This window comes from Chenopodium album, chromosome 24 (genome assembly GCF_948465745.1).
Source record: "Chenopodium album chromosome 24, dcCheAlbu1.1, whole genome shotgun sequence".
In the NCBI taxonomy this organism is placed as follows: Eukaryota; Viridiplantae; Streptophyta; class Magnoliopsida; order Caryophyllales; family Amaranthaceae; genus Chenopodium; species Chenopodium album.
This window is the reverse complement of record NC_137857.1, coordinates 38,022,841-38,093,709: the sequence shown is the minus strand read 5'-3', so window position 1 is coordinate 38,093,709 and position 70,869 is coordinate 38,022,841. Positions and strand designations below refer to the sequence as shown.

The 70,869-nt window shown below is 34.3% G+C and overlaps 9 protein-coding genes across 10 annotated transcripts; 2 read left to right on the top strand and 7 right to left on the bottom strand.

The window, feature by feature from the left end:
- Positions 1-8,020: 8,020 nt before the first annotated feature.
- On the bottom strand, positions 8,021-9,470 carry LOC145611043 (uncharacterized). The gene is made up of 2 exons (XM_081666280.1): positions 9,324-9,470; positions 8,021-8,707 (listed from the first exon to the last, which is right to left on the bottom strand). Exons 1-2 carry the CDS (start codon positions 9,453-9,455, stop codon positions 8,021-8,023), a joined length of 819 nt encoding a protein of 272 aa, XP_081522406.1. The 5' UTR covers positions 9,456-9,470.
- Positions 9,471-11,866: 2,396 nt separating this feature from the next.
- LOC145612498 (uncharacterized) lies at positions 11,867-13,193 on the bottom strand. Its single transcript, XM_081667858.1, has 2 exons — positions 12,982-13,193; positions 11,867-12,408 (listed from the first exon to the last, which is right to left on the bottom strand). Exons 1-2 carry the CDS (start codon positions 13,114-13,116, stop codon positions 12,028-12,030), a joined length of 516 nt encoding a protein of 171 aa, XP_081523984.1. The 5' UTR covers positions 13,117-13,193; the 3' UTR covers positions 11,867-12,027.
- Positions 13,194-24,210: 11,017 nt separating this feature from the next.
- On the top strand, positions 24,211-27,403 carry LOC145611726 (transcription initiation factor IIA subunit 2). Of its 2 annotated transcripts, none has more exons than XM_081667085.1 (4): positions 24,211-24,269; positions 24,718-24,860; positions 24,949-24,999; positions 27,062-27,403. In XM_081667085.1, the coding sequence occupies exons 2-4, from the start codon at positions 24,732-24,734 to the stop codon at positions 27,200-27,202; spliced, it is 321 nt and encodes a 106-aa protein (XP_081523211.1). In that variant the 5' UTR covers positions 24,211-24,269; positions 24,718-24,731; the 3' UTR covers positions 27,203-27,403. The 2 variants fall into 2 exon arrangements, with proteins under 2 accessions (XP_081523211.1, XP_081523212.1); XM_081667086.1 differs by lacking the exon at positions 24,211-24,269 and adding an exon at positions 24,301-24,434.
- A 947-nt stretch (positions 27,404-28,350) lies between these two features.
- LOC145611042 (egg cell-secreted protein 1.2-like) lies at positions 28,351-28,785 on the bottom strand. The gene has a single exon (XM_081666279.1). The coding sequence runs from the start codon at positions 28,783-28,785 to the stop codon at positions 28,351-28,353; it is 435 nt and encodes a 144-aa protein (XP_081522405.1).
- A 3,495-nt stretch (positions 28,786-32,280) lies between these two features.
- LOC145611775 (small ribosomal subunit protein uS5c-like) lies at positions 32,281-35,329 on the top strand. The gene is made up of 3 exons (XM_081667145.1): positions 32,281-32,843; positions 33,380-33,582; positions 34,842-35,329. Exons 1-3 carry the CDS (start codon positions 32,373-32,375, stop codon positions 35,089-35,091), a joined length of 924 nt encoding a protein of 307 aa, XP_081523271.1. The 5' UTR covers positions 32,281-32,372; the 3' UTR covers positions 35,092-35,329.
- Positions 35,330-45,802: 10,473 nt separating this feature from the next.
- Positions 45,803-49,485, bottom strand: LOC145612547 (ADP/ATP translocase 1, mitochondrial-like). Its single transcript, XM_081667897.1, has 4 exons — positions 49,347-49,485; positions 47,056-47,529; positions 46,438-46,815; positions 45,803-46,291 (listed from the first exon to the last, which is right to left on the bottom strand). The coding sequence occupies exons 2-4, from the start codon at positions 47,509-47,511 to the stop codon at positions 46,007-46,009; spliced, it is 1,119 nt and encodes a 372-aa protein (XP_081524023.1). The 5' UTR covers positions 47,512-47,529; positions 49,347-49,485; the 3' UTR covers positions 45,803-46,006.
- Positions 49,486-50,466: 981 nt separating this feature from the next.
- LOC145611041 (ADP/ATP translocase 3-like) lies at positions 50,467-51,637 on the bottom strand. The gene is made up of 2 exons (XM_081666278.1): positions 50,840-51,637; positions 50,467-50,742 (listed from the first exon to the last, which is right to left on the bottom strand). Exons 1-2 carry the CDS (start codon positions 51,635-51,637, stop codon positions 50,467-50,469), a joined length of 1,074 nt encoding a protein of 357 aa, XP_081522404.1.
- Positions 51,638-52,910: 1,273 nt separating this feature from the next.
- On the bottom strand, positions 52,911-56,877 carry LOC145612558 (ADP/ATP translocase-like). The gene is made up of 3 exons (XM_081667906.1): positions 56,799-56,877; positions 53,710-54,536; positions 52,911-53,301 (listed from the first exon to the last, which is right to left on the bottom strand). Exons 2-3 carry the CDS (start codon positions 54,505-54,507, stop codon positions 53,020-53,022), a joined length of 1,080 nt encoding a protein of 359 aa, XP_081524032.1. The 5' UTR covers positions 54,508-54,536; positions 56,799-56,877; the 3' UTR covers positions 52,911-53,019.
- Positions 56,878-58,442: 1,565 nt separating this feature from the next.
- LOC145612636 (transcriptional corepressor LEUNIG_HOMOLOG-like) lies at positions 58,443-62,107 on the bottom strand. The gene is made up of 6 exons (XM_081667964.1): positions 61,908-62,107; positions 61,558-61,707; positions 60,522-60,677; positions 59,466-59,582; positions 59,100-59,300; positions 58,443-58,739 (listed from the first exon to the last, which is right to left on the bottom strand). The coding sequence occupies exons 2-6, from the start codon at positions 61,690-61,692 to the stop codon at positions 58,593-58,595; spliced, it is 756 nt and encodes a 251-aa protein (XP_081524090.1). The 5' UTR covers positions 61,693-61,707; positions 61,908-62,107; the 3' UTR covers positions 58,443-58,592.
- Between the last annotated feature and the right edge of the window lie 8,762 nt (positions 62,108-70,869).

Sequence of the window (70,869 nt, the reverse complement as noted above, 5' to 3'; positions counted from 1 at the left end):
CCCGGTCAGCTGGAGCTACGGGAGCTACGAGCGTGGCTTTTTTAAGCTTTGGGCCATTTCTTCTTTCTTTCCTTCTTGGTCCGTGACACTTGTTTTGTTGTATATTGTGGACTCCTTCACTAAAACCGAGCCTTTATTCACCGAACCAAATCCCTTTAACTCGGTCTTGGGCTTTAAATATATGGTCATAAAATATGATCCGGCTCCAATATCTTTGTAGTGGCTCAATAAGCTCGGGAATTGACATAAATATGCAAATTCCTACAAAATAATACCAACTCTACAAAAAACACTAGAAAACATATATTAGTAATAAAAATAGCTCCGCAGAGCTCAAATTAACACAAATATGACCGTGGGACGGGGAAAATATATATATATAAAATAGACTTATCAAACTCCCCCAAGCCAAACCCTTGCTTGTCCCTAAGCAAAGCAATGAATAAATAAATCAATACTTCACCCCAAATACAATTAAAATCAATAAATATAATTCAAGGTAAATCCGACAAATAAGTATCAAAGTCAACCAATCAAATCCATCTAACTACCAATCTTCCCTAATAATTGTCAAATAGAGCAAACCACAAGAGTATATAGAATTCTTGACTAGTGCTCACATATTCAACTCTCATTTTTGTGGCGAGTAAAAAAATGTACTCGATCGCTCTCCAACCCAACCCCTTTATGTGAACAATGCCCTCCCAAACTCACAACACTCGTGTGTTTAAAAAGACATACACTCAACCTAATAGTCGACTCGGAATATGTCAAGTCATAACTTGCATTGATAAACAACACTTTCACATTTACACAACTCTATGCACAAGGTCAAAAGGTCTTTTAAGCTTGTAATGTAAGGCTAGGGTAAAGGGTAGGAAATATTATTTGGGAAAATGTGAGAGAAAAGCTATGCTAAAAGGGAGCCAAATCCTAATAAAACCCGTGATCAAAATAGATAATGATCAACATCTCCAACAACATAACTAACTCCAACACAAATCCACCAAATATACTCCAATCATAACTCGGTCTTAGGCTTTAAATATATGGTCATAAAATATGATCCGGCTCCAATATCTTTGTAGTGGCTCAATAAGCTCGGGAATTGACATAAATATGCAAATTCCTACAAAATAATACCAACTCTACAAAAAACACTAGAAAACATATATTAGTAATAAAAATAGCTCCGCAGAGCTCAAATTAACACAAATATGACCGTGGGACGGGGAAAATATATATATATAAAATAGACTTATCACATCTCGAGGACATATAACGCCGATTGAAACCATATATGATCATTATATGTTGTCATAATCATCCGTATTAGGATTGAATTTACGAAATCACTATAATTATGAACGGGTAAAATGACCGTTTAAGGGCATATTGGATGGTTACACCGACCCAATTAGACTCCCGGAGGATATTAAGGACCATGGTAAAAATCTCGACAATTATTATTTTGAGCGAAAAAAGGTTAAAAAATTACGAAATTGAAGGCTATAATCCACGCATTTTGAGAAAATTTTAAGGTTTCAGGGCCCGGTGACGAAAAGTGTTGAGACCCTAGGGGATATAACTCGGGGTCATATATTGTTGTTTGAAACCAAATATGATCATTATATGTTGTCATAAACGTCCGTGGTAGGCTTGATTTTACGAAATCACTACAAATTGTGAACGGGTAAAATGACCGTTTAAGGGGCACGTTGGACGGTTCCACCGATCCAACTGGACTCCCATAGGATATTAGAGACCACAGTAAACATCTCAACAATTTTTTTTTCCGGGCAAAAAAAAGGACAAAAAATTACAAAATTGAAGATTGTAATCTAAGCTTTTTGAGGAAATGTTGAGGTATTGGAGCTAGGGGTGAAATTTCGGTTTTCGGTTTGGTTTTATGCCCAAACCGAAACCGAACCACCATAATTCGGTTTCTTGATTTTGCAAACCACACCGCACCACTTTAGCTTTGAAACCGAACCAAACCAAACCACCTAAATTTCGGTTTTCTTAAAAAAAACGAACCGCACCGAATTTTCATATCAAACATCATAAACATCAAATTTTGCAAAAAAATCCAAACCAAAACACACCAATTAAAACAGAACCAAACAAAACGAAACCAAACCCATTTATACAAACATAATTAAACAAGTTTTAACCCAGATCCGCAAACATTCCTAGACATAATTACTATAATATCGAATTGCTATAATTTCGAAAAATTTAAGATAAAACCCTAATTTCGTTGAACTAAAAATTGGAATAAAAATCACCGAAATATCAGAAAAAATTGGACAAAAATTAGTAGGAAAAAAAACACAAACCAAATTAAAAGAAAGAAAAAGAGGACAAACCTCACATTCCACCGAAAAACGCGAATTTGGGTTTTTAACGGTCAAATTCGACCATGAAAACTCTAGATCTAGAGTTTTCATAGTCGAATTTGACATGAAAAACCTTTAGTTGATGGTGTTCGAAATCAAAACCTTTAATTTAGTTGATGGTGTTCGTTAATGGTGAAGCGAATTCGAATTTTATTAATCAAAACCTCGATGTTTTCGTTAATGGTGGCGAAGAGAGACAAGAAAAACGAAAAGAAAAGAGGAGAATGAGACAATGAAAGCGAAGAAGAGGAGAGAGAATGGGAAATTGGGTGGAATCCGGGAAAGAGGAGAAGAGGAAAGGAGAGAGAAAGGGTGGAAAGAGAGAGAGGGAGGCTGAGAGTGATTAGGGTTTTCTTTTTTTTCATTATATACCTAGGGTAATTAGTTTTGGGCCAGGGGTTTTGTAAGATTGGGCTTATAATTCGGTTTGGTTCGGTTTTTCAATTTCCCGAACCGAAAACCGAATTTTTTAAATTTTTGACACCGAAACCGAACCACCCTCCCAAAAAACCAAACCACATTCCTTATTCGATTCGGTTCGGTTTTACACCGATTCACTTTCACCCCTAATTGGAGCCCAATGGCGAAAAATGTTAAGAACCTAGGGGATATATCTCGGGGTCATATGTTGCTCTTTGAAACCATATATAATCATTATATATTGTTTTTTTTTTGTACGTGGTAGGCTTGAGTTTACGAAATCACTGCAAGTTGTGAACGGGTAAAATGACCGTTTAAGGGACTATTGGATGGTTCTACCGACCCAATTGGACTCCCATAGGGTATTAGGGACTATGGTAAATAGCACGGCAATTTTTATTTTCGGGCGAAAAAAAGTTCAAAAAATTACAAAATTAAAGGCTATAATCCATGTTTTTTGAGGAAATTTTGAGGTTTCGGGGTCCGGTGGCAAAAAGTGTTGAGACCCTAAGAGCACTAGTAGAAAATACTAAATGGCAAGCGGTTCAAACCCCCTAATGGGAAGCGGTTCTGAACCGCATGCTCTTGGGGGGCTTGCCATTGGCATTTTAAATGGCAAGCGGTTCAGAACCGCTTGCCATTTGAAGGTAATGGCAAGCGGTTTGGGCTCCGAACCGCTGCCCATTACACCTATAATAATAATAAAAAAAAAAATTTGTTTTTTTTCAATTAAATTGATACACAAGAACTTAACATATGTATAAACATAACTATTTTCATTAATCAAATGCTTCAATATTACATTTTCTGATCCTTCAAAAAAAAAATTACATTTTTTGATTTTCATCAAAAAAATAAATACAATAAATAAATTAATAAATAACTTAATTTTCTGATTTTGTGCTCTTGTTCCAGTTCCACCACCAGCATGCAAACCACCAGCCGCGCGCGCCACCTATCACCGCCACCACCTTAACCCGTATCACCACCACCAGCACCCTATCCCGATTCACCCGAATCTGCCAAACAAGCACACACTTAAGAAAAAAAAAATTGCGCTAATACAAACAACAAAAACTCGAAAATTAGCTAGCTAAAAATTCAGATCTAAACTTAAATTAAAAATAAACAACAATAATTTCACATCTTAAATTAAAAACAACAAAAGTTTTGCAAAATTAGGATGAATTAGATCTAAACTTCAAAAACTCGAAAATTAGCAACAAAATTCAACGAAATACCGGAAATTAAAGCGAGAATGACCTGAGAAGCAGCAAAATACCCTAACGCCGAGCCGGAAGATCTGAACCCTACCACCTTCTTCTTGTCGCTGGTCGCTCGTTGTGGTGAATCGTCGTTGTTGTGGTGAGGGGCGAGAAGAAAGAGAAGGAGATGGAGGGGAAGAAGAGAGAGAAGTGAGGCGTGATGGAGGAGGAGAGGAGAGAGAGCGTAAGAAGTTGAGAGGAGAGAGAGGAGAACCGTTAAAATGAGAGGAGAGAGAGTGTGAGAAATGAGAGGAGGGGAGAGAGAGAGGAGAGAGGCGCCGCGTGATGAATATGTGGGATGGGTTTAATTTGTTAGGGTTTTTTTTTTACCAATGGCAAGCGGTTCAATGCTCAAACCGCTTGCCATTTGCATTTTGGCAAGCGGTTCAGCCAAAACCGCTTGCCATTTATATTTTGGCAAGCGGAATTCAAAAACCGCTTGCCATTTGTGGCTGCCCATTTAGTTTATTCTACTAGTGGAGATATATCTCAGGGTCAGATATTGCTGTTTCAAACCATATATGATCATTGTATGTTGTCATAAACGTACGTGGTAGGTTTGAGTGTACGAAATTACTGCAAATTCTGGACGGGTAAAATGACCGTTTAAAGAAAATATTGGATGGTTCCACCGACCCCATTGGACTTCCGGAGGGTATTAGTGACCATGGTAAACATCTCGGAAATTTTTATTTCCAGTCGAAAAAAGGTTAAAAAATTACAAATTTGAAGTCTATAATCCACGTTTTTTGAGGAAATTCTGAGGTTTAGGGGCCCAGTGGCGAAAAGCCTTGAGACCCTAAGGGATACATCTCGGGGTCATATAATGCCGTTTGAAACCATATATATATAATCATTATATTTTGTCATAAACGTCCGTGTTGGCTTGAGTTTACAAAATATGTACAAGTTGCGAAAGGGTAAAATGACCGTTTAAGGGAATTTAGATGGTTCCACCGATACAATTGGCTTTAAGGAGGGTATTAGGGACCATGGTAAACATCTCGGCAATTTTTATTTCCTGGCGAAAAAAAGTTCAAAAATTACAAAATTGAAGGATATAATCCACGATTTTTGAGGAAATTTTGAGGTTTCGCGCCCGGTGGCGAAAAGTGTTGAGATCCCTAGGGGATATATCTCGGGGTCATATATTGTTGTTTGAAACCATATATGATCATTATATGTGGTCATAAACGTACGTGGTAGACTTGAGTTTACAAAATCACTGCAAATTGTGAACAGGTAAAATGACCGTTTAAGGGGCATACTGGATGGTTCCACCGACCCAATTGGACTCCCAAATGGTGTAATGGACCATGGTTAACATCTCGGTAATTTTTATTTCCGGGCGAAAAAAAGGTCAAAAAATTACAAAATTAAAGTCTATAATCCACGGTTTTTAAGGATATTTTGAGGTTTTGGGTCCCGGTGGAGAAAAGCCTTGAGACCCTAAGAAATTCATCTCGAGGTCATATAATGCCGTTTGAATCCATATATGATTATTATATGTTGTCATAAACGTACGTGGTAGGCTTGAGTTTACAAAATCACTCAAAGTTATGAACGGGTAAAATGACCGTTTAAGGGTATATTGGATGGTTCCACTGACCCAATTGGACTCCTGGAGGGTATGAGATATCATGGTTAACATCTCGACAATTTTTATTTCCCAGCGAAAAAAGGTAAAAAAAATTACAAAATTAAAGGCTATAATCCACGTTTTTTGAGGAAATTTTGTGTTTCAGGGGCCCAGTGGCGAAAAGCCTAGAGACCCTAGCTAAGGGATACATCTTGGGGTCATATAATGCTGTTTGAAACTATATATGATCATTATATGTTGTCATAAACGTCTGTGGTAGGCTTGAGTTTACAAAATCTGTGCAAGTTGCGAACGGGTAGAATGACCGTTTAATGGTATATTATATGGTTCCACCGACACAATTGGACTTCCGGAGGGTATTAGGGAACATGGTAAACATCTTGGCAATTTTTATTTTCGGGCGAGAAAAAGGTCAAAAAATTACAAGATTGAAGGGTTAATCCCGCCTTTTTAGGAAATTTTGAGGTTTTGGGGTCCGGTGGCGAAAAGCCTAGAGACACTAAGGGATACATCTCGAGGTCATATAAATATATAATGCCGTTTGAAACCATATATGATCAATATGTTGTCATAATTGTCCGTGGTAGGTTTAAGTTTACGAAATCACTACAAGTTGTGAATGGGTAAAATTACCGTTTAAGGGCATATTGGATGGTTCCATCGACCCAATTGGACTCCCGGAGGATATTAGGGACCATGGTAAAAATCTCGGTAATTTTTATTTCCGGGCGAAAAAAGGTTAAAAATTACAAAATTGAAGGATATAATCCACGTTTTTGAGGAAATTTTAAGGTTTGGGGGCCCGGTGGCGAAAAGCCTATGGACTCTAAGGTATACATCTCGAGGTCATATAATGCTGTTTGAAACCATATATGATCATTATATGTTATCATAAACGTCCGTGGTAGGCTTGAGTTTACAAAATCGGTGCAAGTTGCGAACGGGTAAAATGACCGTTTAAGGGCAAATTGGATGGTTCCATCGGCCCAATTGGAATTAAGGTCAATAATATTTTTCAAAATATATTTGATTCAGAAAAGATATTGAGATAAAATCTAATTAATTAATATTCATGTCATGTCGAGGATAATTAAGGTCAATAAATTCACAAGTCATTATAATTATAAGTAAAAATCTAAATGTACAATTGTGAATTGGTTTTCTTGTTTAGAAAGATTATTACGCATAAATTATTGATCATTTTTGTTTTTTATTTTCTTTCTATTTGTAAGGTGAGTTACAAAGAGAAAATAATGTATGTAGTATCAAGTCAACTTTTAGTATTCTCAAATTTCAAATAATTTATAAACTACACCCTTTATTTTTAATTTGTAGGGGGTGGGTTCAACCGTTTTACCAAGATTGAGGTGAATTGAATATCAATTTGGACTTATGTCAACGTCGTAACTTACATAAGGGTCCATAAAGTCATAGGTCAACCGTCAAGCATAAAGAGGTATAGTCAATTGTTAACTTCTGGACTTATATCAACATACCTTAAGGAAGACAATAAATCACTACTAATATCGTCACGTTTATAAACCATACCATTCATTTTTAAGGGCTTGGTACAATGGTTTCACAAGTTATGTCAACGTAATGCATCCATAAGGATCTAGCCATTAAAAGACTCATAGACTCATAGATCAAGCGTAAAAAGTCAACTGCTCAACTGTTTAAGAAATGTCAACACACTATGTTGCTCATATGATAGAAATTACATTTTATTTTTCTTGCCATATTCAGGTCAATACACCCCTAATAGTTAAAGCCCCTTAACCTTTCTACCTAAGGGATAAAAGCAAGCCTAATCGAAACATTATCTACCTAAATAATTTTGTTGTTTTAATGACTACAATTTTATTGTAGGATTTGTAGCCATTGCAAAACTATCCATTGCATTAAATGTTTATTTGTTTACCCTCTAATAGGATCAAGGAATAAACTTGTAAACATACAAGCCTCACCCTCCCTTAATCGGCCATTTTTAAGCCAAAATTATTGTAACCACTGTACAATGATTGGGTTTTTTTTTTCGATCTTTTATTCAACATCGGACTATATTATTCATCAATTTAGAACATACAAAATAATTATATTATATAGTATAAATAAGTCTATAAGAGCAATACTATAAAGAAATTTGTAATGGAACATACTTAATACATGGTAGAAAATACATCAGATCAAAAGTCCCAAATTATTAATCCTATCATCCAAAGTTAAACTTGGACCAATGTCACATAGCATGGGCCATTTTTTCCCTATCTAAATAAGTGCAACACAAGATACAAAACCATATAACTAGAATTAACACAAGCCATCAACACATACAATCAAGGACGATCACCACGTATTTTTTCGTCCCGGCGAACATCTCCGGTACGCTTAGGCAAATGATCATCCATATATTCATCAACCTTTCTGCTCTCCTCATCTTTCCCTACCACCGTCTCCTTAACCTTTTGTGTAGCATCCTTCGCCGTCTCCCACGCCCCCTTCGCCGTCTCCTTAACTTTCTCATTCACATTATGGACCGCCTCGCCCACCTTCCCGGCCCCTTCCTTTGCCTTTTCGGCTGTCCAACCCGCCGTATCCTCGGTCATTTCTTTTGCATCTTGCATTGCCTCCTTGGTCTTGTATTTTGCATGTTGCATAGTGTCTCCGACTTTATTAGCCCCTTCCTTCGCCTTGTCGGCGGTCCAGTCCGCCGTATCCTTAGTCTTTTCTTTTGCATTGTACATTGTGTCACTTGCACGATTCTTGCCTTCTTCGGCCTTTTGTTTTGCTGCTTCCGCGCCCTGTTTTGCTCTGTCCTTAGCCTCCTGCCACGCTTCGCCGGCTTGTCGGCTGCCCTCCTTGGCCTTCTCTTTCACGTCGTTGGCAGTGTCATTTGCTTTTTGCTTCATTTCGGAGTACTTCCTCTCTACCTCCTTGGCTTCTTCGTCGCTCTCGTAAACTTGTCGCGCTTCCCTGATTCTTTCAGCAGCTTTTGCGTCTTCATTATCTCGAGCATATTGATTCTAAATTACAAATTATAACAAATTTATTAAGTCATAGACCATCAAAAATAGTAATAAACATTTCAGCTTAAAAATAATCTACACGTATCACACAAGAATAATTATTTATTCATGAGTTTTTATGTAACCGTGTTTTCTTAATGAGAAGTGCTAACTTCATTTCCCATCCTAACCTTTCTAACTATGAATACTACTGAGTAGTACATACTAAACCAAGGTGGTTAGAGCTCCCCTCCTGATAACCTTAAAGCTCCCCTCTCGATAACAAAAGATCCTAAATTATCACCCACCATTGTGACTCTCTAAAGCCCAAAAAACACCATACTAACCTTTCTAGCTATGAAAATTACTGAATAGTACATACTAAACTCAAGTGGTTAGAGCTCCCCTTCCGATAACAAAAGATCCTGAAATCATCACCCATCATTGTGCGTTGTGACTCTCTAAAGCCCAAAAAGCATACTAAGCTCGATTGATCTTAAGTTAAGACAACTAGTTTGTATGTTAGAGATATAAAATATCGAAAAATATATCACATATTATACATACACAAAAAAAACATTATACAAAAAGTGCACATATATATAGTATATAGTAAATAGCATGGATGAATTACCTCGTTAAATCTAGAGGCAGAAGTGAAGCAAACCCGTGAGACTTTACGAGGGTAAAGATTAGCAACTTGTGTAGGTAAACCAACTTTCGTAACCTTCAAAAAGGTGTTCTTCACTATAAACATAGACGCCATTACAACAACTTAGCTAAATTAGATTTGATAGATATTACTTCAACAAAATATAAGATAAGATTTCAACTTATTTTTCAATCGGTGTAACACTAATTGTAAATAATTGGTTGAATAATGTTAACTATAAAGGGTTTGAAGTTGGAAGAGTAAAGAAAAGGTGGCATGCTATTTGTATGCCACGTAAAGTTGGATTTTGGCACGTGTTGGATTGTTGAGGTTAGGGAGCTTAAGCAGTCAACACATATGAAGTTATAAATGAAATGGTTTATTTTATTTTTGCATGGTTTTCTTTTTCTTGAGGTTGGAGCATGTTGAATCTCTAGGCCCAACCGCCCAATAGTGTAAGTAGAAGATAAGATGGTTTGGCCCAACAAGAAAATACAATTGTGTTGTACTCCCTCAAGTGTTTTATCATTTCCTTCCCTTTTCTTTTACGGTTGTATTTTTTTACTTGTCTCATTTCCTATTTTAGTAATTTTTAACCATTTATAAATATCACTAAAATAACGATCGCTGATGTTATCATTGTCTACGTGTCACTTTCTTATTTAATAAGAATGATGTCATTTTTTTCCTTTTTAAACTACCGTGTTAAACATTGATTTGAAAATTATAATCAAATTGATTTTTAAATTTTTGGGTTTCTACGCATATTATGCTATTGAGTTATTTGTGAGTGGTTGTTAAAAATAGTTAATATTATAATTGAATTGAGTTTTCCTTATTAAAAATGAAAATAATGAATTGATTTTCCTTTTTATTTGCTAATTTATTAATCTTTTTTTTTAGGAAAAATTATTAATCATTCTTTTTCTATTTGCTGATAGATTAATCTTTCCTTATTTTTTGTCGTTTTATTAATCTTTCTTTTTTATTTGCTAATTGATTAATCTTTCCTTTCTATTTGCTGATTGATTAATCTTTCCTTTAATTTGGTGTTTTATTAATCTTTTTTTTTTCATTTCTTATTGATTAATCTTTCCTTTATATTTGCTGATTGATTTATCATTCCTTTTTATTTGTTGTTTTATTAACCTTTCTTTTTCAGTTGCTGATTGATTAATCTATTTCTATTTGCTTATAATTAATCTTTCCTTTTTATTTATTGTTTTTATTAATATTTCTTTTTTATATGCTGATTGATTAATTTTTCCTTTCTATTTGCTGATTGATTAATTTTTCTACTTGCTGCTTAATTAATATTCCTTTTTATTTGCTGATTTAAAATCTTTCTTTTTAATTTCATGATTGATTAATCCTTCCTTTCTATTTGCTGATTGATTAATTTTTCCATTCTATTCGTTGATTAATTAATCTTTCCTTTCTATTTGCTGCTTAATAAATACCACCTTTCTATTTGCTGCTTAATTAATATCACCTTTCTATTTGCTGCTTAATTAATATTTCCTTTTTATTTGCTGATTAATTAATCTTTTTTTTTAAATTTGCTAATTGATTAATCCTTCCTTTCTATTTGCTAATTGATTAATTTTTCCATTCTATTTGCTGATTGATTAATCTTTCCTTTCTATTTGTTGCTTAATAAATATTTTCTTTCTATTTGCTGGTTAATTAATTTTTCTTTTTCATTTGCTGATTGATTAAACCTTCCTTTCTATTTACTGATTAATTAATCTTTCCTTTCTATTTGTTGATTAATTAATTTTTTCTTTTTTACTTGCTAATTGATTAATATTTGATTTTTATTTGCTGAATGGTTAATATTCCCTTCTGTTTTCTTTTTCTTTTTTTTTTTTTTTTTTGGGTTTCCCTTATTTTAATTATCTTTTTAAATCTTAAAGGAAGAGCTGTGTTGTGGTAATTTAGGGTGATACTTGATACCACACAACCTCCCTCTTATCTAATAATAATCCCATTATGCTGTACATAAACTTGTATAGTCTCTTCATTCAAAAAAAAAAAAAAAAACAAAAAAAAAACTTGTATAGTCTCTTAAATTTGGGTTACCAATGTGTTTTGGGAAGATACACCTTTAGATAGATACTCCATCCAACAACGAACCCTTAAAGATTTTTTTTTTGGTAGAAATCTCAAATTAGATAGTTGGATTAATTAGCAACACAAATGGGACACAAAATATTTTAAGAACCAATCATATTTAGTGGAACACAAATGGGACACAAAATATGGGACAGATGATTTTCTCCCCCAACAATAAAGTTAATGGCCACAACCAATATACAAAAGGCCTCTTGATATCACCCTGTTCTAATCTCTAAGACGTGTCTTAAATCATTTTCTAATGCTGTAAAATATGTGATGAAATGAATTAAACTTAATTAATTAACAATTCTTTTATAGAGTATTTCTTATGCATTATTGATGGAAATTCGTGGTTAAGCACACTAGTTTGTCGTAAAAGAGTTTAAATAGTAAATCTTTGACAATAATATTCTATCATACATGATATTGAGAAGTGAAAACTTATGGATTAACATCCTACATCGAAATCATCAAATTCCTTGTATTCAAAAGAGTCTTCTAATTGTTACTTTAGAACAATTAAGATCTTCCCTAGCTAGAAGTATTACATGTAACGTACAAGTATATATTAGTTTTTGTCTAATGCATCTTGCAAAGCTTCCTTGGTCTTTTCCTTAGCATCTTTCAAGTTGTCTCCGACTTGCTCGAACCCTTCTTTGGCCTTATCGGCTATCCATTCCGCCGATTCTTTGTTCTTTTCATGTGCTTCTTTCAAGGTATCTCCGATGCTATCGGCCCCTTCTTTGGCTTTATCGGCTGCCCATTCCGCAGCACCCTCGGTCTTTTCCTTAACGTCGGCTACTCCTTTACTTGCCCAATCCTCGGTCTTTTCGGCATTTTGTTTGGTGCCCTCTATCACGTTGTCGATGGTTTCTTTGGCTTGTTGCTTTATTTCTGTGTACTTCTTGATCTCTTCGTCTCCCCCAGCACATACTCTAGGAAATTGATTCTAAAACCACAAAATGTAAGTGTTAGTTAACTTAGTTTATACATACTAGTGTAATTAAGTCTTAGTGTAGATATTTTAAGCTCAAAAATGAAAAATTAATGTGTCATTAGCACGATAAGAAATTAGGCCCTTAGGCCTTAGCTAGTCTTTTATCTAGTCCCAATTGGCCAGTTAAGCCTAAAATTTAAAATCTACCAAAATTGTAAGCAAGAACCACATGAGAAAAAAGAAAAAAAAAACATTATTTATAATAGTCATGGGTTGTTGATCTTGATGATATACTTTATATGCACCAAAAACATATTACATACTTTATTTTAAGAGATAAGGTAATTAACACTTATCTACACATATTAATAGTAATAAAGTGTACAAGTCAAAGAAATGATGTATTACACAATGATTTTTAATCCAATAACATATGAGATGAGCTGAGCGACCAAAACCTTCTAATAATTTCATGGTAAAATTAATTGTCTATCTATGTAATCAGCGCATAAGAAATTAACAATAGTAATTGAATGCATAAACTTCTTATAAGTAGTATTTATATAGTGAATAAATATGAATTACCGTGTTAAATCGAGAGGCAGAAGGGAAGCAAACTCGTGAGACTTTGTTAGGGCAAAGACTAGATACTTGAGGAGGCAAACCCACACTTGAGACCTTAGAAAAGCTATTATTCACCACAAACATAGACGATGCCATTGCTATAATTTTAGCTTAAAACTTAGCTTCACTATATTTTATATTTCAATTCAAATTATTTTGACAAGAGAAGTAAATAATTGGTTGGTAAAGTTGAAGATTGATGGTGTTGGACTGTTGGCTATAAATAATAGAGGATTTGTAGTTGCACGAAGTCACGTAGAAAAAGTTTGCAATAGGCAAGTCGGCAAGCCAATTACATGCCACAAAAATTGGGATATTGCCACGTGTCAGATGGAGAGGCTAGAGGGCCTGAGCATTTGACAAATGTGATTATGTGAATGGTTGATTTTAATTTACTCTAATGATTTATTTTGTATTATTTTCTTTCTTTTATCTTGAGGTTGGATGGAGGCCATGGAGCCTATAGAGTGGCTGCAACGTTGTGTAATATCTCTAGCCCATCATGTGTAGATTAATAAGGCTAAGCTCAAGATAATGAGAAATAAATCCTCCATTTTTGTTATTTTCTGAGTATTTAGGATTTTTTTTTTTGAAAAACTAAGAAAAATATCAATGAACAATAAAAATTGGGTACCCTTTGGTGTGTCGTCTTGCTTGTAAAGTTTGTATCTATGAATTAATTTAAGTTTTGAATGAATAAATTTAATAATATTTAGACAATTTCAAACATATGATTGTGCGTAAAAATGATGCCCAACTTTCTAGTAGGGGTGGATTAAGATGAACATGTCACCATTTGTCTCAGAGATGATTGTGAATGAACTCAATCGTTATGTGTTAAGTTGAAATTTCAAAAGAGCGGCCTAGACATGGCATAATAGTCCGTGTGACACTATATATCTTGTACTTATCTTGTCGTGTCATGTCTTGTTGTGCTTACTTATTCAGTAAAGATGTGTCCAATAGCTTAGCAAGTAAGGAAGTGTGTTGTACCGTATCTATCCTAACTTGTGCCATATAATGTTATTTTTGAATTGAGGAAATCTTCCAAGTGGGGGTAGTAAGAATTATTTGAGCTTGAGGCTATATTATAATAGGCTAAAAATACATTTTTTTTAATCCCAAATATATTAGCCAATGCCATGAATCTCATTAATCTTGTTAGTTAGTATGGAGTATATATTATGACTTGTTAGTATTCGTCATACTTTACAATTGTGAGAATCCTTAGATTTCTTATCACTAGAACAAATGCAAGTATGATACACAACCAAATTATATGAATTTGGCTTTACATGAATTGGACGTCGTTACATAATTGGAGGCACCGCATGGGCGTGTGGTGAGTGGAGGCAAAATATCTATTGTATAGCTCCAAAAGAAGTCCTTAACCTCTATATCTATAGTTCTATACTCTTCCTTTTTAATTTTGGAATCATATCAAGGTCTCTTTAAAATATCTACTAGTAACTAGTTCTTCATACAATTCTTGTGGGTACAATAATAGTGATGAGATTATTTTTTCCGTCTCTACTATATTGTATGTCTGATTTTTATTTTACTTCGTCCCTAAGAAAAAAAATCTTTATTATTTATTATTCAAACACCGACAAATAGCATATTATTGGTTATTTTGTAAATTCAAACAATTTTAAGCAATATTAGGCGTTTTTATACAATCAGCTAACAACAATATGTTATCTATTTTTAAGAAAACAACAACCCGTTATTAGTCAAATCTAGTAAATACAACCACCTGGTCTAAATCAGCCAACACAATCAACTACAACCTTTAACTTTTCACCAAACACGGCCATTAAACTATAAGCCTACTCAATACAATTTTTAATCCTCTCGTTTAAGTATAATCACCTCATTTTCTTGCTTCAAACAAATTAGGGTAATTCGACACACCTTATTTGGAAAATGCCCCACTTTTTTTTTTTTTATATATTAATTCCCTCCTATTTACTCAAATTGCATTTTATTTTATTTTAAAAAAAATTCAATTCTCTTTCTCATAGTTCCACTAACCTCACTTAGGCCCCTATTGGTTCATCTTATATCCACTTCTATTCAAAAAAAAGAAAAAAGAAAAAAAAAAAACCACTTAATTTAGAAAATGTAATTTTAGATAAAATCGGATATAATAAATTCAAGGAAATGAAGTTCGTATAAGTTTTGAGAATGATTAATAAAGGCTAATCAAGTCCAATCATCAATCAATAAGATAATATTAAAACAGACACCAAGAATGACACGTGTCATTTCTTGATGTTATTTTTTTCCCTCCAAAATCATCCTCCATCTTCTCTTGCCAAAAAAGTTTTAGAGAATATTTACATAATATGATATGTTATTGGTTTTCTTATATCTTCTATATAAACACGATTAACTAAAATTTATTCAAAATATATTATAATCCGTATCTTTTCTTGCCAAAATCTTTTTAAAAGAATATTTAATTGTATAATATGAATTCCTATTTGGTCAATTTTTTTTTTGTAATCATGCTTTTTATTTAATGAAATGCATTCTTATATTGTGTTGGGGGAAATAGACTAATGGAACTATTTTCTTTTCCCCAAAAATTGCAAGATCTCTTTAACTATCAGCTAACCTCCATTTCCTCTATTTAATCTCATTTTATCATATTACATCCCTATTTTTTTGTTATTTTTTTGTTTTTTTGTGTTTTTTTTTTCACTTCGTACATACCATTGAATTAAGGGCTAAAGTATAAAAAATTATTGTTATTGTTGTAGTAAGTTATGTATTGATTTTAAAATTATTTCAATAATATATAACTTTATTTATGCAGAATTAAATTTTTTGGTTAAATCCGTGCATTACACGGGCACTAATCTAGTAAATTATAATGAGGGGTAATAAGTCTAGATTAGTTGTAAGTTTATATTAGTTTTAATAAGATCTAACAAGTTCAAGCAAGTAAATATATGTGAATAAAACGTGCCTTTAAACTAAATTTTCATTATTACTCTATGAAAATATAATAATTATCTTTCAAAAAAAATATATATATATATATAATAATTAAATTTGCATAGATAAACTATGCTTTATATTATTAGAACTTTTATCTGATCCCTCTATATAATATTTCTTAATTACGTGTCCACTATATTCCGATGGTTTGCTTAAGATGGATTGATTATAAATTGAATGAGTAAAATAAATTAAATTTTAGGCTTTTTTGGTAGAGTGGATTTGGTGGGAGAAGAAGAAGAAGAAATGACTTGCGTCATGTTATCATGTTTAGATTGAAAAATGGAATCAAAATTGATACCAAAGGAAGAGAAGTTATATGAAAATCTCTCTATAAAACTTCTTTTCTTCCACTAATTGGTCTCCCCCTAAACTCCCAAGGCAACTTGTAGAGGAATTTGAATTAGGAGGAAAATTAAAATTGACAATCAAAAGCTCCTCTTCCCTTCACTTCCTTTCACTAACAAGTAAAATTTAAACTTTTGGAAGATATATTCCCTTTTGCTCCCTTCTCTTATTTTTCTTTACTAATTTTTTTTTTTTGAAGTGTTTTATTTTGATCGATATATTTTCCAGCATAAAACTTTGACTAATACTCCCTTCGTTTTTAAATACTTGCTATTCATTTGTCCTACTTTGACTAATGTTTGTGATTTATACATAAGAAAAAAATATAGTCTTGTGGGTACTTGTTGGAATCATCTCAATGAATAGATTATTAATTTTCAATTGTTAGAATTTATACTTATAGATAATTAAAGATATTAGTGATCAAAGATTAGCATCGACATGCGTGTCCAAGAGAAATGGAGCAAGTATTTAAAAACGGAGGGAGTAGTATATATAATTATCAATAAATATATTATGAGAAGTTGATATTCAAAAATTATATATTGAGATGAATGTAAACAGTGTATCAACATGAGTATGTTCACTCTTATATATACAAAACAAACATGATCAAAATGACATATGTAAACAGTGCAAACGATAATGTAGGGCACATAAAGAAAACGAGGGGAATACCAAACAATGTTAGAGACAAAGAGAATCAATCAAAGAAAATGGCTAAAGTGTTAAGAGTTAATTAATTTAGTCAAGGTGTGAATGTCCACACTCCAATTTCTTCATTACATTTAATGTAGTAGCCAACCCTAATTGCCACCCTCTAAGGTTATAGCCCACAATGTAATAGTGGTTTTTACTACTATAAATAGCCATGTAATTTCACTTGTATGACACACAAAAATATTACCAAGAGTAATACATAAAAGAAGTAATACTTCTCTTATTACCTCCTTCTCATAATCCTCTAATTTCTATATATTTCATAACACGTTATCAGCACCATCTTCAATCAGGTATACTTATACCGATTATCCAATTTTTACAAAGATTCAATTTCCTTCACGAAATATATTTTGAGGAGTATGCTCTATAGTTGCCCATATGGGATCCTCTATACCAGAAACTCACAATATATTTCTCCACAAAATTACTCCACATAATTAGCCATGTTGATTAAAAATGAGGATATCAATACATACCTTATTTATGATATTTAGTTTGGTAACTCTCATGCATGGTTATAGAAAGTAATATATAATTACTTTTTCATGTGGAAATATTTGTTGTATGCATGTTAATAGAGTAAATTTCATGGTCACACAAATCATGTTTATACTTACTTACTTGTGCATAATTACTGAAATGAAAAAAATGATGCAGCCTTTATATTTATTTAATTTTTAGATTACACACTTTTATGTTTCTTTCAGTTTTCGAACCCTTGACCTCATGAATAGATTAGGGTTCTCGAACCACTACGGCTTGCATCCCAGTGTGATACTTATTTACGTTTGTAAATATTTATAGTTTGATTACGATTATTTTACCAGTCTACTAGAACATTGTATGATATTTTTACAGTAGTGTAAAGCTGAAACGGATAATTTACCCCCCTATAAAAGGCGGATTACACCCCCTTATTTCACCATACAAACCTTATCCCCTCCTTAAACTTTACCCAAATTATCTCCTCTTCTTCCTCCTCCATTTACACCGGTCACACACCATGTTCCCCGTCGACAACCGACAACCACCACACCCCTTTACCTTTGAAGAAGATTTAAGGAAATTAAAACTATATTTAGTTTTAATTATGGCCCTAGTAGTTTTATTAATGGCAATGATGATTTTCATCATTTTACATAAGTAGCGCTCGGTTTTTCGACAAAGGGAATTCATGCATGTAATCTCCGTAGTACTTCAAGTTTTTTTGTCTTCTAGGTAGATTATAAGTGCATTTTGTTATAATAAATGTTTCTTTTGTCTTATCATTAATGTATGTCATTAATATTATTATTATTATTATTATTATTGTTGTTGTTGTCGTTGTCGGTGATGTAGTAATAGTAGTAGTATTTATTGTTATTGTTATTATTATCATTGTTATTGTTATTATTATTGTTGTCGTTACTAACGTAATTATCATGTTTAATTTTAGCTTAACTTTATGTACATCATAATAATAACCCAAGGGGGAGAAGCAAATATGTTTTAATTGGATTATTATTATGATTACAATTTGATTACTTTAATTATCACTTGCTTAATTGGCTTAATAATAATTACCTATTTGATTGTAGTTAAAATGGGAGACTTGATGAAAAGACAATTTGACGTATTAGACTTGTCCGGATATAATTATCTTGAATGGACAGTTGATGCCCAAATGAATTTGAAGGCTCAGGGATTGGAACATACAATCAAAGAAATTACCATCCCAGGAAACGAAAAAGATGCCCCTGCTCAAGTTAAAGTTCCAACTGATCAAGAGAAAGCAAAAGCTATAGTTCTCTTAAGGCATCATTTACATAACAGTTTGAAAACTGAGTATTTAATGGTGGAAAATCCCAGAGAACTATGGGATAGCCTGAAAGGAAGATATGACCACCATAAAAGGGTACTCCTTCCTTCAGCACAATTTGAGTGGACAAACCTGAGATTTCAGGACTTTAAATCTGTCAGTGATTATAATTCATCACTATATAAAATCGTATCAATATTGAGATATTGTGATCAACCAGTCACTGAAGTGCAAATGATAGAGAAAACACTCTCTACATTCCATGCTAACAACATTGTATTGCAACAGCAATACCGTGAAAGAGGCTTTGCAAAATATTCTGAGCTTATTTCTACATTATTGGTTGCTGAAAAGAATAATGATCTTCTGTTGAAGAATCACAACCTAAGACCAACTGGGTCTCAAGCATTCAATGAAACAAATGCTGTAGAAAGCTCAAATCCACCTGAGACAAATGTTGCTCATAGAGGTGGACGTGGAAAATATAATAACCGTGGCAGAGGTCGTGGAAATTTCCGTGGACGTGGCCGTGGACGTGGTTATGGCCGTGGTAGAGGCCAATTTCCCCCTAGAAACAACACTCAAAGGGGGCATCAACAAGGAAACAAAAATCAAGCCACCACAAAAGGAAAAGACACATGTTATAGATGTGGCATGACTGGACATTGGGGACGTACTTGTCGTACGGCCAAACATCTGGTAGAACTATACCAGGCTTCCATTAAAGGGAAAGAAAAACATGCCGAAACAAATTATGTTAATGAAGAAAATGTCCCTGGAATTAGCCTTGATGTGTCTGATTTCCACATAGACAATGGTGAAGCTGGTGGTGAATTTATCTTTGGAGAGAATAATCATGTTTAGATAATTCATCAATTACTATGATATGTATTATGTTTTCATTATGTACTTTTCTTGTATGTTTTTTTTTCATGTTCAAGTTATGTACTTTTAATTTTTCATCATTAATAAAGTAAGTCCAGTTTAATTATCTTAAACTAATCTTATACTTATTATTTTATGAAGATATGGATCTGCCCGAAGTTGGTTCCAAATTTCAATGCCTTTTGGACAGTGGAACAACACACACTATTCTGAAGGATAGAAAATATTTTTTAAAGTTAAAATTATTTCAAGCAAATGTTAATACCATTTCTGGGTCAGCCAAGCTAATAGAAGGTTCTGGAAAAGCTTGCATAATACTCCCAAATGGAACAAAATTAATCATTAATGACGCTTTATATTCGAGTAAATCTCGAAGAAATCTTATAAGTTTTAAAGATGTGCGTCAAAATGGTTTTCATTTAGAAACAATGATAGTGGATCAAAAGGAATATTTATGCCTCACGGCAGAAAAACATGGCAAGAAACATGTGTATGAGAAATTGCCAGCATATTCTTCAGGGTTATATCATATAGATATACGACCAGTTGAAATAAATTCGATATCTAACCAGAAGTTAGATAATAAGAATCTGCTAAATTTATGGCATGATCGTTTGGGTCATCCTGGTACAGGAATGATGCACAAGATTATAGCAAATTCAGTAGGACATTCAATTAGGAATGTTAAAATCCCTCGATCAGATGAATTAACATGCTCTGCATGTTCACTTGGCAAATTAATAATAAGACCATCTATGAACAAAATTGCTACTGAATCTCCAACATTTTTAGAGAGGATTCAAGGAGACATTTGTGGACCAATTAATCCTGCATGTGGACCATTCCGATATTTTATGGTATTAATTGATGCCTCAACTCGATGGTCACATGTAAGTCTCTTATCCAGTAGAAATGTTGCTTTTGCAAAACTCCTTGCTCAAATTATTAAACTAAGAGCACAATTTCCAGACCATACAATAAAAAGAATAAGGCTTGACAATGCAGGGGAATTTACATCCCAAACTTTTAATGATTATTGTATGTCGATTGGAATTGTTGTAGAACATCCAGTAGCTCATGTTCATACACAAAATGGACTTGCTGAGTCATTAATTAAGAGACTACAATTGATTGCAAGGCCATTATTGATGAGATCAAAATTGCCTTCATCTGCTTGGGGTCATGCCATAATACATGCGGCAACTCTAATTAGGTTGAGACCAACTGCTTATCATAAGTTCTCACCACTACAGTTAGTTTTTGGTCGAGAACCTAATGTCTCACATCTAAAAATTTTTGGTTGTGCGGTGTATGTTCCTATTGCTCCACCCCAACGAACAAAGATGGGTCCACAAAGAAGGCTGGGAATTTATGTTGGGTTTGAATCACCCTCCATAATTAAATATCTTGAACCAATGACCGGTGATTTATTTACGGCCAGATTTGCCGACTGTCATTTCAATGAGACAGTATTCCCAGCCTTAGGGGGAGAGAAAGTGGACCCACGAAAGAAAGAAATAGAAATCATTTGGAATGCAACACAATTGTCAATGTTTGATCCACGAACAAATATGTGTGAACAAGAAGTTCAGAAAATTGTTCATTTACAAAGCATTGCAAATCAGCTGCCTGATGCATTTATAGATGCAAAGAAAGTGACAAAATCACATATACCAGCTGAAAATGCCCCTGCACGAATTGAAATTCCTTCTGGTGATAAGATCATTGAAAATGAATCTCTAGTACGCCGAAAGCGTGGAAGACCACTTGGTTCAAAAGACTCTAAACCAAGAAAATTAAAAAGACCTGATGAGATCGACAATATTCCCCTTACAGAAGGTCAAGAAAGACAAAGTACAGATAAGAATAGAGAAAAAGATGATAATCCGAAAGGGGATGAACAAGATGACCATAACATCGATAACAATGAAACTTCAATAAACTTTGTTTCTACCAGGAATTATTGGAATAGAAATGATGTTATCGTAAATGAAATATTTGCATATTCCATTGCAATTGAAATGGCATCTGACGAAAATGATAGTGAACCAAGAACAGTGGAAGAATGTCGTTGCAGGCATGATTGGCCAAAATGGAAAGAGGCAATGCAGACATAGTTAAAGTCACTCGAAAAACGAGAAGTGTTTGGAAAAATAACCCTTACACCAGAAGGTGTAAAGCCAGTTGGATACAAGTGGGTATTTGTGAGAAAACGAAATGAGAAAAATGAAATTGTTAGATACAAGGCAAGACTTGTAGCCCAAGGTTTTTCTCAAATTCCAGGGATTGATTATGAGGAGACATATTCTCCCGTAGTTGATGCAACTACGTTAAGATTTCTGGTAAGCTTGACAGTCTCAGAAGGACTAAAGATGCGATTAATGGATGTAGTAACCGCATATTTATATGGGTCACTCGATACAGATATTTATATGAAAGTCCCAGATGGACTAAAATTACCAGTAAACCACAAGCCTAGACATTTACTTTCCATAAAATTAAAAAGGTCACTTTATGGATTAAAACAGTCTGGGAGGATGTGGTATAATCGTCTTAGTGAATACCTTATGAAAGAAGGGTTCAAGAATAATCAAATCAGTCCTTGTGTTTTCATTAAGAGATCACAATCAGGGTTTGCAATTGTTGCAGTTTATGTTGATGACTTGAATATCATTGGAACCCCAAATGAACTTGAAATAACTGCAAAATACTTGATGAAAGAATTTGAGATGAAAGACCTTGGACAAACTAAATTTTGCCTTGGATTGCAAATTGAGCACTTAAATAATGGTATTTTCGTCCATCAGTCCAACTACACCGAAAGAGTGTTAAAACGTTTTTTCATGGACAAAGCGACCCCAACAAACACCCCGATGATTGTTCGGTCTTTGACTATGAAATATGATCCATTTAGACCTCGAGAGGAAAACGAGGATGTCCTTGGTCCTGAAGTACCATATCTAAGTGCAATTGGGGCTCTAATGTATCTAGCTAACAATACTAGACCAGACATAGCTTTTTCTGTGAATTTGTTAGCCAGGTTTAGCAACGCACCAACGAAGAGACACTGGAAAGGAGTAAGACACTTACTACGATATCTACGAGGAACAAAAGATCTTGGTTTGTTTTATCAATCAAGGCAAGATGCCACCCTCATCGGATATGCAGATGCTGGATATCTATCAGGCCCACAAAACGCCAAGTCACAAACTGGATATCTGTTCACCTATGGTGGAACTGCAATTTCTTGGAAATCAACAAAGCAAACCTTAACTGCGACATCATCAAATCATGCTGAGTTGATTGCCCTTTATGAAGCAGGACGTGAGTGTGTATGGCTAAGGTCAATGATCGGCAATATCCAAGAAGAATGTGGGATGAAAGAAGTAACTGAAAGTCCAACCATCATTTATGAAGATAATACTGCATGTATCGCACAAGTAACTGAAGGATATATTAAAGGTGATAGGACTAAACATATATCCCCAAAACTGTTCTTTACACACGATTTGTAGAAGGAAGGGAAGATAAATGTCCAACAGATCCAATCATCTGATAATCTTGCAGACTTGTTTACAAAGTCCCTACCTTCGAAGAGTGTTGAGTGGTTGGTCCACAAGATTGGGATGCGTCGTCTTCATAAACTATGTTAAAATCAGGGGGAGCATTATATGCACTGCACTCTTTTTCCCTTCGATCAGGTTTTTATCCCAATGGGTTTTTCCTGACAAGGTTTTTAATGAGGCAGTACACTAAAGCATATAGTAATATATTGTTGTACTCTTTTCCCTTAGCTATGGCTTTTATCCTAAAGGGTTTTACCTAGCAAGGTTTTAACGAGGCAACATATACCCTATTCTGTATGGACATTCAAGGGGGAGTGTTAAGAGTTAATTAATTTAGTCAAGGTGTGAATGTCCACACTCCAATTTCTTCATTACATTTAATGTAGTAGCCAACCCTAATTGCCACCCTCTAAGGTTATAGCCCACAATGTAATAGTGGTTTTTACTACTATAAATAGCCATGTAATTTCACTTGTATGACACACAAAAATATTACCAAGAGTAATACATAAAAGAAGTAATACTTCTCTTATTACCTCCTTCTCATAATCCTCTAATTTCTATATATTTCATAACATAAAGGGCTAAGACAACAAAATTTTGGCCAAATATTTTACTTATATTCATCAAGACCAAAATTATTCTTTTCACTTACAAGGAAAAGAAGAAAACAGCAATATGGCCCAATAAACAACGAGGTTATTTCTTAAATGGGCTGATATCAATTGATCGAAAATATATACCGTGTCAAAACAGTAAATACTTAAAGCCCATCAAGGGTATTATTGTCTAATAATTACAAAGTCGGTCAGCGCTATATAAACACCAAATCCAGGAAATTCTAGGGTATAAAAACACCCAAATTTCTCCAATTTTCGTACCAACATCACCAAACAACTTCAGAGCAAATTGCCTTATCAATTGTACTTTTCTACTTCTCAATTCTCGATTTTTTGCCTTTGTTTAGTACCTAATTTCATCATTTTGATGATTTTTGAGTATTTTTTCTCATATTTTATGCTCAATTTTCGAATGATTCCGAATTTGTGAATGATTATTTCGTTTGAAATCGTTGGAATCAGATGAATGTAATTTCGAATTATCCATTTTTCATGAATTTTTCTCGTATTTTTCTCTTATTTTGAGCTCAATTATCGCGAGATTCCGATTAAATTGTTTGAAACTGTAAAAATCTCTTGAATTAGATTTCAAAATCTATTCATTACATAGTACCGAATTTTGTATCACTGATCTTTTTCGCAGTTTTCTCATAATCTGAGCTTAATTTTCGCTTGATTCGGCAATAATTTGTTTGAAAATGTTGAATTTGCTAGTGATTGAAAGTTGATTAATTGGAGAATTTGATCGCAGATCTTCGTATAAAAATGGCGACATTCGAGCTGTATCGAAGGTCGACAATTGGAATGTGTTTGACGGAGACGTTAGATGAGATGGTTCAGAGTGGTACTCTTAGTCCTGAGCTTGCGATTCAAGTTCTTGTTCAATTTGATAAGGTAATGAATTAAACGTTTTTGTCTTCTATTTTCTTTTTATTTTTGTATTTTTTTTCCTTGTAATATTGATGTTTGATTGTGATTGTAGTCAATGACCGAAGCTCTCGAGGCGCAAGTGAAGTCCAAAGTAACAATCAAGGTATTGGATTTGATCAAATTATATCAAGCATTATTATTTGATTAGAAATAATAATACTTTGTTTATGAGAATGATTTTTGAGTGAAAGTGCCTTCCAATTAATGAATAGGTAAAGAATGGCAACATTGTATATTGGATATGGAATTCAGTTGTTTTGTAATTTGTTAGAGATGATGTCAACAAGTAGGTTAAATTTGTGTGATTTTGGAAGGCGGATTATGATAGCTAAAGTGGAGAAGATGTGTAATTTAGGAATATTTTTAGCCGAATACTGAATTTGAGGTGTATGGCTGAGTTGACTTGTCAATTAGTAAAGAAGTTACTAAGGTAATATTGGAAATTAGAATGATGGGTTTTGATGGTTGGTGGTGTTAATTTGCATGGGTGAAGGTATAAATTACTAATCAAAATCATCCTCTGTGTATTTCACTTGTGTGCTAGGGTTCGTGGAGGTTTAAATCATACAAAATAGGAGTAGTCTTTTAGGAAATAGAGGGAATATTGTTGAGATATGTACTTACCTGTTTGTAAAGAAGTGGAGATGTGATGGTTGTAGGATAGTGCTACCTCAAATCCGACAGTATGATAATTTATTGTTGTGATTTTTCCTTATTATTGTGTCCGATTCATATTAACTTAATTATCTTTCCTTATTCTTCCAAAACAACATTTGTTAAGTTATTAGTATCAGCAAGAAATTTGATGACATTGTGGTAGAATTGATGGAGTATTGTAGCAAACATATATGACTTGCAGAAGGTTAATGCCTCAAAGTTGTGCTCTTTTTTCTCTCTCATAGTGGGAGTGCAATAATTGTTTTTGGAGATTAAGGGCCTGTTCTCTTTAGCTTAATTTCAGCTCACTTCAGTAAATGAGAACAAGTCCTAATAGAATGGAAAGGATTTAAATAAAAAGGAGAAGAGTAATGGTAAACGTTACCTTTACTATATGTTTGATATCCTATTCGAATGTAAACAATACGAGTAAGTTGTAATTGAGTAAGAAACGTATTTTATTCCACTAATTATTCAAGGGTCTGGAAACGGTATTTGTTACTTTTAACTCATACCAAACAGCTAGAAATGGAAACACTTATTTGAATCTGTTTCATGCATCTAAAATTACTCTACCAAACACCCCCTAAGTTCCTACGGTTTTTTGAATGGTGATTTACAGACTATATTGCTTTTATGGAGGTGTGATTGATTTATTTGTGTGCATTTGTACAAGGAAAGTACTGCTAAATTTTGATCTACATGTTTTGCACAAAGTAATGTGTCAGTGGTATACTGAGAATTGATCATAAACCATTTGGAGAATAATCTAGTTGATTCCCATGTCGGGATTTTCTGAGTAATGTTGAAATTGAGTGGTTTAGTTTACCCCTAATTGAAGTAGATCCCAGGGTTGGAGTTATTTAATTTTCAAATACTTCTTTTGTAAAGATTAATTTCTCAAAATGCAGATGTGGATCTGTTGGTATGATTTATCTGATCTCTGAATGAGTTAATGCTCATTTGTAGATTAATCTGGCAAAATACAGATGTGGCTTAGATGAGTACTGCACTACCGCAGGGTCTTCTTAGCTTTTGACTGGACATTGACTGCAGCTCTGTACAATATTTTGATTGATCTTAATGTTATTGTACTTAATTTATATTTAATACTGATATTAGTGGTATATGTTAATTTGATAATAAAATAAGAATTCACCTGTGAATTTGATAGAGCTATAATGGAGCAGTACATTTTAATCTCAACTGATCCTGTGAGTTTGGCTTTAATGTATTGATAAAGGCTTTTCTTTATACGTGAAGAAGATGATGCAAAACTTTTGGGCTCCCTTCTGCAATATAAGATGGGGAGGGAGGTTTATGTGTTCATTGAGTCTGGAATTTGTTGGTTGTGGACTAATAATGATCAGTTAGTTGACTGATACAAACCAAATAAGATTACTTGTCTAGATGGTTTCAAAAAAAAAAAAAAAGAATACTTGTCTAGATTTCTGTTGCTGAAAGTGCTAGTAAATATGTCTTATATTTTTTTCAAACATATTTTGCAGGGACATTTGCATACCTACAGATTCTGCGACAATGTCTGGACGTTCATCTTACAGGATGCTCTGTTCAAAAGTGAGGAGTTGCAGGAGAATGTCAGCCGAGTTAAAATAGTAGCATGTGACTCTAAGCTTCTTACTCAGTAGAGTGGCAGACCGCAATAACCGTATGATAAGATCTTCAAATTATTGTGTTGTAGAGTAGTTTGTAGTACTTCTAATTTACTGTGTGAGTGAGCTATTGAGAATACTGATACTTGGAGCTTCATCATCCATATAACTGCCTTGATGAGTTGTTGCATGTTTCAATTTATATCAGTTTATGTGTATTAATCCATCACTTTCAAAGATCTTCAAATACAGCTGCAACATGCCCCGTAATTTTTATTGTTACATTTTACTTCATCTTCTTCCACCGTAACTACTGACTATAATACCTATAAGCAATATGCATGATGCACAAAATCTCTCATAAAAGTCACATATTTGAAACTTGTAAACCCAAATGAAACATTAATTTGAAGAATCAACACTTGAGTCTTTTAAGGATCTTGATGATGATTATCAAAAAAAAAAAAAAAAAAAAAAAAAAAAAAAAAAAAAAAAAAAAAGACTTGATTCACTGAATGATGCTGTATATTCTTTCTTATACTGAGTAATTATTTTATGAAATCATACTAACTCTTCTTTAATATTTAATATTTGTCAATAATAAACAGAACAATCCTCCCATTAGATTTCAAAGTAGATTATTGGTCTATTTCTTTAGTTTATGTGCATCCTACTTCCTACAGAAAGAATTTGAAGTTATAAATCTGAAGTTACTTCCTATTGATCCAATATTTTATACTCAAATTCGTGCTTTGCTTTAAGAGTTACATGAATTATCATGGTAGTTATAAGGATATTTTATATTGCATTTCTAAGTTTGTAGCAATTTTTTTTGATTAATTTAGTTTTTGAGATTCGACTGCCTTGCCACTTGGAAGTGCAGAATTTTATTAAACCGGAGTGGATACAGAAATGTTAGAAAGGTCTGGTCCCTGATGTCATCCTATAAACTTTGGGTTGCAATAATAAATGTTCTTAGAAATTGGGGTTGGGGGTGTTGAAGTTCTTGTAAAATCAGGAGTATCAAAACAAGTAGCCTGACAGTCTGTTTTATTTAGAGCTAGTGCTGCTCATACTTAAACATCTGATTGAAGTAACATAGATCTTACCAAAAGAAAAAAAAAAAACTAACAGAAATGAAAGTCTTCAGGCAAAAAAAGGAAATTACAGCAAGAAGTGGGAGACTAAAAGTGACTGCCAGTAGTATTTTTAGTTTTAGGCGGTGCACCAGCAGGTGGTGCAGTGCCTGCAGTAGAGTTGTTGCTGCAGTAGGCTGCTAGCAAGTTGCCTTCTTCTGTAGTAAACCCTAGAACACCGAGCATTGAAGGCCAGCAATGGTTGATGATGACTTCAATGGCTTGGCAGCATGGGGCATCGATGTCAGTGTATCCATTGAGGAAGAAGCCGATGATCTCATTTGAGCATGTTCTGAGCTCTGACAGGGAACCCCAACAATCAGTAGTAGTATTAGTACCATCAGAACTTAATTGTAATCTTGCTGCAAGGTCTTTGATTTTTGGATTATCAGCAGCAAGAGGGAAGTCTCTTGCTGATGTTGCATTCAGCATCAGGAATAATGCAACGGTTAAAAGAACGAAAATGCTGCTTTTGATGCCCATGATGAAGTTGATTTTGTGAGATTGGTGATGGTAAAAGCACTGCAGTCAGGTTGGCTTATATAAGGGGGTGTTGGGAGATGAGAGGTTGATGGTTTATTGTGAGAAGAGGAATGGTTTTCCTGTATTAGTTTTTCAGTTGAAGAATTTACAAGGACTGATAAATAAGGTTATTAATGAATATTTAGGAATGCTTATTGATTAACCACTAATTCAGCTCATTGATTCAACTGATTAAATAGCATTAATAATTAGACTGGACAGTGATGCTTCATTAGTTCAGTTATTTTGCACGGTCTGATTATCACATAATGCACTTGATGTGATGGAGTAGTGCTGTCAAATTTCAAACCGAAACCGTTTAATTGTCCGAGACTGACCGACCCAAATGAGAACCGAATCGATTAAAAATCGATTTTTTTGAAACCGAAAACCGACCCGAATAATGTTAAACCGTATAAGAACCGAACCCGTTAACAAACCGAACCAAATATAAACCGAATTGAAAGAAAACCGAACCGTATCTAACCCGAAACCGGTTCCAACCCGAAACCGTTTAAAATGGCAAAAAAACCGCTTACACCGAACCGTTAGCAAACTGCTACCCGTTTGCACCGAACCATTTAAAAACGAACAGTTTGTAAACCGAACTAGTTATAAACCGAACCGTTTATGAACCAAACTGCTTCTAAATCGAACCATTTACAAACTTTTTTATATAATTAAATGGATTTTTTTTTGTCGGGAATATAATTAAATGGATTAAATATTATAAATCTTAGAATATTTTTTTAAAAATAGCAAGGCAAATCATTCATTGAGGATAATTAGTGTTCACAAACAAGAGCAAAACAAGCAGGCTCAGGCCCTGTCTCAAACTATTAGCAACAATACTGCCTCTAGTCATGTATATAAATGATTAAATAAGAAGCATATAATAACCTAATTGTAAACACAGTAATACATTAATACACTAACTCTTATAATCTACTTCGTAATAAACTAGTAAGATCAGTATGACTAAACTTGAAACAGAACATAATATGTATTTATAAAATCAATGAGAATTTGTTTATAATATGATGCCTAAATAGTAAATATGAAATGATTCGCGACTTTATATAAAACTTGTGAACGCAAAAGGTTAGCAAGTACTATCAAATTTCAAACCAAAACCATTTAACTGCCCGAATCCAAACAACTCGATAAACAATTTATTTTTTGAAACCGAAAACCGACCCGAACTGTAATTTAGTAAACTTGAAATGGAACCGATATGAATAACGTTAAAGTGGTTAAACCATCGAAGAACCGAACCAGTTATAAACTGAACCGAAAAAGAACCGAACCAGTTAAAAACTGAACCAGTTATAAACTGAACCAAAAAAGAACCGAACTGTTTCTAACCCGAAACCGTTTCCAACCGAAACTGTTTGAACTGGGATAAAAACCGTTTACACCGCACCGTTAACAAACCGCAACCCGTCTGCACCGAACCGTTTACTACCCGGACTGTTTACAACCCGAACCGAATTAAAACCGCTTAAGAATAAACTGAAACCGAATCGAACCAATAACTATTTAAACCGAACCAAAACCGACCCGTGAGACAATTAAACCGATTCCAAACCGACCCGATTGAATACCGAACCGATTTCAAACCGAACCGAAACCGAACTGTCAAACCGTTTTGACAGTGCTAGATGGAGTAATCGGTCAACAATTTTTTTTTTATACAGTACTCGACTATAAATCATGTTATTTTGATACTAGTAAAAATTTCAGTATGAAAAAAATAAATGCATATGACTACAAATTGAGTCTATTGGAGATATGCTATCAAAGAAAACCACAATTTCAAATCTTATCTATACTACTATATTAAAAAGCGTTCCTAATTCACATGTATTAGAAGTATGCCACGTCATCCATTGTAATATGAATGAACATGTTACAATTGCAATAAAAATGTTTATCACAAGGTTTGAACACAAGACCAATAACACATAAAGTAATGTTATTACCAACTTTGCTATTTTTTCATTGTGCTTCATATTCAATAATAATACACTAAATACTTTAATTTGTACTTTACAAGACATCAATTTGAGAGCGTTTTATTTAATTTTATTAGTTATTATTGTCCACTTAATTTTTGTAATTATATAGTTTATGATTTTATAGCCCAAATAATATATATATTGATATTCGAAGCAAAACCCGGTGCATCGCCCGGGGCCACACACTAGTTAGTTTTCCTAAATTTGTTCTTACAAAAGTTATAGAGAAGTGAAAAGTTGAGGATGGATGAGAACTAAGACAATTAAGAGTAAGAATAGGGAGGAAAAAATTGATTCTCTTCTTAAAGGGATACAAGTATGTTTTTAGCATATAAAGTATAGAGTGAAATTTTCTACCATTGAGAAAAATTGTTGTTTTTCAGTCATTCAAAAATCAAACAAAGAAATTACGTGCATGCAAAAATTGATTCCCTGGATACAAGTTTTTTTTTTTTTTTTACCATATAGACTATAGGATGAAATTTTCTACCATTGAGAAATTGTTGTTTTTCAGTCATTTACAAATCAAACAAAGAAATTAGGTGCATGCAAACTCAAGTGTTGCGAGTACATACTCCCTTCGTTTTTCTTTTAACTAGGGCAGCTAACGCGCGCGATGCGCGCGTCATAGCTAGCCATATCTTGAAGGTTTTTTTGGTTTGGCTTTTAAATCACAACAATAAGAGAAATTTTTCCTAAAAAAAAAACAATAAGAGAAAATATGTAATCAACTATATTTAGGTGGTATAAATGTTCAAGACAACTAACATTTATGAAAGCATAAAAGTACATAAATATTTTAGAGGGTATAGTTGTCTAAACACTATTCATTAAAATAGCATCTACATATTAATGAGGGTATATATGTAAATACACATTTTGAAGGGTATAATTGGCATTACACTATTCATAAGAGTATGTTTCTACTTTTTATAAGGTAGGGATGTATTACTTTAGCCGATACATTTGTTGTGATATAACTTTGACCATTAATATATTTAATTGCCTATTAGTAAAAATTATAACAAAAGATACCTAAATTCTGAAAATAGTGATAGTAAATTTGTAACTAATGATATATTAACACAAAGTAACATTTATTTATTTTATAACAGTAAATAATTAAAGTAAAAGAGATTACGTGAATAGTGAATAAATCAATTAAAGTGACGTAAATATTAAAGTTTAGAAAAAGTTAGTGCTTTATCAATAATGGTTTAGAGACAAAATGTCCCTTAAGTATATACAGAAATATTTTATTTGGACAATAATTCTCCCAAACTAGCTCTATTCTAAATGAAACTAACTTAGTGAGGTGGTGTGTAATAAAATTGCCGTCATGAGTACATCGTACACTGTAAAAGGTTGAGAGTTTTTTTTTTTTTTTTACTTATTTTTGGATAAATCAGTTGAAAAGTATAGATAAGCCTCCATTCCTCAAGCTTACCCACTGAAGACAACACCACTCTTGTTCTCACTTCCCTCAACCTACCATTTCTGCTAGAGCGCAAACCTCCCTTTCTCTCTCCAATGGCGGCCTCTGCAACTCCCTTCTCCACCGCAACAACAACAACCCGTTTCTCTCTCTTCCCCAAACCCACCACTTCAACCACACTCTTCTCCTTCTCCGACTCCTCAAAACCCCTCTTCCTTTCTCTCTCCTCAACTCGCTCATTCCCAACTCACCTCTCTTGCACCAAGAAAGACGGAATTGACATCACCTTCTTCGAACAGGATAACCCAGATGAAGAAATTACCTTCGACCCCCCTGAAAAACCCGAGGGTTTCGTCCCTCCTCGCGCCATTGATGAACCCCCATTTGAGTCCGAGGAGGATATTGCTCGAGCTTATGAGGAGCTCTATGGTCCTGCTTACAGTGGTGAGACTTTTCTTGGGAATGATATTTATGCTATGGATTCTAAGGTTAAGAAGTCTACTGGGTTTGGGTCCAAGAGTAAGAAAGAGAAGATTCGAGATGGCTTTGATGAGAATGTAGTTCAGGTATATTCCTGCAATTTCATTTAACTGAATTAAGTTCTAGTTGTTGGGTGTTGTTGAATGTTTAATTTGGTTTGATGTAATTGGGTATTGTTGCTTTTCCAATTGAATTGATTTTTGGGTTATTGGGTTAGTGATTTGATGTGTATTTGAACTGAATTTGCATTTTTGGGAGGTGGGTTATTGGAATTTTATGGCTATTGTTCCTATTTTAAGTTTATATTTAATCCAAATTGAGGATAAATTGTATAGAATCCTTTGTTAAGATAGAGTATTCGAATTTCAGTATGTTGAAATTGGGTTTTGACTTGTGAATTGGAATTTAATTTACATATTGGAAGTGGGTTTTGTTGATTTAGGTCCATATTTAGTGGTGTGGATAAGGAATTGATAAGTTTTTGGGTGATAGTAAGTGATGCTTCTTTGCTCAATTTTGGAAATTTGTGTATGAGATTGAAGGAGGGATGCAATTAGGAATTGAGGGTCTTTCGTGAATTATATGTTTCAGCTGAAGTGGTGATAATTTCTGTACAATGCAGGTTAGAAGAGTGACTAAGGTGGTTAAGGGAGGGAAGCATATGAGGTTCAGGGCAGTTGTGGTGGTGGGTGACAAGAAGGGCCAAGTTGGCGTTGGAGTTGGTAAAGCTAAGGAGGTGATTGCTGCTGTCCAGAAGGCAGCAACAGATGCTCGTCGGAACATTATAACTGTGCCCATGACCAAGTATCTGACTTTCCCTCACAGGTACTGAAGTTTAAACCTTTCCTTTTATGTGACTTTAGTGCTTTGATGTTTGTAGTTGTAGAGCAATGAATTGTCCACCTTTTGTGGTATGATCCGAAAGCCTTGTGAACATTGATCGTTATACCCCTTTCTTGTCATTTGTATCTTTGGAAATTTTAGGCTTTATTATTAGCTTTATGAAAAACACCTATCATACATGCCGACTTTAGAGCTGATTTAAGTGGTACTCCATGCCAAGCTACTGGCAACGGGCTTCTAACTTAAGTGGTTGTGGTAGATTCATTATAATGCAGGATAATGGGACTTCTGAATTAATCTACTGAAGCTGCAAGGGACTGTTTAGTTGCTAGTGCAATATATCCTAAAAATTTAAAGTCAATTGGTAATAGGAAATGATTGTATGTCTGCCACAGGCAGCAAATTTGATGTAAGAAAGGGGACACACACTATTATCATGTTTGTTAAAATTTAAGGTTTGTGTCAAGTCTATGGTCTATCTCAACACCATGTTTCAAGTGAAACTTTTGTCCCAGAACACTTTTAAATCCTAAAATCAAGTTGAAAAGATAAAAAGAGCACCAAGATGATACGAAGTATATAAATTTGGGAATCTGAATTTGGAGAATGCTTATGAGAGTATAGTTTTGGGAATGCTTGCCAAAAGATGTGCTCTTATATGGGATTTGGGAATGTCTACAAAAACAACATTGTATCCTAGTAACATATTTAGTTTTGTTCAAGGGTGGTCTTCCTCAAAAGAGCTAGGATATGGGCTTTCAGCATCTGATTTACAGCTGATAATAATTATAGTACACTGAAACTAGATAAGTCATTATGATACCAGCTACTAAGCTTCAACTAATTCTGTCCTGGTATATTTGAAATTCAAGAAGCAAAATGGGACCAACCCGGGGAGCGTCACTACTGTGACACCAAAGATTGTATACCTATGACCTTTGATTCTTAGCCTTCATGCCTCCACATGGTCCGTGGGATTTTGGGGTTCATCTACCTATGACCTTTGTTTGGGCGGCACTGGCTTTGACTTTCTCTTAGTGCAGGGTATTAATATATGCTCGAAGTAATTTACACTGTGGAGTGACTTTTGCACCTTGCATGAATGTTCCTGACTTCCTTTGATTCTCATTTGTTTTTCTATTCTCGTTTTGAAGAGGTTTCTGTTTAATTTATTAATGATGCCACATCTATGTTGCAACTACTCTTTGTTGCTGTACTTATGATATTCAATATCTTGCCAGAAATGAAGCTGACTATGGAGCAGCAAGGGTGATGCTTCGACCAGCAGCTCCTGGTACAGGAGTTATTGCAGGTGGTGCTGTCAGAACTGTGTTGGAGATGGCAGGTGTTGAGAATGCATTAGGAAAGCAATTGGGAAGTAACAATGCACTTAACAACGCAAGAGCCACAATTTTGGCAGTGCAAACTATGAGGCAGTTTAGTGAAGTGGCCCGTGATCGTGGGATTCCCATGGAGGAACTCTGGAAGTGATGTGCAGTCTAATGTATGCATCTTTGTTGATTCCTTTCTTACCCATTCTGTTGTTACATCTAATTGTAAATTTATTACATTGTCAATTTGTTTAAGTAAGCTGATAGATCGCTTTGCTGAACTCCCAAGTATAGCCAGTCATTCCTATAAATTTTGAGCTAAAAGTCTTGAGAGCCACCAATGAATCAATGATGCCTCGGAATTTTTATTTTAATCAAAGTTTGCTGTTCGTTTTGAAGGGATGTGAATGAGAGTAATTGTATATGAAGGAACATATTACATTCTCCATGCATAATGAGTTCTAGTCTCGGGAACAGGGTTCCTAAGTACAGTAACACTCAGTAGTAGAAAATAGTCTCTCAATCAATAACCTCAATGTCAAATTGTCAATACATATTGTGGTATTTTAATATGTTCAAATCTGAAGATAACTGTCATTTTTTTTAATGATGCGTCTTAACTTGGACCATTAATTTCGCAAATGATATGTTGATATACAATGGAGAAATATCATAGATCAGTGTAACTAATGCACCTCACAAAAATGGTCCTTGTCTCACTGAGGTCATGTCGTGAAATTTTATAGTATAAATGAAATGGGAAAAGGCTGATTTTTCTTTTTTTGAAGGCGGGAAAAAGCTGAATTATGAATACTGTTACTGTCAAAAACATACTGTGGAGTGCTCAAAATAAAAATGGCAGCAAATGTTTGGACGACTATCATTCAAGTTTTGGGGTTGAGCATTGGGTGTGATACATGAGCTATGGTTGTGAACTGAGGGTGAATCCAAGTGTGCTTGGAGGAAGCTAACTGCTATAGAGCAACAAAGGTGTGCGACTATACCTGATCACTACTAGTAGTTTCCTATGTCCCCTTTGCTGTAGCTATTTTGTGACTCCATTACTCTAAACCTCGATTTCACATAATTCATCCGTGACTGCTAAAAGTCACCGCGAGAGGTTTTCCAAGGGGATAACGAGCAACAAGCCCCGTGGATGTCGTCCATGAGGCTGTCATGGACTGTTGAGCAAGTCTGGTCTCTAGTCTCTTTCTAAGTAGCATTAAGCAGGCCTTGTAAAAATCAGAGAGTGGATCTTCTTGCTATATGAACGAGATCAGATCAACTAGCAAAGTAGCAATGGTGTCTGAAAATTAAGATTGGTGTAATTGGGTAGAGTTGTAGACTTCATACTAAGTTCAGCTACATAACCTTTGAATAACCAGAGATTGCCAACTTCTGTAAATGAGCATTGGATTATTACAATAGTATTCAGAATTTCAGACTCTGAATTTCAGAGTAAACTGCAGAGTATAAATATCTTGATTGAGAAATCATTAGATCTTTGGCTAGAGCAGATGAGTCTTTTCCAGGATGGTTAGAAAAAGATCTCAAGAGATTGTGCCTAAAAATATGCATTTACTAGTACTACCTTCGTTCTTTAATGTTCTTGATCTAATCAGGTGAGATTAAATCGTCCTATAGAAAAACCAAAACCAATATTTTTGTAACAAAAGATCAATATAAAACCATTAGTATGCAATGGAAAATACAGAGCACTTTGTATATCTTGAGTTTCGAACTACTCCAAAAGTCCAAATTCACAAGCTCATAATTCAGCTAGCACACACAAATATGTCGAGAAACAATGTATATCTAGAACCCATATTTACAACCACAAGAGAAACACTACAGCCAAAGATCTAAGATTTTCAAGCAAAATAAGGTAAGCACTACTTGAGATTTAGAATGTACTCCTATAATTACCAAAAAAGATCAGTTCTCTTCATAAAGCCTGTATAACCAAAATGCTTCAGCAAATCTCATCAGCTGGTCTGAATGCGCGACACATCTCTGACTTTGGGTACTATAATTTTGAGAACTCCATGCTTCAGCTCTGCCTTAATCCCATCAATATTGTACTTATGCCTTTCGAGTAAGGTGACCTTAACAACGTAGGTATTCGGACAGTTCTCCTCATCTCTAAAGTGAGGGTCCAATTTCCTCACTCCCTTCACTGTCAGAGTGCTGCCCTCCACACTAATCTTGGCGTCTTTTTTCCTCACCCCTGGCATATCCATCTTGAAGTACAGTGCATCATCATCTTGCTTGGCATACCATGGTTTCCGTTGTCCATCAGCTTCCGTATCATTGCTTGAGCCACCAGAAGATGGCAGCTGCATCACAGTTCTTTCACTAGCTGTGAATGGCGAGATTTCATACTTCTCTGTGAATAATTCAACCAAGATTAGATTCAATTCATAAAACTGATCCAAGCAAATGCATACAACCTACATAAGGGTTGAAAAACTTGCTATAATAACTTGAAGAAAGAAAGCAATAAGTAATTGCAACAAGAGTAAGACAAACAATAAGTAAATGCTATGCATGTAATTTATGTTGTGCTTGAAAGTAACACAAACTCGACTATTTTATTCGATTCTTGCAATTTCCATAAGACAGTGTTATAATCCCAGGGGGAGACATCAACTATTTATTTGCATATTGTTTCATAACAAGCTGCAATTCTAAAAAAATAAAATGGAACGAATTTTCAAAATCAAAACTAATATTAAATCAGTCTTAACAAATTAAACACTTTCTTTCCTCTTACTCCATATATTGAAAACAATAATCAACCTCTACATTAGCAAGCTAGCACTTTCATAGCCATGATCAATCCATTTAAGTTTAACCCGTCGATTTATCACCCCAAACTTGAGTATTGAAGTATTCTGGAATTGCCCAAGTTACATTAAGAATATGTACGTGAAAACACTTCAAATGTCTACGTACAAAATTAATAAATTATCAAACTAATATCAAGATTCCAACTAAACAATAGATGAATTGCTAAGCTTCTTTTCATTCTACCAAATAATTGAAGTAAATTACAAGCAACAAAACTTGTAATAACATTCTGGCTAAACAAATCAAAACCATCACAATCTTCATAACAAAAACCCAAATAACTCTTAACAATTGAATCAAACAATATAATATCATCCATTTTTTTATATTAAGTGTAGAAATTACCCGAACTCGAAACCGGGTGATCCAAAATACCCGAACTAGAACCCGAGTTCGCCAAAGCCATATCATCAAAACTGCAAAGGAATTAAAAATCATACAAGCATCAAACTTTACACCTTTACTATTTCTACGTACTACGAAATAATAATACTTATATGGTATACTATCCAAACCTTGAAATCGGGTGGGGCAAAGTTTCAGAATCGGGTCGACCCAAAATATCCGACATCTTCTTCTCCTTCTTCTTCCTCATTTCCTGCACTTTCCGTTTCCTATAGAAATTGGAGTGAAGTTGGTTTGAGAAACTCGGGCTGCGAACGGGCCTGTACTCGGGCAGAAGGTGGCCCATTCTGAGATAACTTAACCCACAAGCATTGCAAAGCGTCAATGGTCCCTTGGGTCCTAACCGCCATTGTGGTGTCTCTTGGGTCCCACAGTGGGTGCACTTCTTCCGAGTCAAGGGCTCATTTTTCTTGGATGGGCCAATTTCTGGGCTTGGTGATGAAGGGTCAATGATGACGTCGTCGTCATCATAGCCGCCGCAGTTGATGTCGTCATAGGCGGGGTCAGTTAATACAAATGACGGCGGTGTATAGCTGAGGAGGAGGTGGTGGTGGTGGTTTGCGTAACCTAACATTATTACACGGTTTTTTTTTTTTTAAGCGGAGAATAATTTAGAGAAATAGTTGAAAAGAAATGAATAATGCGAGTAAATAATACGAGTAATTATGATGATAAGAGTAACCAAGTTAATTTGAAATTTGATTGAAGTAGATGACAGTTTTGACTTTTGATAGGTGGCAATACAGTATTGGTTACTACGGGGAGTATTTAGAAGGTTTTGCAGAGATGGATGCAACGTATCAGAGATAGAGTTGGACCTATTTTCATGCAAATCCTTTTGATTTGAACGGATATGATGTGCAATTGGAGGAATTAGGAATGTCCACTTTTTATTGGCGGCCATTGGTTTTCATGTTTAATTTTGTTGAGATATAATTCATGTTTAGCGAGACAAGGTTTAAAATTCTATTCGTACATACGTTCAAAAATTATGTAGTTGATAGAAAAGAAAATTTTATACACGAGTTCAAAAATGTATTCGGAGTTGTCGATACAAAGGGTACTCCTACTTTTCGAGTCTAATTCTTACAAAACGAGTACCATATATTGTCTATATTCATTCTAGGAGCAATTTTCAATCCATCAAGTAAAATGATCTGGTCCTCCTTCACCAACATCAGATTCTTCACAAGCATGGAATGTTCTGACCAAATTCATACAGTCTACAGTGAATAACAGGCTATGGTTTGCAAAAGGACTGGATTAACAATGGAAATCATAGGCAATTTTATTCACAACTTTTAGGGAAAACTAGTGTGATCGAATCATCAAATCACCTTATCAAATCATGAAATAAAATAGACCATGAATAAGAAATAGATCTTGAAGTCTAAAAGTCATCCATTTTCATTAGAAATCTCAACATCATAGCTAGCACATAACTTTGTCAAACAACACCGCAAATTCAGATCACAATAAAAAGAGTAAACAACCAAAGTTTTTCTACCAAAAGCAAAATATAGATACAACTGCAACACTAGAATTATTTATACTTGTCACCAGAAAGAGTCCTTCATTAAGCCTGTGAACCCGAAACACTCCACAAATCTGATTCAATCGACCTGAATCTGCAACAAGTCCATCCTCTCCTCCTCCTTGACCTTCGGAACTGTAACCTTGAGCACACCATTCTTTACCTCAGCCTTAATCTTATCAACCTTGTATTCACTGAGTGACATTAAACCGACCTCATAAACAAAGGGTTTAGGACCGGTCTCAGCATCATCCCCGAACTCAGGGTCTAACTTTCTGACTCCCTTCACCTTCAGCATATGAGAGCTGCCTACCACATAGACCTTCACATCTTCCTTGCCCACTCCTGGAATATCCATCCTTAAGTAGAGTGCATCATCATCTTGCTTGAAACCCCACGTGTCGGGCATGTCCTGATCAGAATCCGAGTAATGATCGGAGCTTGAGTCATCATCCGAGTCACTATAGAACGACTTATTCTTCCTTAGTCCTCCATCAGGTGGGAGCTGCGAGGCTCCATGCTTATAAGCTGATCATGATAGCATTTCAACAAGATTAGAATCGCAAAAATTAACTATATACAAGCATTTGTAACAAGTAATAAGGCTAATAACACGTTTCTCACATTATGAGTCTTTTTTCTTCCATTTCCTTAGAACTTAGTATCAATTTTGGTATGTAATTATATGCACATAGTGATTAGTTATTCATAAACTCATTAATTATAAGGCCCTTAAGTTTATTATAGTATAACAAGATTTATGTGTATTATCTCAAACAAAATAGACCATAATTCAACAAATAAATCCAATGACCCATTTAATCCGTTGATTAAGTTGACAGCATGATTTATCCTCTCAAACCAAATCGACCTTAACATAAATATCCAATCGATTGGTCGATCCACATAAAACAAGTATTACTCTAGAATTAGACTATTGATAGAGTTGAAATCGATCCATATTATTTCAGTGAGCTAATAATACGTTGAAATAACTCACATTAGTCACATACATTGCAATATACAAAAATCAATCACATCATAACATTTTTGTGCATAGATTTTGATGACTTACATAACCCCACATAAATCATAGAAAGAAAAAAATCAGCATAATAAATCTTAGATTATCACTATATGACGAGTTTATGTTTATTACTTCAAATAGTATACAAAATACAAAGTGTAAGCCTAGATGATCAAAATTCTAGATAAAAATCTTGTACGAATGAATAGAGTGTACATGAAGCCAAATATTAAAGGGTTTTTCAAGAAATGGGGTTTTATTTCTTTTACTCACAAAAACAAACTACAAACAACAAAACCCAGAAAATGCAATGGTTTTCATAATCAGATAAAACACCAAATCTTCCATTAATAATGTAATATAGACATCAAACTCACTACAAAAGAAAAATAAAAAGTGTAGAAACTTGAACTACCTCGAAGTAGACAGTGAGGAGGGAGGCTGTCAAAATGAGGGATGTTTCCAGAACGAGCAATTTTGCAGTTAGCAAGGAGGCGACGAGGGATTCCGTCAGCCGTACTGGAGAAACGGCGGTGGTTGAGGAGGTTGTTACGGCAGAGAGAGACTCTTACCATAGACGTAGCCATTTTCTGAGCTTGAAGAACACGGTAACTCATTCTCTCTCCTCTTTTTGAAGGTGTAATAATAATGGTGTAGTGAGATAAAGTGTAAAATGGGTGAATGAGAAGATAGTATATATAGAGCAAGAAAATGAGATTTAACCATGGTTAAAAAGCTGGGGTTTAAGATTTGACTAGAGTTAGTTAGGGATGGTTGTTATAAATGGTGAGGTGGCGCCATTGGATTTGTTAGTGGTTACTGTTACTTTAGAAGTTGTAGAGTGAGGGAAGGGGGTGGAACTTGGAAGTTGGTAGGGGTGTGTACTGTGTAGTGCAGGAGATTATAGTACAGTTTTTTTCATGCAAATCTTCTTTTTTGGACGGATGTGAATTGTGATGTGGGTGACTGGGAATTTGGTATTTGATGGATGCTGCTTGGGGTTGCTCGGACAATGTTTCGGGTTGTTACGTGTAATGCGATAATACGTGTTTTGTAAAAGTTTTGGATTAATGGTTTGATTATTAAGTAAACTTGAAGTATATATATTGGATATGGCTATTACAGATTACATTATTTTTTACTCTGTATTTAATTTTTGTATAGCATAAAGCATAATACGCATTTATTAGCAATATACATTCACCAAATTGCAGAAGAAACATACAAACTTGTGCATGCTGTTCACTTATATATATAGCTCAAATTATGTAATTAATACAATTTTCAATTATAATTGTGAGATAAAAGCTGCAATATTTATTTATTTATTTATTTATTTTTTTTTTAAAAAAAGTGAATCTCATGTGCTCGATAAAATGTATCACGATAAGAAAATTGGCAAAAATGTCACCAATTGATTTATGTTATGCCATCAAAATGTAACACTTATTTTTTTTCAAATGCCAAAGCGTCTTTAAACACCAAATTCAAAAGAGAGTGTTTTTTTCAATACCAAAATGACTAACTGGCCTACATTTAATTTTGTACCTTTTTTCAAAAATGAAAATATTATGAATAAAGGAAAATTGTCTCAATTATTACAGAGTGAGGTTCAAGAAAACTCAATGCTCAAAATATAAACATTCATCTCATAGTATCACTCTTTAGAGTCATAAACATATATATAAGGGCCTTAAGGCTACTAACAAGCAAGTTCCAACAAGTCCATCGCTCTCTGCAACAAGCAAAGTATGATCATACCAGTATACCACCACTAAAACTATTATAAGGACAACTTATTTTATTCTTAGAAAGCAGACTAGTCCACAGATCAGGTGAAGTGCTGACTGATTCACAAAAGCATGAAGTGCTTGAACATGGATCACTCTACTACTCGAATTTATTAATGAAGTAAATGTAGTACGAGATTGTTTGATGCCTTGATTGCAAGTAACCTTGCGAAGCATAAGGTCATTCCTGCAGTTACACCCTTGTACAAAGAACAGAAACCTTCATGTTTCACAATCTCACGAAAAGCATGCATCGAGTTCTTGTATCTGGTTGTTGCTTCCCCTGAATTCATCATCATCCTCCTACTTACACAAGTTATTGGATAGAGAGCTACCGGAAGACTACATACCATGGCTATAGGTATGTATTTGGCCAAGAAAGTTTGCTCCTGCACAAAGTATGAGAATACAGAATAGGTAAGCTGTAAGCATGATATTAGTATGAAACAGTGCGAGGAGTCTTTAGGTTTCATTCTACCTTAGTCACTTTTCGAGTCTTCATTATTTTGTACCTAGCTGAATCCCATACCAAGACTCCAAGGAAGCTCGGGTTGTATCCTCTGTAGAGTCCACGCATGCCCTCCGTTTTAAGAGTCTGTTTGCATACATCAAGCATACCAGTGTACTTCCTAGTTCCAAAATCCTTCCTAAGATTTTTTTGAGCAGAGTCCAAGGAAAATTGAAATCCTCTGGCAGCTTTGACATCGTTGGCAAGACGTGTACGAGCATAATCCAGTGGATACTGAATCAATGTTGCAGATATAACAGCAGCATGAAACTTAAAATTACCATAGTCATCATTCTTAGCCACCCTGTACCAAGAGTTCTTATAGATGGCAAAAGCTAAAGCCTGAATGACAATTGACAAGTTAAGAACTGTTCTTCACTTAATAAGCAGAACACGAGCTAAATCCACTCGATTACACAGATTTGTATATCACAAAAACCGGGTTTAGTTTACCTGAGAAGTAAAGACTTTGAGAATGTTCACACTATTCCCTCGCCACAGGGAAGTGATGCCTTCCTGTTTGATTGTTTGGCGAAAGCAGTCCCTCATGCCCTTGTAAGGAGTAGATAGGCGGCCCGATTTTATCAACTCATTCTGATTTTGTATCAGGAGATGGACTCGCTCAATAGGCGCCACAGCTGTGCTCACAGCAACAGAGACGAGGCCTTGCAGGGCTGTTGCGTAATTGATTGCTCGACGACGCACAGCTATTGGTACAATCTGCGGAGGTAGAGGCAGTGGATGTGACAGCAGGTTGTCATTGTGCCTTGCAATCACAACAGTCACAGTGCCTTTGTTCACAGACATGTCAACACCAATTCTTCCTTGAGCCTACCAAATGAAATAATAATGAATGTCATATTCAGCAGTTAATTTCATACTAATCAGTTACATACACTACTTATTGGCAAGTCATCAGTATTACCAGTGAGCAATTGATGGATTACTTGCATACCAAATGGGTTATGACAGTCCAATTCTATGATTTTTTTTCTTTTACTTCCAAGGGCAATTACCGGTGTCAAATACTTTTGACACTCGGACATGGGTATGACACGATACAACATATCCATGTCGGACTCTGCTTGCCAAGAATCAGGTACATAGCAGATGGTTGGATTTCGAAATCCATTATCAAATAAACTAACAGAATGGTTAGCTTAAAAAGGGTGGAAAACCCAACCATGCAAATTTATTACCAGCAAACACAATTACGCAAATGAGCACATTAATTTCATTGTACCTCACAGTAAAATACATGTGCAACATGATTCTCAATCTCTAGAATCCAATATACGTAAGTTAGATTTGCCTAATATTCTTTTAAACTCTGTTTTTTATTTTTCTAAAAGAGCTAATCAATAAAATCACAAATGGGTTCATAACTTCATACCACTATCCAGAAGACCCAAATGGATAAAACCCAGATTCCTGATTCCAGTTAATATTCATAAGGAATAAAAAATAAAGAACAATTTCAAGCAAAATGTGTAATAACAAATCAGAGGAAATAAGTTAATTACTTGGTCAACAAGGTAATTGACTGCCATGACTGGAAACACCCTCTTCGATCAAACAAAACAAGAAGCTTAAATTGCTGAAATCATGTAAAAATGGCTAATATTTTTGGTCTACCACCTTTATACTAACCCCAACATGAACATGAACATGAACAATGCCTATAAAATTAAATGAATGATGGACAAAACATAATACAAGTAATAAAAATAATAATGGGTATTTTGATTTATGAAATTATGAGCATGAATTATTGCAGAGATGAGTTTACGCAAACGTAGGGGAAAGGGGATGAAATTGAGAGAGAAATTTGTTGACTTACCGGAAGAGTGAGAAGCTGACGGATAGAAGACCCAAGAGAGAGTAAGAAACGTTTAATTGTACAGTACCTACGTATATAAAGAGCAGATGTTTTGACACACCTTTTGGTTTACAAACTGGTATGGACGTACCACGTAAATACGGGTTTATGACCAAATAATACGTATTACTATCATTACTACTCGTATTACACAATATTATTATTAATTTATTACAAGTTTTATAATAAATAGAGAATCGATTCATTTGAGTCACGTACTCACGTCATAATTAATAAGTCAATTTACCGCTTACTCCCCTTCCCTAATTTTAAACAATAATTTACTATCATTTCCGATTATCCAAATCTTGCTGGTTAATAACGATAATTGAACAATAAACACTCTCTTGGACCCCATCTATAACCTTCTATAGTGTGTGGACACAAGCTAAGCTGTCCGTTTGAATTATTCATTAATCTCTCAATTTTGTAATTTCTTGGGTAGCTCAAGTGCCATAACCTCAGGTCTAATTTGTAAAAAAGCAGTGCAACAACCATATTCTCCAGGAAGGTGGACATTATTCCTCCGCTGTTCCTGATGATGCTACTGCCACCTGCAGGTCCAAGTGAACCTTCTGCAGCTCTCTGAGTACAGTACATATCAATCAGTGCCAGAGTAGCATGCCACCTTACAGGAAAAACATACATATTCAGCCGGGGTTGCACCTATAAGTATTAAATCAAGCGCTAAGATTTGTAGGCCAAAAGAGTTTTGACAAACGCTACTATAGAGCTACTATAACAAAGAATTATAAAAATGCAGGGCAAAGTTTTCATGGTTCCATCAGCAAACACAGTGAGAGAAATGATAACTAAACTGATTTTATCGATTAAGACCAACATTTTTCATCATACTCAGCTCCTTCAATTGACTGATCAATTTATTTTGAAAAACAACTTATGCATAAGAGTAATAAAATTGCTATTACATGGTTAACTTATGAATTCCTAAGGGTAACAATCTAACCAAGTGACAACTGGAAAAACAAGCTAATGCTTAAACAAAAACATGGGGAAAACCCCATGAGTTTCATTCTAGAGTTTCAAAAAATTGCTGGGTGCATTTATACTTTAAATTGACATCATTTTCTAAGGTTATCAATTCTAGAGTAAGCCAAGTAAATGAAAGCAAGAACAATGGCATCTTTAGCACAGCAATAGACCACATATGCACCCAAACCCTTGTACAAGGAAGAAGCTCCTTCGCGTTTGACAATTTGACAAACCGCGTCCACAGCACCCTTGTACTTAATTACTTCGCCAGAGGTCATCATCATTCTATGGCTGATAGTAAGAATAGGGTAAAATATCACAGGAAGACCCATGAAAATGATAGGTGCAAACCTGGCTGAATATGTATGTTTTTCCTGTATATAAGTGACAGGCATTCGAGGTGAGTCAAAAGGGCAGCACATAATAGAATAAATATATAGAAAGCTATGTAAAATTTACAGTAGCCAACTCTAAAATAAAAAGAAACAACCAATGAGAGATATATAGAAATGCATTGAACCTTTGTTAGTCTATCTCTGTAGTAAGATTTAAACACAGTTGATGCCTGATATGCAAAAACACCAACGCATGCAGCAGTGTATCCACGGTAAAAACCAACTATGCCTTCCAATCGCAGTGTCTTCTTAAAAACGTCAAAAGCACCATTGAACTTCCAATTGCCAATGGCATTGCTGATGTTTTTGCCAGAAGAATCCAAAGAAAAATGTACTTGAGCAGCTTTGACATCATTTGCAAGGCGGATTCGGGTAAAATCCAATGGATAACGAAGCAGTAGTCCCAACATTCCACCAAGAGGTAGAAACCACAAAGGTGGTTCATGAACCTCCTTGAATAAGGTGCTATTACGCCTTAAATGGACAAAAGCAAACATGGAGGCCTGAATAACTAGCAAAAACATGGTTATGATAAAAGCAAATTGTATTTATCTGCGAATTTTTCTAAGATGTTAATCATATACAACGATAACAAGATCCTCCCTAGTCTACATAACTCCATTAAATTGGAATCTGGCTTATTATATACTTATACATTGGTACCAGTTTGCCACAGACATTTTTCAGAGGGTTTGAGGGGGGGGGGGGGGGGGGGGGGAGAATAGAGAAAATTGGAGAATCACCTCAATTGTCAAGGGTGTGATCACATTCATACTGTTACCCCGCCAAAGAGAAAGGACACCTTCATTTTTTATTGTTCTTCTAAAGCAATCCATCATTCCTTTGTAAGGAGTCGATAGATGACCATATTTTAGCATCTCATTCTGACATTGTATCAGGCTATAGACCCGTTCAATAGGAGCCACAGCTGAGGCTGAAATAACCTGAGACATTCCTTGCAGGATAGCATACGACCAAGGATTTTGTTCCCTTGGGTGCACTTGCTTCTTTGGAGTAATCACAGAAGAGGAAGATATGTTTGGGGATGGTTGCAATGAATTTCTATGTACCAACAGGGCCGGATCTCTGAGTAAATTTTGAGCTACAATGGTGCTGCCAAGAATGTGAGAAGATCTAGGAGAGTGATACAACCAATGCAAATCTGGGTACATGGAAGTATGTTCACACCTGTCTGCCATTTCAGATGAAAGTGTTGCCTGCAAGAATGATGTAGAATAGTAAGACAATGTTATCTGAATGCAGCTGTAGATAAGAGCAAAATTTATAATTTGGATTTCCAAAAGGAAACGGCTTTGGGTATGAGTGTATGAACCAGTGCTCCATATTTTGTACAGGATATATCATATAATCCTCCTTTGGGCAGGGCTCTTCTCCTAAGGGGTATTTTTTTCCAGCAAGGCCTTTCCTCTTATAGTTGCCTTATTTGAATATTTCAATGAGAATCTCATAGTAACCATCTCGGAAGTCATCATAACAAGGGTGACTGGATACTCACAGTTCCAGGTACTCAAAGAAATTTCAAAAAGCTACATAGCAATGTGTTCAATCAACTAAAATGACAAGATGACACACCTTTAGTTGAGGATATGACAAAGATACAAGACTTCAGCTATTTAACTACAAAGAGAGCTCAGAGAGGAACTTCCATGAACAGCTAGCTAACAAGAAGAATGTATCTAGAAAGCAAGGTTTAAAGAAAGGAGAAAGAGGTTGTCAACACCATTCTCCTTCACTTAGATACCATTTGGTTATAGAGAAGCAGAGAGAACCAAAAGGTCCAACATTAAACCAAATTCTTTTGATTTTGAGAAAAAACAAAACTCAACTCCTCCCTACCCTTCCTTACCCTCTAGGCCTCTTCCATTGTTACCCAAACACACTTAGCACTTACTGACTTACACACTGTAATGCTCTCACCAAACAACCAAGAACATACAAAGTGGATGTGCCGTCAAACTGATACACGTTCCAGTTTGCAGTTTCCATCCTCACATATACTTCACACTATCCTTTAGCCCTTTACAGGATGTCCTAAAACATAACTCACACTTCAAGTAATCTGTATAATTCATATGATACTTCAGTATGCCTTTCTCAATCCCACATTCCCAATTTCCCACCAATCATTTTTGGTCTCCTTCACAATACTGTCAAACATATTTCTGTCCTTACTCAATTATAGCAATTTATTCACAATTACCAAATTTTATAAAAGCGCTCACCAAATCGAATTATAGAGTTTATTTTTTGGGAGAAATATTATTCATTTACTTCCTAGGACATATTAACAACATTGTCAATAAGGTCTGTCAAGGTATGACCCTTTTACATGATTATGCCCTATAGTCTCAATCAACAAACTTGAACCCCTATACCTCTTAAGATTAAGGGCACCCTAGATATAAAATTTTGGTAAGACACCTAAATCAAATTATCGTGTGATGTTGAAACAATGAAATCATTCTTTATGATTATATCAAAAATTAACAATATCAAGCTAAAGGGTATAGACAAATTCATAAAGAAAACACAAAAAATGTAGGACTTCTTCAGGGATAGACCCTCCCCCACCCACCCAAAAAAAAAAAAAAAAAACATTTCAGTGGCAGAGTATAATGTGGGATCAAATTACACTAACAATAATTTTCCAAAAGCAATATATTCTTTCATTTCCTACACCCAAAATTTAATTTGCTCCTGCAAAACAACCATGATTATTGATTTATGTTGCTAATAACTTACAAACCCCTGAAGTATCACATTTCACATTCATCAATACCCAAAATTAAAACCCAAAAACCGGTGAAATCCCACTTTCAAATCCCTAATGAGTTAGATTGTAAGCCAATGTACTAGAATACAAGAGTAGATAGCATAATTTGAGTTATATATAACGTGAACTGTAATTATTTCACAAATTCTTAGTATAATGAAATTGCAGAGTGCAAGAAATCGAGAGAAAGAGAGATACTAATAAGCAAAAATTGATGATGGAAAATTAAGGGAAAAGTACCTGTTTTAGGTCTGATCTTTATTTTTTGAAGGATCAAGAAGAGGAGTGGAGTCCCACAAAAATGGAGTTTGAGACTATGAGTAGAGCAGTAATTTGAGCGAGCATAGTTTGCTTTAGAAAGTTGGCAACCCTTTTCTTTATATGGCAAATTGGTATAGGGCTGGTAGGGGTGTTCAAAAATCGGTTTAGATCGGAAAAATGGACCACCGATCCAATCTTTCAATTCAATCCAAACAATTTTTCTTTTGGAGTGGAGACTCTCACAGGTCAACCCGACTCAAGTATGCAGGCAAGTTATTTTTCTTTTTTTTAACAAGATTCTTTAGAAGTGAAGGAAAACGTAAATTTTCATGGTTGTGAGATAATTAATTAATAACTCCAATTACAATTTTTATCACTAGTCTAATTATGACTTGGTGATGCAAAACCCTTAAAATTCAATCTTCGATCAATTATTAATTTGTACTTCGTTTCATACAGTATGGAGTACTCCTTGATATTAAGGAGTAAAAAGATTATAAACAACATTGATTAGTTAGTGTATGTAGGGAAAAAAAAAAGTGTCTAAAGTCCATTCAAATCAATTAGGTTTTGATCAGATTATATTGGTTCGGTCCAATTCACCTGTTTTGGTCCTAGTCTTTTGGAAGATAGGCTTACAACTTATTTTTGTTTTTGAGGATAGAATGTAAGTATGTAACCACCAAATAAGATCATTACTCCACATAATATACAAATTGAGCCAGCAAGTTCTACAACTGAACCATTTTGCACAATCAAAAGCCGATATGAGAAACGATCGGTTAGACTTAGGGCATGTTCACATTTACTGAACTGAGCTGAACTGAACTGAACTGAACTGATTGGAGCTGAACTGAACTGAACTGAACTTAACTGAAATGAATATTTTATGTGAGAGGGAAATTAAGAGCTGAACTGAACTGAACTGATTGGAACTGAACTGAACTGAACTGATTAGAGCTGAACTGAACTGAAATTAAGTAAATGTGAACATGCCCTTATTATATACCAGTCAGAACGAAAGATAATTGAAAAAAAAAAAAAAACTCGAATTTCATCTTGTACGAGTAAAAGCATTATGTAATGAGCTTTAACAACATCATAGTTGCATTTTACGCTCAAAGCATATTATGGCGTACGGGTAACCAAAGAAAACAATTGAGCAATTGATTAAGTGTGGAGTAAAGCCCTTATATAAGGAAGAGACTCCTTCATATTTAACTATTTGTCTAACTGCATCCGCCGCTCCATTGTACTTGATTTTTTCGCCGGTGGTCATCATCATTCTATGACTTACTGTAACAAATGGGTAACGTAAGAGTATAGTACCACAGACCATCATAAAACCATACTGTATAATGAAAATCTTGTTCTCCTGCAATTGCCAAACAGTCATATGTAAGTATTATCAACAAATCTATCTTCTAAAAGACACTAGTCATGTTAATTTTAAACTACAAAATCATGATAACCTTGTTCTGGTTCAATACAGATTTAGCCCATTCCGAAGACAGATATGTTCCAACAACCGCGAGGAATGCAGGGAGGTATCCTCTATACAAACCAAACATGCCTTCCGATCTGAGTGTCTTGTAGAGAACATCAGAAGCACCACTGAACTTCCTACTGCCAACACCATCATTGCTGAAACTACTTTTAGTTGAGTCCAATGAAAAGTGAAACTTTTGGGCAGCTTTGACATCATTAGCAAGACGAACTCGGGCATAATAGAGTGGATAAAGAACCTGAAAATTCGACATCAAAAGTGGCAAATGCCAAAAAGGCGGTGTGATTGGGAAAAGCACGTCGTAAATCAAGGATGATGTCAAGCTTCCTATCACAGCTATGCTGCTGCCACGCCAAAGGGAAAGGAAGCCTTCATGTTTGATGGTTCTCTTAAAGCAGTCTTTCATTCCCTTGTAGGGGCTAGAGGGATGACCGTATTTTATCATCTCATTCTGACATTGCATCAGGATACAGACGCGTTCAATAGGTGCTGTAGCTATCACTGCAGCAGCCTGGGAAACACAGCGGAATAATCCAACAGGCATGGATATATGATTCTGTTTACGAGCATTGGAGTTTGTATTTTGAACAGCCACAGAGGAGGCAGGGGGTGAGTTTGGGGATTGGTGGAAGGAGATTCTGTGTGCAACAAGGGCAGGATTTCTTTGTATATTCAAAGGAAAATTGCGGTATGGTATTGAAGAATGGTTAAGTAGCATATGCAAATCCAGTAACATAGAGGTATGCTTTGATCTTTCACCCATTTTCACAAGAATATTTGTTGCCTACTTCCCTGTAAGACTGTAAGATTACCTGCTTCTGAGAAATTATATAATGGAGCTGAAGAAGTGAAGAAAAGAAGCAGTTTACATGATTATATACTCTGAAAAGAAAGAGAACAGAGTAATTGCACTTTCATACAATCAAGATCATATCACAGTTTACATCTAGTCAATTTTGGTTAAATAGAAGTTGTAAAGAGACTAACATAAGATATGCATGATTCAACTACTACAAAGTACAAGTCAGAACAATAACAGCAAAACAGAAAATACAATTCAAGTGCTAATGCAGTAATATTTTAACAGAATAATGAGAAGGAATGAAATTATAGTATGCAAGTTACAGGTAGAGTTTCTATATGCCTATGTTTATGATTTTTTGTTTCCCTATTATCTAATAACACTTGCTAAACCATATCAAAATAACATCCATCTACGGCTTAATAGTAGTGTTAAAATTAATAAAGACAATTAGATGTGGTGTTGTAAAATGTTAAAAGTCTATGCTCTTACGAAATCCAAACAATCATAGGAGATATTCATATCCAAATTCAAAGCTGCATAACAATCATATTCATTACTTCAGCTGTTCACATTTCTTCTACTAGTATATTAATATCATAGTTGTACAAGAAAACTTAATGCATATAAGCAATTCATATATGCATTACTATCATCGTTGTAATATTTCCTTTAATATTTAAAAGAACCAAGTTCATTATATGCCAGTCATATGAAAAAAAGGCACGAATTTCATTAAATCTGATCCAGGTTCACTATTTGGGAGAAATCCAAAAAGATTAAAAAAAAAAAAAAACCATAACAAAAGAAGGGTTAAAACCCCTGACTTTCAGTTAAATACAATGGAAAAGTACATGCATCAATGTGAGACAGTCACCAAACAACAAATGCAATATATTAAGGGTTTAAGATTCATGTATGACCCAGTTACATAATTGTGCCCTGAAGTCCCAATTTACAAACATTGCCCCTAAAACCTTTAAAGAGAGCTCCTAAACAAGGCTTCATCTAAGATTTAGGGTACCTACATAAATAGATAAAACACCCAAAGTTCAATGATGGTGATATTATGCATTTATGAAATGCTTATACCACCATTTGATATTTCTGCCACAAAAAAACTACTTCGTATATCAAGATGAAGTAGTTCCCAAATTAAAAAGGCTATTAACACATACAAACAATAAAAATAAAATAATTTGAATTTGCTCCAACAAATTCAGTACCAATAAAATAATAATAAAAAACCTTTACGGTTTGACTTTCATTAATGAGATACATACCTTCAATTTACATGCGGAAAATACTGTATGATTAAATGCACCATGTAATGAGCTCTAACATCATTTTTGCATTTTACGTGCAAAAAACCTTATTGTGTATGAGTAAGTGACCGAAATAATTGAGAGATGGATTAGGTATGGAGTAAAGCCCTTATACAAGGAAGAGACTCCTTCATATTTAAGTATTTGTCGAACTGCATCCACTGCACCATTGTACTTAGTATTTTCGCCAGTGGTCATCATCATTCTTCGACTTACTGTAACAAATGGGTAACGTAAGACAGGAATACCAATGACCGTCATAAAAGCGGGTATAATGAAAACCTTGCCCATCTTTTTCTCCTGCAAATGCCAAACAGTCATATGTAAGTATATCATATCAAAGCTAAGAATGGATGATGAACAAACCTATCTTCTAAAGACACTAGTCATGTTAATTTTGAAGTGTAACTGAAAACTACTTTTTATCAAGTTTTCAAAAAATGTAAGGTCATGAAAGCCATTTTGCAGACTTATCTTCATACACTAAACACTATCCATGGAAGAAAATTACAACATATATTTTCCCTATGTCAATATCCTATGAAAGTGTGAATTCGATTACCAACCAACTGAACCAAGGACTTGAATGAAAAACCCATGCAGCAATGCAGCATGGATTTGACAACAGTAAAGAGAATTGATAGATAATCCTCAAAATTTCAAGCATAGCTACTAAAATGAAAGAATGCTTAATGAGGTAAAAAAAACCTTGTTCTGCATCGCCACAGATTTGGCCCATTCAGTACACAGATATGATCCAACAACCCCAAGGCATGCAGGGAGGTATCCTCGATAGAGACCAACTATGCCTTCCCATTTAAGTGTCTTGTAGAAAACATCAGAAGCACCACTGAACTTCCTACTGCCAACACCGTCATTGCAGAAACTACTTTTAGTGGAGTCCAAAGAAAAGTAAATTTTTTGAGCAGCTTTGACATCATTAGCAAGACGAACTCGAGCATAATAGAGTGGATAAAGAAACTGACAATTCGACATCCAAAGTGGCAACTGCCAAAAACGTGGTGTGATTGGGAAAACAACTTCACGAGTCAAAAAAGCTGTCAAGCTTCCTATCACACTTATGCTGCTGCCACGCCAAAGGGAAAGGAAGCCTTCATTTTTTATGGTTCTCATAAAGCAGTCTTTCATTCCCTTGTAGGGACTAGAGAGATGACCATATTTTATCATCTCATTTTGACATTGCATAAGGATCCAGACCCGTTCAATAGGAGCCACCACTATCACTGCAGCAACATGGGAGGCACAGCGAAATAATCCAACAGGCATGGATACATGATTCTGTTTACGAGGGTTGGAGTGTGTATTTGGAGCAACCACAGAGGAGGCGGGTGGTGAGTTTGGGGATTGTTGGAAGGTGATTTTGTGTGCAATAAGGGCAGGATTTCTTGGTAAGTTCCAAGACAAATTTTGATATGGTATAGAAGAATAGTTAAGTAGCCTATGCAAATCCGGTAACATGGAGGTATATTTTGATCTTTCACCCATTTTCACAAGAATGCTTATTGCCTGCTTCCCTGTAAGAGTGCAAGAGTGTAAGCTTACCTGCTTCTGAGAGAGATTATATAATGGTGCTGAAGAAAAGAAACAGTTTGCATAATTATATACCATGAAAAAGGAGAGAACAGAGTGGTTAAAAGTTCATACAATTAAGATCATATCACAGTATATATCTAATCATTTTTGGTTGAATAGAAGCTGTAAAGAGTCTAACATAAGGACATACAATGTAAGCACAATAACAGCAAAACAGTAAATACAATTCAAGTGCTAATTTTATAGGCCATAGTATTTTTTCACATTTGATGGTACATTCGGCAAATGCAGCATTATTGTAAGAGAATAATAATAATGGAATTACAGAACACATTAAAGAATACTTCAGACATAATTTTACATGTTGACTTTCTACAAGCCGATGTTCATGATTTTTTTGCTTCAATATTATATAATACAAAGTAAAACTTACTAAACCATATCCATATGCTAATATGATATCCATCAACGGTTTAATAGTAGTATTAAAAATAAATAAAGACAAATGGAAGTTGTGTTGTAAAGATGCACGATTTAGGATATTGACATAATTTATCTTAATTTGGATAATAATTTATTGCAAAATGTTAAATGTCCATGGTCTAATAAATTCCAAACCATCATAGGAAATACTCATATCCAAATTCAAAACTGCATAACCCCTATTCAATACACCAGTTGTTAACAATCAATATTGCCTAATGCTGAGGTGATTGAACAGGGCAACCAGAAAACAATTTTCCTTCTATATTGACACCGTAGTTGTACAAAAAAAATAAATGCATATAAGCAATTCATATGTGCATTACTTTCATCATTTTGACGTATGCCAGTCATGTGGAAGAGAATCAAAATCTTTAATGAACCTTCATAGTCCGGTTATATAATGGGGAGAAGTTGAAAAAGAATAAAAACATGCAATAAAAAAAGGGAGATACCCCCTAGATATCAATTCACTGCAATGGATAAGTGCAATGTTTCAATGTAAGACTGTCACCAAACAACAAATAAGATGTGCAATTACACATAGACTAACTTGGAGGGGTAGTATTGGTATTCTAGTAATAAGTTTATTAGGGTTAATAGTCCTTAGTATAAATAGAGAGGGAAGGGAAAGAAATGGGGAAACAGAAATTTGGTGTGAACCTTTTGGAGAGTTATGGCCTAAAGCCATTATTGGAGAGTTGTGAGCTAAACTCACTATCGAAGATTAATAGCCTTATGCTATTAAACCTATCCTTTGTAACCCTTTTGCCGATTATCAATCAATATTCAAGCTTTAATCTTTATTTACTAGCAACATTAAATCAGAATTATCAACACAGAAAATCAGTTCATTACTTCATTACACATTAACATTGTCACACTGTCCTTGTTGGGATGTCCTAAGTTAATCTTAACATTAATAATTCACCTAGTCAAGTACTAGTTAAATTTGAAGCACTACTTTCAGCATTTCTTTCTCAATCCCACCATTCCTATTTTTGTCTCCATCCTAATATTTTCACGCAATTATCACTACCTGCTTATTTCTAATCTTTTCAGTCACATTTAACAACCTCATAGTTTATTTGATCCGCGCACCAAATCATAGCACGAACTTTATTTATTGGCAGAGGGAGTAAAAAAACTCGATCATTTTTCTTCCTAGGAATGTAAGGAGCATTATCAATTCTGCTAAGGATTCAAGATATGACCCTGTAAATAATTGTACCCTGAAGTCCTAATCAACAAACATTACCCCTAAAGCCAAAAGAGAACTCCTAATTTAGGCTTCATCTAAGATTTAGGGTACCCTACATAAATAAAGACACCTACAGTATGCAATTATAAAAGCCAAAAAAAACTATTGCAAGATTCAATAATCTCAAATTAAAAAGTGTATTGGCACATTCAAAAAACAACAATATAAATAAATAAACCTAACAAATTCAGTACCAAAAAAAAAAACATAAATGTGGGAATCATTCTACACTAATTACAAAATAGTAACATTGATTTTCCTACTACAATTTCTTACTAATATCTAAATTTTATCATTGATCAAAACCCAAAAAAATTATGGAAAAAAAAACCCAAAAAAAAGATAAAATTCAAGTCTTTTCTAATCCCAAAAATAATTTCTTGTATATAATTCTCATAAGGTACTGTACTTGAAAAGAAACCAACAATGGAGAGCAAACAAAGCAGAATTCGAGTAAATTGATAATTTGATATGTGATTAAGAAACTAAAGAAATGTACCTGAAATTGGTTGTGTCTCACATTAATGGAGTACAAATGTAGCAGTAATCAAGAAATGTACCTATTATATTGTTTGGAATGTTCCGATGTTGGAGGCGTGAATTGATCATACATTCATATACTCCGTATTACAAAAACAAGGAATATGAATATTTTAAAGATGGTCCTCATTTCCTAAAATTAAATAAAGTTGTTCTCTTCCTAGTACTTTTTGTAGGAAGATGCCCAATGGCTTTTGAAGTTTGTACATTTGCTCATTTAGAGATTCTAGACTAAAGAGTTCAGAGTTAGGTGCATCATTCATTTGATAATTTTTGCATATTTAACAATATTTTAATAAGTTATTAATATTTGGGTAGGGTACTCACTACTTAGAGGTAAAGGTGTCAAAAAGTAATTTGATCCAAATATCGACTAATATGGTCAAACGATGTAGTATGACTCAAACTTCAATTAATCCCCACAGACCCGACCCAAGAACTCGATTTGATACCTCTCAGATGGGAAGTAAAGTTGGTATGACTTGTATCCATGCCACTTAAGCTGATAGTATAGAGATGTGTCGAAAATTAACTCGAATTCAAAGTGACCAATATGTATAATAATTTAGCATGACATGACTCAATCTAAATTAGTCTAATTCAACTAGACGCAACCCGAGACCGATAGCTATTCATACAATTATGTTGTTTCACCTTGATTTTCAAAGGGATGACATATTAATGGCCTACCAAAGGGAAAGGACATCTTCATGTTTAATTAATTGTTCATATCTTGTGCGACAAGATGTAAATAGTTCTTTTTTGTTTGGTGTAGAAAAAGTCACGAAGGCAAATGATATAGACAAAATTGAATCTCTACCACCCCTCAAGATAAATAACTAAGCTAGCTAATTATCCACGTAAACTTGTTCAATATGAGCCATAGCTAATTCTAAAACAATCTTAGATGTTTCCTTCAGACTACTATATGATGTAGAATTTTGTGTCAAATTAATTCTACCATTACAAATTTATAAAGGCTATCTAGGAGATTAGTAAAGCCTATGCAACTCAGGGAACGCATAAGTATGTTTAAACTGAACATCTATTTCACATGAATTGATTGCCTATATAAAAATTTACACTTGAAGTTGAAGGGAAGTGATAATTCCATCACCTACAATATTATTTCAAGTATAATAAATAATGTATCAGGTAAATTGGGATGAAGAAAGTGATTGGAAATTAAGCTAAAGTTGAGACAGTTTTCAAGTTCAATTAGAAAGGTCAAGCACGAACTCTACTAAATTAGATGAGTTCAAGCACAACTCAACTTAGATCATTCAGTTGATCATGCTCCTAAACGAATACATAGATGATAAACTATTTACAGGGAACTATAAATAAAGAGCGAATAATTAAACCGTAGCAAGAAATAATTTCCAGGTAACCATCACTAATTAAAAGCCGATTTTGCCTTTTACAAAAGAATGGGGGTTACATTATACTGTATTTATAGATGTAATATATATAGTATATAGTTTTTTCTATTTTTAGTTGTAGTTCTCATACAAATTAATTAGCTTTCAGTTAACTTACATTCAAAAAGATTTTGTATATCCATCCTTAAACCTCTGAATTTCAAGGCAAGTTGTGAGAATCTCCAAAAGCACAACTCAACCTCCCCCTTACTCGACTTGCTTCAACAAAAACTTTAGTATGTCATACTAATCAGTAATCACCATGCTACGAGCCCTTGTTATTTACAGTAGACCACCCAAAAAACAAACTCCAAAGTGGCAATGTCTGCTCTTTACCTCCATAACTTAACACTCTGGTCATGACTAGCTGAGGCTATCAATCCTTTCGTAGGCGAGCTTGCCAATGCAGAAATGAGGCCGCTGTGTGCCTGAATTGTGTTGATTGTGCTGCTTTGCGTAGGATTCCACAAACCAAGGAACTGCAACCAAAAAGCAGCAATCAGAATTAGGGAGAAATTTATCAACACATAGCAAGAATGCTTATGCTTAGGGCTCATTTAAGTAGTGCACTCCCTTGATTGAGCAACTCATATTCTGCAACCAAGCACCCAAGATTCACTTTTCAGCTACAGCCTACATAGGATTGGCAATATATACTACGTACAAGAAAAGGAGTATAAACAAAAATGATCATATTTTCATCAAACAGCAGATTCATGCACCAAGCATATTTTGTTCCATCAAGGATCTTTGCGTAACAATACAACAAAAATACCTTCGGAAAAAAAATCCCTCCGAACCTGTCTAGCAAAAATTTCAACAGATATTTGTAACAATACCTGGTAGCTTCCTATGATCAACAACATTGGATCTCCTGGGTGAAAGGTGCATGAGTGAAAGCTGTGGCCCTTTGAAAGCAATTCATAAATGCATCTCCCACCAGACACTATTGACCACAGCCGCACACTTTCTTCACTAACAGAGGCTAGGTAATTTCCAGTCACATCCCAGCAAATAGAGCGAACTTCACATTGATGTCCCTTAGTTGACCCAAAAAAAAAAAAAAAAAAAAAAAAAAAAAGAAGCAGAAGAAGTTAGAAACATCATTACCATGTAAAGCAAGGATGAACGTATGTGAAGCAGCAAGCCAGAAAAGGAGAGAGCAATGAGAAGCATCAATGAGACAGATTATATTCATGTTATACCTTCAAGTCAAACTCAAAAGCACCAGTCTCAACATTGAATATGTTGACAGCATTTCCAGATGCTGTGGCCATTAGTCTTCCCGACTGAGGTTGGAATCTAACCTGTCTGATCGCTCCCTACACCATGCCATAGAGAAAAGAAGTTAAGCATCTGAGTTGATGAGAAGGTAACTGAAATCCAAAACCAAGCATGAAAGTTTAAAGAGATAAATCGTAGTTGGGTTATCTTTAGTTATATTAATTATAAAAGTAGATGTGATGATTGTGTTGTTATTTTCAAGGAAAGGACTAGGTAAGAATGAACAGAGATAGTGGTTTTCCAAGAGAAGGAAGTAGACATGAATAGACATGGATTAATAAAGAGCCTACTCAATTTGCAAAAAGACTCAAGTGTTGGGGACTTAAGGATGAATCCCATTTTAATAAAGGGAAGTTGAAACTCAACAAAGAATGACAATGCTAGATCTTAATACGATTCAGCCTTCTCCCCTCCAATCATGATACAGCCTTTCCCCCCCTCTCTCCCATTGCACTCTAAAATAGTAACATCTAACCATACAAGATTTAACCACTCAGGCTTCATTAATTGTTTAAATGTCCCCTCTTATAAACCCAACTTTGTGAATCAAAACAATTGGAAACCCTCAATTCCAAGCTCACATATTTTCTCTCAACACTTCTCCCAACCAAAGGCTTGGTAGCATTTGGGATATTCATCTCTCTCCCTTAACAATTTGTGAAATTCCTATAAGAGGTGAGAGCATGTTATCAGTTGACTTTCAATATGGAGGAAGTCAATATGTACAAATTTTAGCCCTTGCCAATCAAGAATACTAGAGAACCATGTTGAAAAAGTTTTCAGGGAAGTACCAAGTAATGAAGCAAAACTCGACAGATACCAAAACTAGAGATATTAAACTATGGCTAAGTTGATTTTAGATTCTCTCATTCTCCCAGAGGCCAAGATAAGTGCACTCGGAATAACAAGGATCAAGATATTGGACTGTTGGAGTAACTTCCCATACTGTTGAACCTACGCAGACAGTAAAAAATTACCTTGGAGACTCGCAAACAAGTACATGCCTTAATATCCCATAACCGAATCTCATCATTGCTGTCACTTGAGCACAAAAGATCCATCTTTCTTGGGTGAAAATCCACTGACATCACATGATCACTATGCCCAGCTAGTGCAAATAATGATTTGCTTGGCTACAACAAAGACATTTAAAATTAAGCAATCATATTTCAGTTCATGGAGTACAATCAAAGCAAGCGAATGGTAAGAAAGAGATTTTAATTCCAACAAATACAACATTTGTGAGAAATTTTCTGATTTGGAATGTAATAAACTAAATTATTGTTAAGCAATTGCAATTCAGCTGACTGGCCTCTACATCTTCAAATAGCTTCTATAAAATAAGAATTGAGACCTGAAAGAAGGGCTAACCATACACAGTTAACTGAAGGGCACACACTGTACACAGGAGAAGTAAGAAGAGCTTAATAATGGCTTTGCATATTTATTGTTGTTCAACCATGGAACCACAAGGTAAAAAATAGCCCTTCTATGAAAGCAACAGGAGCCTTGAAGAGAGTAGCTCATTATTGCAAGCAGATGCATAAATTTTTTTCAAAATGAATAGCAATTAATTAAAGTTAAATATAAATAAATAAATAAAATGAACGAGCCCTTTGTGACTCATTCTAGTACTCGATTAATGAAGACACTCGTACATATGGAAATTGGCTTCCATTCATATTAGACCTCAATGTCAACTTAGAAAGCCGATAATTTTAGTTCCTACATATAGTTAGTCAAGCACTTCACATTGAGTATTTAGTTGGGGCCTAGCCCCTCGTGTGCAACAATAAAAACATTGAGTATTTAGTGCAAAATTTATGTAAAGCAGAAAATAATCAGTAAACAAGACAACATTAGAACTGAATCGAGACATGACATCGATGAAAAACAGAATATTAGCCACCAATTACAGGGTAAAACAAAATTGGTGAAGCTAATGCATGATATGCATCACAATCACTTTAGAAGAGCACAATTGGTGACTCGTCATCGGTTATATGCACTTACTCCAGCTACATCCCATATCTGCACTGTTTTGTCAAAAGAAGAAGTAGCAAAAAACTCTGAGCTTGGATGAAACCGAACATCAGTTATCAGATGAGCATGGGTTTCCAAAGAACTGGTGCATTCTAAAGTATCCATATTCCAGATCAAAGCCTGCAAAAAATTTAACTTTATTAGTAATAATAATAATAATAATAAAATAAAGTCACAAAAATCAAGAAATCAAAAAAATAAATAAATAAATAAATAAAAACAATAATAATAACAATAACAATAACAATAACAATAACAATAATAATAATAATAATAAAGTCTTCTAACGCTTTATGCATGAACCATACATAACATCTCACCTTCTTGTCATATCCAGCACAAACAAGCAAATTTCCATTCGGAGAAAAATTGCAAGAGAATAATTTTGCTTTGCTTGCATGGAGACTTCCAACTTCCGTCAAAGAAATACCTGTCCAACATGCACAAATTAATTCATAAATTAATGTGAGCCAAGAATTCCCCTAATATTTATACTTAAAAAAATTAATACCTTTTAACATCTTTCAAGTTATGTAGAATACTAGAGAGGTATTATCGGCATCTAAGGATTAATTATACATTGTCAAAAAGTCCCCAACCTTCACATCCTGGCACAATTTGGCAAAATATTTCCTTTACAGTAATTCATAATTTAACAAAATATTTAAAAGATAGATTCAAGATCGTCAGTGGGTTAAGAGTGCATGCATAATTACATGTGCATATAATCTATGAGGAAATGCAATGTGGCCTAGAGCTCCGAGAAATAAAAATCTACCCATAGCAAGGTCTATGAAACAGGTATAGAATTGATTTCAAAAAGTATTGGTGAGGATATGGCTCCATTATGATAGTGACACAATAACCTTAACTCTTAAGACCTTTGTTAAAATTATTTTAAGGATGATGATATTGTGCTAATGGTGAGAGACTATCTGATTTTCATAGTAAAAAAAAAATATAATAATAATAATAATAATAATAATAATAATAATAATAATAATAATAATAATAATAATAATAATCATCATCAAATGATTCATTAATATTTTTAAAAAAACTAAAAGGTGGCAGCTATAGCATTTACCAGTATCACCCCTTTTTACATAAGACGCAGACGAATGATGGAGAATGCATGGAGCATTAGTGCAATCACCATGGTCATCATATGGTGAAAAATACATGTCAACACTTTCATTTACCTCGCTAGCTTCTTTATCTCGGCCAACCTATACAAGTACACAAGCAAATCTTCAACAAAAGCAATATACAGTGCACAAAAAGTAAAGGAAAAGTATCCTAAATCTTCAACTCCTCATGTTTGAGTCTGTTGTTAATTAGAAGACAAGTCCCCAACATCTTAAGACTACTGAAGAATACCAAAACCACCCATTGTTTTAGAGTTGAAGTTGTAGTACCAAAGTCTTTCCTCCGCTAAAGTCCAGTATGGCATTTCACATTTCTTAGCAAGCACAAGGTATAAATAACCATTCTGATAGAAAAGAAGCAGCTATTGGCAAAAATGTACACCAAATACTGTACTTTAAATTGTCATTGCTACTATAACAAAGTTCTTATGCCTTCATCTTCTAACATTTTGAATTCACACTTCATAATGATCATTGATTTGCTATTACGAAATTTGGATGTGAAGACAAAACAAATCAAAACAGACATTCCTCACTTATAAATCAAAACTTCCTCAATGACTAACCTGGCCATATGTCCTGTCTATCCCGTTTTTCGAAAGCATATCTAAATCAGAAGTCAGCGGAAAAGACGGCAATGTTTTTGCTGATGTACTTGCCAGAAACTGAGCAAAGATCTCTTGCTGACTCTGGGATAGAGGCATGTCAACCTGTGACTGGTTGTGGGCTGACTGCAGATATGAATTTAACACCTGATGCCCCAGACGAGGTGAAACCTGATTAGCTCCCTGCAAAATATATTAAAATAAATGAGATTAACAGATAATTATTCAGGGACACCGGGGAGGGATTGTTTTAGTATTCTGAATTTGGTTGAATAATTTACTACTACCTAAAGCTGCTAGTGTTCTCCTGATCTAACAAATTAATATGAAACAGAATCCCATAATCAAGACAAAGCATTTCAATTTGAGTTCATTTTAATTACAAATGACCAAGAAACAGAAAAATCAATACAATCAAAGCAATTATATAAAAACTGCTTAAATTTGAAAACATCTAACTATGTCAACGGCATAAACAAAAAGATCCAGGTTGGCAGTGCTCTGGGAAGTCTAGAATTGAACAAACTTGCTCCTAGCTGGTCCAAACTAGTATAGAGGCCAAAGCATCAAAGGCTACGATAGTACTATGTTTTTTAAACATTACAATGGGATGGTAGCAAAGTGAAGGTATGTCTTGTGTGGGATTTTCAGCGTAGAACCAAAATTTTGTTGACCCTGTTTTGCACTCCTAATTCAACTGTACCTCAGATATTTATGAGTGAGACCAAGGAACGTCACTAATATCAATCAATGATAATGAGGTGCTGTGGAATTCAGGATTTCCAGAACAATTACTCCAGGTCAATCTAGTTACCACAAGAGGTGCTATTCCAAACAGTAAAGAGCTAATAAGCCACTCACAATCAGCGGCCATCCTTTCAGCGGTGCAGAGTTGAGCGCACTGTCTGACCCTGCAAGAGTTATCATTGATAATGATTAGTGTACATTAAATTGCAGAAACAAGTTACCAAAATGGCAAAATATAATTTATTTACATACTTTGACACCACATATAACTATATGCTTTAATCAATTAAGTCTCCCACTAACATTCTCCAGCTCCATCTTAGATCATAAACATATAGGCAGTTCAGGCAGTTCAAAGTTTACTCATCTTCAGTATCATAATTTACCATCACAATTATCCCAGATACAATGCTTAAACTCATAATTTATGATCTAAAGGTGTAGAGTTCTTGTATATGTTTTACTTTCCAATTTATGACTGAAACCAAAATGAAAATATTTATCAAGTTTCTTCAGAAATTAACAGGTGCATTGGTGCAGTCAAAGTCACTCATGATGTCTATGTAGTCAGCCATAAATATGAAGATGCAAAGTTAGTTATTATCTCAGTCTACAACGATAATAGCCATGACTTAATCAATGCTATAACATATAAGAATTCAGAACCAACTCAATGGTGAAATAACGTTTAACTTATTCTCTCCCATCACTCAAACAGACACAACAGGAAATTAGCAACAGGAAATTAGTAAAGCCTGTGGCAATAATGTAGATCACTAAAAGAATGCTGACTAAGAAAACACGTAATTATTAATGACATCAGTAACTAACCTATTGTTGTGGACTCTGCATGTGTTGATGAGCTGATGGGACCGGTTCCATGACTAGCACCACGTTTTTTATCCTGCTGCAATTACAATTATAGGGAAGTTTAGCACTCTAAAATATTATACTGGCACCTCAACGCTAACATCATATACCTACTTGCCGCTGTTGCACTTGTTTACGGGAATTTTGCTGAGAGTTACTGTGACACAATAAGAACAAGAAAATGATGTGAGGAAGCATAGCAAATGGTAAAGGAAAATTTTATGAATCCAGAATAACAATGCAGCTCAAGCCACCATTTTCATATAACAGATTATAAATCAATGTCAGAAGAGGTAGAGCTAAACATAGGGTAGTATAAATAAATCAATCCACCACAGAACGGACCTTGGACTGTTTCCAGCTAACTTGGAGCTACCCCGGGTTTCAGTATTGTTCTGTGAGTTTGTATCAGTTTTTCTAGTCATTCGATTATGATTTGCTCCATCACAGGATTTTGGGGACAGTTGTGTTAACATGTTATCACAATTACCACCAATTGGGAGCTGCACAGAACTTTGTGGATTGATCACAAACTTTAATGCCTCTAAACATGGACTATGTGAAGCGGTTCCAGATACTTGTTTCCCCTGAAAATTGGAAGTGGCTTAACTGATAAGAAGAAAGAAAACAAAGTACAAGATTTCCTTTAAAACACTGCTAGATCACCTTGTTTGACACCGTCTCTGTAGCTTGTGCATGATGAGGATACATATAGAAATACACATCATGAAAGATTGACCACCATTCAGCTAAAAAGCCTTGAGGAGAATCAATTGCTGAAACTTGAAAAGAAACCAACTCATCAACTATTAGAGACAACAAAGAGAAATGGAACATTAAAAGATAGGTTGAGATTGACAAGAAGCTAACGTCAACAAACACGCCCAATATGTCATAACTCATAAAAAGCAGTGAAGAAGTATGATAATTAACAAAGCATAACAGAGTTTAACCCCAAAATGCATAATAATAGGAGATATACACCAAAACAAGCCCTCACTATCTTACTGCAGGTCAGCTAACAATTGTCCTACATGGTCATACCACTACTATATTGAATGATTTCAACAATTCACATTGCTTAATCTTTTCTGGTTTTGGCTTAACTCAATATCAGTATCTCACGCCTCGATACAAATGTCAGAACAAGGATCCTTTAAAAAGGAACAAAGCATATGAACAAACTCAGGTTTCCAACACAGTCATGAGCATAAACATCAAAAATAGCATCCACATACGCTCTGAAAAGCCTAGATCATTGCCATTCCGCTGACATAGAAACAATATATGAAGATTAAAGCAATAATCAATCAGCATAATTTAAACTGGATGCCAATTAGCTTATTCGGCTTAAGTCTCGAGTACAGGACCCAAGACCTAAACTAAATCACGTCTACATCACTATCCTTCGTGGCTCTCTCGACAGCAAAAACAAGCATCACAATCCATTAATTAGTCAGGAATTCATATGTTCACCAATCAATACCAAATCAATAAAAAACGTTAAAAATTGTGAAAAACCCCAAGCAAGCTATGATGAGGACCGCATACCAACAGAACAAACATCAGCATTTGCCTCTTTTGCGAACACCTCAGCAGTCTTGTGCATGTTCTTCTTCACCATATAATCGTACAAATACTTATGAAAACTACAACACCAATCACAATATCCCCAATCAAAATCAAAATCAAAATTCAGCAAAAAAAAAAAAAAAAAACCCCCACAAACCCAGAAAATTCAAAACAACAAGAATAAATTTACAAAACTCACATCTCTTCAGCATCCCAACCATTGTTAGACCCCATCATCGTCTTCTTACTTCAAACTCCAAAATTCACAATCTGCAAAATTTCAGTCATAAAAAATGCAGAAATTAAAGAATTTCAACAATTTTCACACAAAAAACAAACGATCAAAGCATAACCTCAAATGGGTACTAAAAAAAATGACCAATGCACAGAATTTCAACAATTTTCCCACAAAACAACCCATTGGACAAAAGCCAGTTGAAATTAACCAGAGAAATTTGTACCTGATCAGAGAAAACGAAAGGGACAGTGCCATGCAAAAGAAACAAAGATTAAAAAATCAAAAATTTGGGTTTTTGGAATTTTGCAAGAATAATTAAAGGGGTAGAAGGTAAAATGCTACTTGTATATATCTACTCTAGGCTACAATGCTGGGGTTTGCTGCACATATACTGGGCTACTGCGCGCTGCTGCTGCTGCTGCTATGCTGCTGCAGCACTGGGTGCCATGAACGATGAGAAGAAGAAAGGATTCAAAGTGCTTTTGTTTTCAATGCAGCAGTAATTGATGTACGGAGCAACAAGTTTCTATATATTTGTGGGGTCCTTGAAATTGCTTCTATTGCTAGATTTTGCTACAACTATACTTTGTTTTTCTTGATTAAGACTTATAAAATGTATGGATTCAATTTTTTAGGGGAATTGTGTCATTGGTTTGGTACATGAAACAAGAGTACTTGTAGAGTGTTTGATAAAATTGCCATAATTTATTGAGGGTACATCAATAAAAGGGAGTGTGTGTTTGAATAGTACTCCTTAGTAGACAACAACAACATGGCTTTAGTGGGAGTGGGTTCTGGGATGAGTTGCGTCTAGTCGGAAATAATTGTCACGTATATTGGTTTGTACCCGTAAAATGTTTAGAAAAGTCGTTACTAGAGATTGAATGAATATGGAAAGTGTGGGGATAGTTTAGCTGGTGACAGTCTATTATTAACGGCTTTATGTTTATTTAATGTATTTTGTATTGTTGTATAGTTAATTATGAAGTATGAGGGGGTGGGATAATGTGACTATTATATTCAGACAATTAAATTGGTATTCCGTAAGAAATGTATAAGAGTTGAGTTGTATAGCTTCTTTGTCCGGATTGTCTCTATTCAATATTTATTACTCCGTATCAATAATAATTACACTCTTATTCCTAAATAAAAGAATCATTTTATAATGAAAATGTCTCAAGACAAAGTTCAGTAAAAAAATAGAAATACAGGTAAGTTTTGTGTGTGGTTAGTCATACCGTGTGATAACATTGATTTGCTCCGTATAAGAGTATTTTTTAAGTTTTCGTATGAGTAACTAGGAAAGTGAAAAGTTGAGAAATGGAGTGACCAACAATCAAATTGTTTATGCATCAATTTTCCGTGTATTAATCATGTGGTGCAAAATGTAAATAACTATGGCTATAGCCTATTCATAGAATCTATCTAGAGAAAAGTCATTAATGTGTTTTTAGTAATTGATGTTCACATTGTTATTCATTTTAAATAATCATCTTTCTTGTTAAATTTGGATTATGTTGGAAATTTGGATTATGTTGGAAAGGAAAAAAATAATAATGTCACAAACAATTTTGGAGAGAGATCACGGTTGTTATTAATTTTTTAAAGAGTTATTATTGTATTGAATTTTTAAAAAAAATTATACTCATAATATTAATTCAAAAGTAAACATAAAAATATATTAGTTGGGTTTATATGGAGAGTTATCATTGTTAAGAATTTTAAGATATTTTTCATTATTATAATTTGATTTCCTTAAAGAATCTTCATAAAAACGGAAAGTAAAATGGGCGGGGAAATTGTTAATGACATTGTGACAAGTGTCACTTTAAATTCGCTTTTAGTATAGGTTAATTGATGACATGCATACAAAGATTATATCAAGTATCAACCAGATTTTATTTTAGTAAGGTATTGTTTGATTGACATGGAGAATTAAATTCTCTTAGACATTTGTATTTCATTGGAATAAAAATTCTCACATTAAATTTCCTAAGAAATGGCTAAAGTTGTTTGGTGGTCATGAAGACATTTACAAATTATGGAAATTTAGAGTTACCACGAGGAGCTTGGTAATTTAATTCTCATGTTACCTTATTTTTACTTATTTTAGAAAAATAAGTTCAGACACACTTTATTATTTTGTACGGTTTTTAATCATGAACTAGTGAGTAGTCCGGGCGTTTCCCCGAGTTGCTATCGTTGTAGACGTGCAAATATGCAATCGATAAATTTTTTAAAACACTTTTTAAAATTGTATAATAATTATTATTGTCAAAATAAAATTGAGTTTTTTTTAGTATATTTTTTTTTAATTGAATCTTGTGGTTTGCACTTATATAATTTTTTTTACATTTTGATAATATACTCGATTATTGGGTTAGATGATGAAATGATTATTCTTGTTGTAAGAGATTGAGGGTTCGATCCCCCTATCAGACTATATCTTATCAAATCAGACCAAATTAGATTAGATCAGATAGGCAAAAATAAAGAGAAGTAAACAAACCTTTAGTTTCAACAACCCGTCTTGTGAATTACATCAATTTAATTCCTAGAATTTCATAAGGGAAATAGTTTTCCAAATATTAAAACTTCCCACAAGAATTTATATTCCACGCCAATAATAATCACAAAAAATAAATAAATAAATAAATTAATTAAATAAAAATTGAAACAATCGATAAATAGATCGGATACACAAGAATTGAAAAGTAAATATCGATTTTATGTACAACCCCTTTCTTGAGAATGTATTGTCTATTGTCCATACCTCATACGAAGTATTTATCGAGTCTTGATAGTTGATAGTCTTGAACTCTTGATACAATTAGTTCTCCATCAAAAATAACTTGTTTTTCGTCCATAAGCATTCAAATGATCGATGCTAAAAAAAATTCTACCCTTGCATGATTTTTCCATGTTTTTTATTTATTTTTTTTTTTTTACATCTGCATAAATGTCTACTGTTAAAGCTACCCTATCATTATTGTTGTCATTTTACTACTCGTATTTCGTACGAGTAATTGCTTTGAACAAAAAAAGTTGACAAGCATCTACGATTATTTAATGAGGAGTGACTAGAAAATGACTCTACTTAACTTTTATCCTAAGAAACTAGGGCACTACACACTTTTCAACTCGAGTCCAAGTGATTGTTTAGCTCAAATAAGAATTAAATTGCTCACATTAGTCACATAAGAATTAAATGTCCATGTAAATTTATATTCTCTCAGTTTTAAAATATATACATCACGTTGTTAATTTGTCCATAAACACATGTTAATGTTTTCAAAAATACTCAATTATTGAATATCAATATTCTTAATTAAATATTACGGAGTACTCCGTAATAAAATAAGGAAAATGTTATACATAGTCCTTATAGTTTCATATAAGCATTAAAAACGCACTAAAAAACTGTGTAAAGTTAGGAAATCATGAAAATATAAACACTACTTACACTGATTTATGCGTGTTTTTGTCATGAATTCCTAATTTTATACAGAGTACCATTTCCAATAGTGTATTAAATGCTTACATATAGCCCTTAGGGCTAAAAAGTTAATCGGATCGTAATATTATGAAAATACATTATGAGATTTATGACTAATCTAATTATTCTTATATAAAAAGTATTTTCACACATGTTCATTCCAATTATTTCTATAAAAAAGTACTACATCCGTCCCCAAAAGTTCGACCCTTTTGGCCTAATTTTAGTCAAAAAATTCCCAAAATGATTGACTCATGCATTAAAATATGTAATAAAATACCTACCAATTTGGGAAAATTTGCAATTTGCAGCCATTTTAAGTTCGTATTTTGCAAATTGCAGCCCAAAAATTCGTATAAATTGTAAATTGCAGCCCGATTCAACTTTTTCATCGGTTTACATGTTAAAAAAAATCTTCGGTTAAGGTTTTAGGGCCCATTTTAGCTCTTAAGGGTCTGAATTAAGCTCGGAATTAGCAAAAAAATAACGTAAGTGCCTCATTTTGCGTAACAAAAATGTATCAATTTGTAGTAAACTGTAAAAATGAGACACTTACGTTATTTTATTTGCTAATTCCGAGCTCAATTCGGACCCCTAAGGATTAAA

What these genes read in the sequence shown, in the direction of transcription:
- LOC145611042 (XM_081666279.1), bottom strand. Translation starts at nt 28,785, where the DNA reads ATGGGCATCAAAAGCAGCATTTTCGTTCTTTTAACCGTTGCATTATTC.
- LOC145611726 (XM_081667085.1), top strand. Translation starts at nt 24,732, where the DNA reads ATGGCGACATTCGAGCTGTATCGAAGGTCGACAATTGGAATGTGTTTG. An exon ending in TTCTTGTTCAATTTGATAAG is followed by an intron (nt 24,861 to 24,948) that starts GTAATGAATTAA and finishes TTGTGATTGTAG; the next exon opens with TCAATGACCGAAGCTCTCGA. An exon ending in AGTCCAAAGTAACAATCAAG is followed by an intron (nt 25,000 to 27,061) that starts GTATTGGATTTG and finishes CATATTTTGCAG; the next exon opens with GGACATTTGCATACCTACAG.
- LOC145612547 (XM_081667897.1), bottom strand. Translation starts at nt 47,511, where the DNA reads ATGGCAGACAGGTGTGAACATACTTCCATGTACCCAGATTTGCATTGG. An exon ending in TCACACCCTTGACAATTGAG is followed by an intron (nt 46,816 to 47,055) that starts GTGATTCTCCAA and finishes CTAGTTATTCAG; the next exon opens with GCCTCCATGTTTGCTTTTGT. An exon ending in ACAGAGATAGACTAACAAAG is followed by an intron (nt 46,292 to 46,437) that starts GTTCAATGCATT and finishes ACTTATATACAG; the next exon opens with GAAAAACATACATATTCAGC.
- LOC145612558 (XM_081667906.1), bottom strand. Translation starts at nt 54,507, where the DNA reads ATGGGTGAAAGATCAAAATATACCTCCATGTTACCGGATTTGCATAGG. An exon ending in CTGTGGCGATGCAGAACAAG is followed by an intron (nt 53,302 to 53,709) that starts GTTTTTTTTACC and finishes TGGCATTTGCAG; the next exon opens with GAGAAAAAGATGGGCAAGGT.
- LOC145611775 (XM_081667145.1), top strand. Translation starts at nt 32,373, where the DNA reads ATGGCGGCCTCTGCAACTCCCTTCTCCACCGCAACAACAACAACCCGT. An exon ending in TTGATGAGAATGTAGTTCAG is followed by an intron (nt 32,844 to 33,379) that starts GTATATTCCTGC and finishes TGTACAATGCAG; the next exon opens with GTTAGAAGAGTGACTAAGGT. An exon ending in TATCTGACTTTCCCTCACAG is followed by an intron (nt 33,583 to 34,841) that starts GTACTGAAGTTT and finishes ATATCTTGCCAG; the next exon opens with AAATGAAGCTGACTATGGAG.
- LOC145612636 (XM_081667964.1), bottom strand. Translation starts at nt 61,692, where the DNA reads ATGGATACTTTAGAATGCACCAGTTCTTTGGAAACCCATGCTCATCTG. An exon ending in CTTGTTTGCGAGTCTCCAAG is followed by an intron (nt 59,583 to 60,521) that starts GTAATTTTTTAC and finishes GGCATGGTGTAG; the next exon opens with GGAGCGATCAGACAGGTTAG. An exon ending in TGATCATAGGAAGCTACCAG is followed by an intron (nt 58,740 to 59,099) that starts GTATTGTTACAA and finishes TTTTGGTTGCAG; the next exon opens with TTCCTTGGTTTGTGGAATCC.
- LOC145611043 (XM_081666280.1), bottom strand. Translation starts at nt 9,455, where the DNA reads ATGGCGTCTATGTTTATAGTGAAGAACACCTTTTTGAAGGTTACGAAA. An exon ending in CTGCCTCTAGATTTAACGAG is followed by an intron (nt 8,708 to 9,323) that starts GTAATTCATCCA and finishes TTTGTAATTTAG; the next exon opens with AATCAATATGCTCGAGATAA.
- LOC145611041 (XM_081666278.1), bottom strand. Translation starts at nt 51,637, where the DNA reads ATGGGTGAAAGATCAAAGCATACCTCTATGTTACTGGATTTGCATATG. An exon ending in CTGTATTGAACCAGAACAAG is followed by an intron (nt 50,743 to 50,839) that starts GTTATCATGATT and finishes TGGCAATTGCAG; the next exon opens with GAGAACAAGATTTTCATTAT.
- LOC145612498 (XM_081667858.1), bottom strand. Translation starts at nt 13,116, where the DNA reads ATGGCATCGTCTATGTTTGTGGTGAATAATAGCTTTTCTAAGGTCTCA. An exon ending in CTGCCTCTCGATTTAACACG is followed by an intron (nt 12,409 to 12,981) that starts GTAATTCATATT and finishes TTGTGGTTTTAG; the next exon opens with AATCAATTTCCTAGAGTATG.